At 39.7% G+C, this 72089-nt stretch overlaps 3 protein-coding genes and 1 long non-coding RNA gene across 4 annotated transcripts; 2 read left to right on the top strand and 2 right to left on the bottom strand.

Moving 5' to 3' along the window:
- Positions 1-32895: 32895 nt before the first annotated feature.
- LOC143888607 (uncharacterized) lies at positions 32896-33519 on the top strand. The gene has a single exon (XM_077393051.1). The coding sequence runs from the start codon at positions 32896-32898 to the stop codon at positions 33517-33519; it is 624 nt and encodes a 207-aa protein (XP_077249166.1).
- Positions 33520-33893: 374 nt separating this feature from the next.
- On the top strand, positions 33894-34605 carry LOC143888601 (uncharacterized). Its single transcript, XM_077393045.1, has 2 exons — positions 33894-33999; positions 34088-34605. The coding sequence occupies exons 1-2, from the start codon at positions 33894-33896 to the stop codon at positions 34603-34605; spliced, it is 624 nt and encodes a 207-aa protein (XP_077249160.1).
- Positions 34606-35303: 698 nt separating this feature from the next.
- On the bottom strand, positions 35304-36525 carry LOC143882562 (uncharacterized). The gene is made up of 2 exons (XM_077386035.1): positions 36058-36525; positions 35304-35978 (listed from the first exon to the last, which is right to left on the bottom strand). Exons 1-2 carry the CDS (start codon positions 36232-36234, stop codon positions 35412-35414), a joined length of 744 nt encoding a protein of 247 aa, XP_077242150.1. The 5' UTR covers positions 36235-36525; the 3' UTR covers positions 35304-35411.
- Positions 36526-54311: 17786 nt separating this feature from the next.
- LOC143879169 (uncharacterized) lies at positions 54312-67582 on the bottom strand. Its single transcript, XR_013251162.1, has 2 exons — positions 67236-67582; positions 54312-54530 (listed from the first exon to the last, which is right to left on the bottom strand). It is a non-coding gene; the product is annotated as an uncharacterized LOC143879169 (long non-coding RNA).
- Positions 67583-72089: the final 4507 nt, after the last annotated feature.

Raw genomic sequence — 72089 nt, 5'->3', positions numbered from 1 at the left:
AATTACTAATCTCGATCTTGATATTGCGATCGCCACGCTGAAATTCGCTACTCATAACTGAGATCTGAAGCTTTCACTTCATGTCTAACCTCCACGTACCTTACAAGATCTTATGGCAAGAGCAGACAAATTTGTTGATGCAGAAGAACTACTGGAATTAGACAAAAATGTTGATGTTAAAAAACCGCAGGATAAACCGAAAGAAGAGAATCGTCAAGCCAATAGAACGAATCGGCCACCCAGACCTGAGGATAAGGATCGGAATTGAGGTTTGCTTCCTTCTTTTGAAAAGTTTTATACTCCTCTCAATACGACGGTTTCAAACATTTTGTATGAGATTAGAGACCAAGGTTTAATCCAACAGCCTAAGAAAATGAAACCAACAAGTAAGAATCAGAAAAGTCGAAAGTTCTATCATTATCATGAAGACCGGGGACATACTACAGATGAATGTTTCCATCTGAAGGAAGAAATAGAGAGGCTAGTCACGGGGGCGATTACATCGTTATGTGAGACATTCGCCAAATAACGATCGTTCTAGACCAAAATCAGAGGTTCGACGATCCTCCTCCAGGCATCCTTCGCCAGATCATCACCGGTCATCTTCCCGGCATCGATCATCCAGTCATCATGGATCTCCCTCTACTCATAGAGATTCCAACAGGATTCGCGAAGTAGCAGATTTCGACAACCATGGGCAAATCGTTGAAAATATAGATATTATTTCAGGTGGACCGGCAGCCGGTGGTCCCACGACTGCAGGAAGGAAGGCCTACTTAACAAGAGTAAACTCTCTTGAAGCCCCTGCCAAAAAGTTGAAGCTAGAGCATTGATCAAGTAATCACATTTACCGAAGCAGACTATAAGGGTGTGACGGTACGACATGATGATGCAGTGGTAATCCGCCTTGTAGTCGCCAACTTCAATGTCGGAAAGATTCTGATAGACATAGGAAGCTCCGTAAATATTCTGCATTGTAAAGCATTTGATCAAATGGGAATTGGCGTAGATCGACTAACTCTGGTGGAATGGGACGTCTACGGCTTTTCAGGAGACTCGGTAAAGATAGATGGGCAAATTGATCTCCAGGTAACCTTCGGTACCGATAAATGTCAAAGGACACTCATGCAAACTTTCCTCATTGTACAAGTACCTTCTACTTATAAGGCGATCATAGGGCGACCCGCCTTAAATGAGCTCCAAGCCATAGTCTCGACACCTCACCTGAAAATGAAATTTCCTACTCCACATGGAATTGGAGTCATATGTGGAGATCAAGATCAGGCTCGATCTTGTTACTATAGCAGTTTGAAAGGTACAAACAAACCAAACAAGGCTTTTCATATTGACTCGACGGATTCCAAGGACAAGCCAAGAGCGTTGAAAGGAGAGCCTGTCAAAGAATTAAACAAAGTACAATTATTTGTGGAAGATGAAGAAAAAGCTGTTCAGATTGGTTCTTTGCTCACAGGTAAGATCAAAATAGATCTGATTGATTTCCTTAGAGCGAATGCGGATGTTTTTGCATGGTCAGTCTCAGACATGCTTGGAATTTCTCCTGAGGTAATTGTCCACAAGTTAAACGTGGATACCTCGTTTAAACCAGTTAAATAGAAGAAAAGGAATTTTGCTCCTGAAAGGCAAGTTTATATAAAGGAGGAGGTAGATAAACTTTTGAAGGCTAATTTCATTGAAGAAATCCATTTATCCAGAGTGGCTTGCAAATGGTAAGTGGAGAATATGTATAGATTATACAGATCTCAATCAAGCCTGTCCAAAAGATCATTATCCACTCCCAAAAATAGATGCGCTAATAGATGCCACCTCTGGCCACCAGTTGTTAAGCTTCATGGATGCATTTTTCGGTTACAATCAGATACAGATGTATGCTACGGACATTTCAAAAACTTCCTTTATCACAGAGCAAGGATTATTCTGCTATTAAGTAATGTCGTTTGGCCTGAAAAATGCAGGAGCTACTTACCAACGATTGGTAAATAGATTGTTTCAAAATCAGATTGGCCGTAATATCGAAGTCTATGTAGATGGCATGCTGGTAAAAAGTATGTTAACACAAAACCATGTTTCTGACCTTGAAGAAACTTTTTCAGTACTTCGAAAGCATCAAATGAAGTTGTGTAAGCCCAAGGGTGCAACCTACTCATAATTTGATGATCAACAAACCCAAATTGATGGTAGAATACTAATGGTTGCTCTAGTGTTGTGATCTTGACAGGCATCATCAAAGTCATCACTAGAAGCAAAGAGAAGAAGGGCTCAGCTTGGAGAAAGTTAAGCATTGGTGGTCATCCTACAACTATTGAAGATTCAAGGAAACCACAAGCACAAAAGGAAAGATAGAAGACTCTTCCAAGACAAGAAGAATTCGTGCAAGTACTTAGAAGATGAAGACTCAAGGTTCATTAGGCTTTAGTGTTTAGTAGAGTCATCTTGACATTAAGTTATGTGCATGAATTTATGTTTTCAAAACCCTTTCAAACATACTTTGACAAACTTAAAACGGTATTTGAAAACTAAGGAAAGAAGCTCAAAGACCAAAGCCGAAAGCCCTAAAATTTAAATTTGCAAAAATTGAATTTCAAAATAGGGTTGGTCGACCGGGGTCTCCCGAACGACCTCGGGGAGGTTGCTGGAACTTCAGCAATCACTAGTTAATAGTGGGCCGGTTGACCGAGGCAAACCCGGTCGACCGCAGATATGCTCCTGGAATATTTGGAGCAATCCAGAAAGGTCTTGGCGGTCGACCGCCCATGGCTAGGTCGACCACGGATAGGTTTTGGATGAAAACTTCAATCGCCCAGAAAGCCCACGGCGGGCAACCGCGACTACCCCAGTCGACCGCGGAGGTTTAAAATTTGAAATTAATAAGGAGCGTCCGATAAGGGCGGGTGACCGCGACACCCCGGTCGACCGCCCCCGTCTGGCAAAGTAGTTGTTGGGGCCTGCACGACTTACTTTTCTATGGCCAGTTATTTACAGTTTTGCCCCTAAACGGTCTTAAATCATCTTGGGCTATTTTTACCTCATTCAAGACCTTCTAAAGAATCTTTTGAGCTATCACTTTGAAAACCCTAGAGCTTTTACACTTGAAATGAAAAGGATTCTTCTTCTACCTCTTGAAGCATTTAATCTTACATTTACTTCTTGTCAAGAGGACTCCATAGAGCATTGATTTGTAATCATTTGGAGTGATTGTGAGCGTGAGTACTTTGTATTTGCCTATTAAGAGGCTTGAGAGCTTTTATTCCTTTTCTTCATCCATTGTATTGTGAAGAGAAGTCGTTTCCCTTTGAGGTGGTTGTGGACCCCGATCCGAGAGAGATGGGGGATGAGCCCCCAAAAGTCTCTGGATCTTCCACGTGAATGAGAGCTCCTCCAAGGAACTCTCGAAAGAGTGCCCTCACAGCATGAGTGGCGACGTAAAGTGAGATAGCTCTTGATTCGGGGACTAGCTCGGAACCAAGATGTACCTGAAACAAAGAAGAGTCACCATCCAAGGAAGTAGGCCCTGGATCCCATACTATACTCTGTCGCAACGGATAACCAGAGATACAAAAGGTCCGTGCCTGATGACGAATGGGGAAGGGGTTAGGCGCCCCTAATTCGCCCAAGTGCAAGCACCTGGTCTCTTATCCCATTTATTATTAACTTTGAAGAGTTTTGGGCGAAAATCATGTGAAATGGGAACGAATATCCCTGAGACAACGTCTACCTAGGCATGCATGTCCCGGGGATGGGAATAACAAGCACACACAAAATAAATGAAAGAAGTGTCACCTAAGCATAGCTAGGTTGTGAGTGGCATGCCTAATTAGTGTCTAAGTTCTGGTGGACAAACGCATGCATGCTACAGCTAAAGGTATAAGGTCTGTACATGAAAGTAAGAAAACACAACAAAACACACAGCATAACTCGACTCCACACACGACTCGACACGACAAATCATAGACTCTAATGTGATACTTGACTCGGACCAGGATGGCCATCCTGGTGGCTCTACATATCCCGGCCTCGGGAAGAATCAGAGTCAACGTAGTTCGGTGGCCTATTCTAAACTACGATACCTAACCATCTAGGACCGCTATCCTAGACTCGACTAGTTTTTAAAGCTTTTTGTGTGATTGCTTAAGTTCAAGTGAATTGTGATTTTTAGGACTCCCTATATGCCCTAACTAATACAAGTTTTTAGCCTTAAACTAATGCAGGTGGGCCCTACATCCTATGTGTGACTACGTTGTGTGTCCTAAGGAAGACAATGGGCTATCTAAGTGCATCCTAATCTAGCCATCGGCTCGACTAAGTGCCTAACCGACCACAACTCGAGGCCTCCTAACTCTAAGGACACTCACACGACAAGACACAACAAATCAACACATCCAGGACAGACTCCTAACTCTAAGACACCCCAAACGTCTAGGACAGACTACTAACTTTATAGGAAGATCTTTTAAAAATGGTTTGCAAGGTTATTTTGAAGAATTTTGGTATTTGTAAATTATGAAGAAGGTTTTGAAGTTATGGAAGTTTTTGAAGTTGTGACTAGACTCAGGATGCCAGCGGCAAGCCTACGCTGCCTATGTACCACTCAGCTAAGGATCAAGCCATCCGTAGTTCGGAACAGCTTTTACGAAAAATGTTTTAGTGTTTTTTAAGTTTTTTGTTGTTTTTGGATTCTTTGTTATTTGAATTTTTATGTGTTTTTGTTTATCCCTTTTGATTGAAAATGGGGTTTGGCTTAGGAGGTTTCCGTCCGTCGTCGCAAAAACCCGACAAAGTGTTCCTATAATCAAGGGAATCCCAAAACTCGAAAAGGACCCCGAGAAACATAAGAAAAATGACTATGAAAGAAGAAGAAACTCGAGGAAATGTCCCTATAATCGATGGATTCCAAAAGTCCGAGTGAAATTTCAAAGATAAGGGGAAACAAATCCCAAAAATATGTAGAGAGCAATCATGAAAGGAGAAAAAAAGATCCTGAAAACCAATACGAATCACGAATGTAGAGGAAAAATCACTAAAACCCTACAAGGGTACCGACTGCCAAGGCAACATCTGAAAGAGTGACAAAGGGTAAGTGATGAAAGGTTTATTGTCAACTAGTTCTATATGAAACGAAGTCGACGCATCTAAGATGAATCAATCGTTTCGACCAACTTGTTTCACAAGAAATGAAGCCAATTTTGACAATAAAAGTTTCTAAGCGGGTACACCCAAAATTTCGAATGAAACTAATTTGATGAGCTCAAGACCACTTGGTGACAAGATGAAAACTATGATGGAAAATCATTCAACGAGCGGTTGGCATGAGTGAGCCAAGAGAAGATCATCTGATGAGCTAAAACTCGCTAACCAAATGTCATATAGAAATTCGCAAACCCGATAGTAAATTTTGGCCAATCAAGCAATTTGTACAAGATTCCAAAAAAAAAAAAAAAGGAGGATAACCTACCCCAAATTCCCAAGGTAAGGACCTACTTCAGTAAACTAGACAAGATGGAAATCCTCTTTTCCCTTTATTTTACAAAACAACAGGTGTACAACAATCCAATTCATATGATAACCAAATAGAACTTAAAGAAAACTTTGCACTGATTGTAAGATACCATATAATTTTCTCTAGATGGAAACATGTTATCAAATGGGAATGGGAATTAGTGATCCTACTCTACACTTATCATGTATCAAAAATGAACTAAAGAAAAGGCCAAGAACACTACCTCTAGCAGCAAAGAATGGAAAAAATTTAGTCGAGGGCAAAGGCACTGTCATGCAATCACACTAACTCACTTTGTCTTTTCATTTTGAATAGGTTACTGATAACCTTTGTTTTTTTTCTTTTTATTTGGTTTTTTTAAGAACTGTAATAAGATTTGAAAAAGAGACAAATGAAACAAGATTGGGCGAATTGGTGTGACTAACATGAAATGATAGTGCCAATATCACTAGCTCTCAGCTGCCCTTTAGTAGAATTTTGAGAACCTAAATCATATCCGATGCCAACATCGAAATAAAACCCACAAAATCGAAACTATACATCAAACAGATAACACAGGTGACGAAGCCAAACAAAAATGTGAGGGACAATGACGATGAATACCTTCTTTTGACGGTGCTAAGACCTCTTAATCGCCTCTCGTCTTAACTCTAACCGATTGCACTTCGACCCGAGGATGGTGGTGGTGGTCCAAAATGCTAGCAGAATTGAATGGATCCTCGCTGGATAACGGATCTGACCGTGGTTATGATTTGCTAGAATTGCAGAGAATGGTAGAGGGCTTTGGGTTCGGCAAGGGAGGTGGTTGATTTATGATGATTTGTGGGTTTTGGAGAAGATGAAGTAGGGCTGGAAATGGAGGGAATGGGGTTGAATATGGGTTTTAATGGTAGTTGGGAAAAGCAATGAGGTGGCGAGAATGGGGTTTTGAGGGATCTAGATTGCAGATTTGACATGGAGGTTGAAGATGGGTGAAGGGGATAAAGAGGGTTTTGATAGAGATGGTGGTTGGAAATGGAAATGATGGTAGATGGAGGTGGAGATGGCTACGGTGATGTTCTTGAATGAGAAACGAGGCCGAGATGGAGAAGAGGTGGAGAAGATGGTTGGATTCGGCAAGATTGCCGGAATCAATGGAGGTGGGCTTTAGGTGGAAAGGAAATGGTGGAGATGAAGATTTGGGTGATGGAGAATAGGGTTTAGGAGAGGATTTGATGGGATTGGGTACGGCTGGTGTTTGAAGAATGGAGGTAGAAGAATGGAGGCGAGGGTGGATGCGTGGCCGGATTCCGGCCGGAGTTGGGGTTAGAAGAGAAGACGAAGTTGGGGTTTGGGTTGTGCAAGGAGGTGGTGTAGAGGGGTTGGAAATGAAGGTGGAATCGGGGGTGCTTGTCGACGGCAAGAGAGATGGCCGGAGGAGACCGATCAGCTTCTCTCCTCTCTCTCCCTCTCTCTCTGTTTTTCTTCCTAATGAGAAAAACCCCTTTTCTTTTGCCCTAATTCGATGAGCTTTTAAGAAGAGGCATGATATATTCAACCCCCCCTCTTGTTTACTTAGACATCCCCTCTTAGTGTATTTAAGGTTATTCATTTGATTAACATGGGGGGTCCAATAGAAAACAGGGTAAAATAAAGAAAAAAATTATCTTTTCTATACACCATCCTAGCCTCCTGATTTAATCCAAGGGCTATTAAGGGTTGCTTGCAACAAAAGCCGCATTCGAATTACAAAATCACCCTTCTAGAGATTGCAAATCCCCTTTTTACCAAACAAAAATCTCGTCTTTTATAGATAAAGGGAATTGATATCAACACACCTACATTTTGATACTCGCACTATCTCCGCTTGCCTTTCCTTCATTTTTATGATTATTGCCAGGCATTTTGAAAAAAACATAATGACCATTGATGGCTCGTTAAAAACCGAGACAAGTTGGGTTAGTGAAAATGTTACTGGTTGCTTAGTGGTACAAATAGAGAAGTGCTAACACTAACAATTCCGGGGTATTTTGTGATCTTTGCCAGTTTCAGGAACATGGGTATAAGGCTCAGAGTTGGCAATTATAGGGTACAAATGAGATCTTTGGGGTTTTCTGGGTTGTGAAAAATGTTCAATGGGCTAGGCAACAACAATATTTCTCAAAATTTTCGGGTTTATTTCGCACTTCCGGACCTTATTCAACCTTGGGACTTTATTCGAATACGCAGGTTTAGGGCCTTGTTAAAATGGGGTGTCTATAGATGCCCCTCTTTGGCAGAGGGCACTTGTCGTACGAATGCCAAAGCTGAAGAGACAACACATTTTGACTGGCCCAAGATTTCAAACAGCATGGATGCAAGAGGATAACAAGATGGGCTGACGAGACAGATTCTCATCGAATTAATTGAAAAGGTATAACAAGATGAATTGACGAGACAGATTCTCATGAAGAAAATTGAGATGGTAAAATAGTTCCTGGAATGGTAATGAAATAGTGAGACAGACTCTCAATGGGATGGCGAGACAGACTCTCGATAGGGATGATGAGACAGACTCTCAAAAGGATAATGAGATAGACTCTCGGCTGAAGGACAAGACAGACTCTCGATGGAATGATGAGACTGACTCTCAATGGAAAGGATGAGACAGACTCTAGATGAAATAGTGAGACATACTCTCAAAGATTATACAACGGAATGACTAGACGGCATCTGATTAAGCCACCCAGGGATTTGGAGGATTACAGAGCGGAATGACTAGACAATCGTCATGATCAAGCCACTCTAGGATCTGAGAAGACGGCTTCTTAACAGATCAACAAAGCGGAATGATTAGACAATCATCATGATCAAGCCACTTCAGGATCTGAGAAAACGGCCTCTTGACAGATCAACAAAGCGGAATGATTAGACCATAATCATGATCAAGCCATTCCAGGATCTGAGAAGATGGCTTCTGAACAGATCAACAAAGCGAAATGATTAGACCATCATCATGATCAAGCCATTCCAGGATCTGAGAAGACGGCTTCTTAACAGATAAACAAAGCGGAATGATTAGACCATCATCATGATCAAGCCATTCCAGGATCTGAGAAGACGGCCTCTTGGCAGATCAACAAAGCAGAATGATTAGACCATCATCATGATCAAGCCATTCCAGGATCTGAGAAGACGGCCTCTGGACAGATCAACAAAGCGGAATGATTAGACAATTATCATGATCAAGCCACTTCAGGATCTGAGAAGAAGGCATCTTAACAGATCAACAAAGTGGAATGATTAGACAATTATCATGATCAAGCCACTCCAGGATCTGAGAGGACGGCCTCTTGACAGATCAACAAAGCGGAATGATTAGACAATTGTCATGACCAAACCACTTTAGGATCTGAGAAGACGGCCTCTTGACAGATTGAAATCCAAGTAGTGACTTGGTTTGGCAACCTAGAGGGGGGGTGAATAGGATGTTTATAAAATCCTTACCTTTTAAAAACTTTTCCTAAGATTTCACCCAAGACTTATCCCTTGTTTAATTAAGTTTGAAATAGTTGAACTTAAACAATATTACAAATTAATATAAGTTCAAAACCCTTGTTGATTAGCAAACTTAATTAGGTGGTTTTAATAGCCTCGTTAACAAGGTTAAGATATTTAGGTTGATTATCAATGCTAACTACTCACTCAATTCTAAGCACAAATAATCAAATAAGAAAGTGAGAGGGAGTGAGAGAAATACCAAACACACAAGTGACACAAAGATTTATAGTGGTTCAGCAAACGGCCTACTCCACTCTTCTCAAGGCCGCACTTGAGGATTTTCACTATTGAGACCTCCACGATGCCCGGCTCCAAGGCTTTTACAATCCATGGGAATTAAATAAGGATGCCCTTCCACCTTTACAATGACTCTCCTTCTCCGCCGAGTTCTAAGCGCTTCACCCAAGGGAATTAAAAACAACGGATGCCCTTGCCACCGATCGAATAAAGAAGAAGATAAAAGCTTTGCCTCTATGTAGGCTACTATGCAAGTTGAAGCTCCAAGGATGCTCTCAAGAATAAACAAGTTTAAGCCTAAACCAATCTCAAATGATTTTCTCAAATCAAGGCACAAGAGGTTGGTGAGAGAAATTACCCAAAAATGATTCACAAATGATTTTCTAGGGTTTGTTGAAGTTGGACAATGTTCATCTTGTGTTTTGGACCCTTTGAATGGGTATATATGAAGTCCCAACTCCATGTGACCGTTTGGGGGCAAAATAGTCAAAACTGGGTCAAATAGTCAACTAGCCGTTGGACCACAACGGCTATATTTTTTTTGAACAAAAACATTTCTCGGAGTTCCGAGAAATTTCTCAGAGTTCCGAGCAAATTCTCGGAGTTCCGAGGATTCAAACAGAGCTTTTAATTTTAGAACCTAGATCATTTCTCGGAGTTCCGAGCTCGGAGCTCCGAGAATAATTCTCGGAGTTTCGAGACTGAATTTCCAGCAAACAGTGTCCTATTTGAAATATTCATATCTCCTTCGTTTCTCATCGGATTTCGATGTTCTTATACTCTACGGATATGAGAAAAATGAGAGCTATCTGTTAAAAATATTTTTAAAAATATTTGAAAATGTTTTAAATAAGTTTTGATAGGATTTAGTTGATGGTCCAGGTTGTTGCTTCGGAACTCTGTTTTGTTCATTCTTGTGTTGAATGCCATATGGGTCCCAACATGTTGGTACACCACCATGGTGTGGGACCCGATCCCCCGAGAGGGGTGGGGCGCGAGCCGCCACGCCTTCTCTTGGTCTCTCGTACCCACGCGAATGGCGTGTACATTTTTAATATTGACTTTAATTCATCTTTTATGTGAACTTGGGATCACTGAGGCAATCCGAATTCCACACAAAAGAGACTGACAGAGTCGCCACCTAGATGTCAGATCTAGGACTCGTAATTAACCAGAAATCTAGACTCGCCACCTGGTTACAAGAATGGAAGGTATGGGGATTTATCCACCACATGCACCATTCCTGCCCGATAATCGGTCTTCGATTCCAAAAGCTAACTCTTTTAAATTTATTTTAAATGGCTCATTCAACTCTCTGTTAGTGTGCGAACTATGTGACATGCATCCTATGATCTAATTTCAATGTGAATCATAAATGTGTATCTTGATTTATTTATTTGTATCTAAGTGAAAGTTCTCCTAAAATTCTAATTTCATGGAAAATCCTAAGTGATTTAATTAAGCATTGACAAGAAAATTAATATACAAAACCCCACAATTTGTTGTGGAGCCGACTCGCGGTTGGTATGTCATCAGACATCCAAGCTGCCTACGTACCCAAGCCTCACTGGGATCATAGTCGACGTAGTTCGGTGCATCTAAGCTAAGCTACATATGCCTAACTCAACTAAGACACCGACCTAGACGGATTTGACTGTTTCAACAGTTTTAAGAGAAGTTATTTAATTCAAGTTGAGGATTTTATTATCCTAGGATTTCATCTAAGATTCTATATGATTCTTATCTAAATGCAAGTTGTTCCTTAGACTAATGCAGGTTAGCCTACATCCTAGTTTACTAGGCTTGTCCTAGGGAAAGATGGGGTGACTAGTGTGACTAGACCTATGGCACGGTTGCTATCCATAGCAAGCGTACGTGATGAGGCTGGACTCCTAACTCTAGGACTCCCTAAAACCTAAGACTCCCTAAAACCTAGGACAAGACACGACACCAGTGTTCCTAAATTGGGCTCTAAGGGTTCTTACGACGGAAACCGTGATCCAACAGTTCCGAGAGACGCGAGACAAATCGATTCAAGTTCGTGAAGTTAGTTAATTTCAGATTTCAAGGATTTTCAGGGTTTGGACATTTAAGGATTACCAATGGCTCTAGGGTTCACCAATTTCGGCCCAGAATAGCATCCAAGGAAGGGAATCGTGCACTCTTTCCTTGCGCAATTTAATACTTAGGTTATAGCATCTTATTGCCTGGCATATCTCAGGATTTCCGTGGACAGTAACCTCGGAGCCAATAACATGCTATAGCTTAAGTATTCAAATTGTCAAAGATCGGTTGCAATTGGGATACGATTATGGATGCACTGGCCATTTTTCCAAGAAAATCTAAAGATCCTAAGATTTTTGTTTCAATGGATTAAGGAGTTAATACGTGACAGAGTTTTAAGGTTCTTTAGAGATTTTCAGATGATTTTCAATTAATTTCGGATTTTCAATGAATTTTATCAATTTTAAACATATGAGTGATTTTACAAGTGAAACTGTTACAAACGAATTCGAAATGAGTTGAAACTTCTACAGCAGCAAGATATGATGAGATGTAGCTTACTGGAAGATTTTTACAGATTTTAACATTAAGCTCATATTTAATTTTGATTTAACAATTAATTGATCAGATTGCAAAAATAACACAGAAACTACTAGAAATAGGAATCTAAATTCAATGAAATTTCTACAGTAACAATATATAAGTAAAAATAGCATGCTGTGAGATTTTCATGAATTTTGCAAACTATTTACTATCAGTTTCGGATTTTTTAATGTTCAGACAAGATTATGAATTAACAATACATCCCATATGAAAAAAGATCTAAATCACATTAAAATTTTACAGAAACTAGAAATATAGAATATAAAACTACTGTAAAAATTTTGGGAATTTTATCCGTGATCTGATGTCTGTAAAAATTCTCCCAAAATCTGATAATTTTCAAAGAAAGCATAAAATAATACACCAAACCAATTCCACAAATTCTCAAAACTTCATGGTAGAATGTATCACCATTATATTATTTTCCTACGAAATTTCATTAATTTTGAAATTCGTTTAGTATATATTTTATTTTTCTTCGTCGAAAAGATATTTTTGAAGAGTTTTCTATTTTTAAAACACGATTTTCGAGAAAATTATGATTCCGGAAAAAGTCCTCCAACCTTGTTCTGATGTGATGAACACAAGAAAATTTTAAAATTCTAAAAAAAGATCATCCTGAGATGGCTATTTTTTCGAATTTCGTAATTTCTCAGCCAATATTTTAAATAAAATTCTACTCTTCACTCAAATTCTAAAAAACCGTTAATCCAATGTCCGATCCGATCCGATAGTTATTTTACTCTATTTAAGTAGAACATCGTATTAAATTTTGGGATGAAACGGAATTGAAACACCCATGCAGATCATGATTTTGAGCACACACATATAATATTCAATTAAATTCAATTAAATGTTTAAAAATCATGCAAAAATATAAAAAAATACCAAATCATTCGGAAAAAATCTAAGAATAATGTACTAACCTGTGATAGAAATTCTCGACGAATCCGAGAGCCGAAAAAATCCGAAAATCACGCCGACTGGCAATCCGCTCGCTTTCTTCTCTTTCTTTCTTCTTTTTCTTTTCTTTTTTTTTTATCTTGCTTCTCTCACGATGGATGGGGAGAGAGAGGTAGGGATGGGCTGTGTGTGTGTGTGTGTGTGTGTGTGAGAGAGAGAGAGAGAGAGAGAGAGAGAGAGAGAGAGAGAGAGAAATAACAGATACGGCACTCTTCTTCTTTTTTTCTTTTTTTTGTTTTTTGTTTTTTTGTTTTCAATGAGGATCTGAGTAATAGAGATGAGAGATGATGGACGGAGTGATAGGGAGAGAAGGGCTGAGAAACAGAGGGAGATGGATGGATCGTGAAACACAGAATAGGAGTAAGAAAATCGTAAAAAAAAACAGAGGTAGAGAGTAGAGAGTAGGGAAGAGGAGATAACAGAAGCTATGAGGTTGAGGTGGAGAGAGATAGGGAAGGAGAGTGTGAGGGAAGATGGAGATGGAGAGGGGAGATGGAGATGTGGAGAAAAACAGAGGGAGTGGGGAAGAGCAATGGAGGCTGTTGTTCTTCCTCACCACACAAAAAAAAAAAACAGAGTCACCGTGATGGGCTATTGTTCACGGTTTTTTTTCTTTTTTTTCGAACCTCCCCCCTGTTGATCGTGAGAGAATGAAGACTTAGCCAATCAAAATGGAAATCACTCCCCCTCTTTGCATAGAAAGAAAACTCTCCTCTTCATCCCCGCCTCCGGGCCACAGACCCCGGTCCTTTTTTCGTTCAGCCTTCCTTCTTCCTCTTTTTTTTTTAGAATCTTCCAGCCGGTCCTCCCTTTTTTTTCTTCTTTTCCGCCCAGAGAGAATCCCCATGTTATCCTTTTTCTTCCTTTTTTAATACTGGAATTCCTTTTCCATTCTTTGACAGCCGTTTGGGAATGTTTCCCATACGAGAAGCATATTTTCCTTTTTATTTTTTAATAAGTAAAGAATCTTTCTTCACTATGCGTTTCCACTAGCATGATCTAAACTGTGCATTTGATGGGACCACCCGACAATCTTAACCGCTCAAATATTGGGCTGCAATGAATTGATTGACCGTACCTTAACCTCTTCTATAAGATGATCATAGCTATTCAATTGATGGGCCGCAACAAGAATGGGTTGGGCCCACCAACCATTTTCATGGGAAGATCTAACCCGTTCAACCTGTGGGCCAAAATGTAAATCGGTCGCGCTCATTAAATCTATTCCATGGGGTGATCCAAATCATCCAATTTATTGATCTGTAATAAAAGCAATTTGTATTCCTCAAACCCTCTTCGTAAGATGATCTCAACCGGTCCAAATGGTGGGTTGATCCGAGCCATCCAACTCACGACCTATCAAGTGAGTGACTTGGATCATCATAATGTGGGCCCCATTCCATGCTAGATGAACTCATTTTTTTCTTAAAATTTGATCTTTGAAATCCATAGCGACCTTTTTAGATGACTCGAACGCTCTTTTAGCTGGGCCCACTTACTCGGTCCAAATTTAATCAAAATGCATCATGCGGCCCCTCCAAATGGGTCCACACTCTCTCTGGTTTGGATTCTTCTGAATGACCCCTCTCAACGCTTGGCAGAAAAATACAGAACATGACCAAGATGACCGAAAAGATCGAGAAAACATGCGAGGCGGACACGGGAATAGAAAACACTGAAAAATTGACAGCGAAACCCTAATTTCTTTGTTGATCAAAGCGGAGAAAAAATGGGGTGTCTACACATGGCCATTCACTTATCCATTTAAGTCCTTAAAGGGTGTGTTAATCTCTTTGAAAAATATATTTTTAGGGGTTTTAAGATGTGCCTTGATAAGAGAAAACAAAAGAGAGATAGGTGATACAATCTACCATTTTTACCACTCTCTTGAATGAACTCTTGATGTAGCCATTACTTGATCTTCTCTTTGAGTGCATGGCTTGCTTTGGGATCTTCAAGGTTGAGCTTCTTTGCTTAACACCTTCCAAGGATGATGCCACAATTTGGTTCAAGCTCCTTTGCAAGTTGTTGATCCACAAGCTTTGGCCTTCATTGATCTTCCTTTGTTTGTTCAATGCTTTGAGATGGTTGATGATGAGCTTCTCCTTGGTACCTCCAAGGTGTGATTGGTCCAAGTATGCTCCAAGCTCCTTTGCCATTGTGTTTGGTTCATCTTCAAGCATAGGCCAACAAGGTGCGTGCTAGTATGATTTGACTTGTGAATTACATGTCTATAGCACAACACTCAAGGCAAATAATTAGTCCATAAATGACTAATCAATTTGCGTTTGTTAATCATCAAAACTAGGTGATTGAGTGAACCCATGGGGAACCCTTGAGCTAACAATCTCCCTCTTTTTGATGATGACAAACCAAATTGATTAGAGAGGTGGGAGGATCCTCTTATGAGGAATAGATAAGCAAGATGAGTGCGACTACTCCCCCTCAACATATGCATAAGTTATATTTAACAAATTATTGTACAAAAATACATATGATTTTGGATCTAATCAATTACACAAATTCTCCCCCTTTTGGCATTAGCAAAAAGGAAGGATTAAGCATTTAAGCACAATTACATAAAGCATCAAAGATATTCAATGAGAATATGATGCTCCCCCTAACTTCTTATCATGAGTTACCAATTAAAATCAAAGTATAATCCAAAGTATATATGGCATGATAAGAGACAATCAACATAGGAAATGAATAATCACAAAACAAATCAAGCCTATGTTGGCAAAACAAAGAGACATTTCAATTTTAGCACAAATTTTTAGGGTGTATCTTAGTAAATATATAAATCCAATATAAATCTACCCTATGACCCGTAATATAATAATAGATTAGTAAGTTAAAGCTTATATTTTACTTATCATGAAAGAAAACAAGTAAGTGTATAGTTTAGCATGATAAGCCCCCTTAGTATTTGAAATTGGCCTTAGATAAAATTAAGATTTAAGGCATGACATGACATAATAGGCCAAAGATATGACAATGGAATACTTGGCCACCAAAACTTATTCTCGAAATAGATGACATCATATTAGATCATCCAAGACAAGTCAAAAAAGCCTAGAAGAATATGTCACTAAAATCTAGGCTATGGGCTTCTTGTCTTAAACTCTAAAACACACATAAAACCACAAGACAAGCCCGAACAACCCATGTGGAGCAATCATGCTCCAAATGAGTGTACTTATCATATGTGAGGTGATAATCACATTAGGAATCATATGATAAGTAACTACGGACAAATTTACCTTTAAGCTCCCCCTTTGAAAATGAATTATGCAATGCATGAATTCAAAGTGATGTCCTTGCATAGACTCTAAAGGTTTTTGGATATATTTTCCAAAAGATACCAAGTTAAACTCAACCCTTGGGCTACAATGACACTTGCTCTCCAAGTGTCAGTTTATCATGATAAAATAATAGCCAGAGTCTAGCTCATTATGATAAACAAGCATAGCATAAAAAAATTTCAATCTTTGGCTCATGCTCCCCCTAAATATGATTTAATATTTTTCAAATTCATGCTTTACTTCCCTAAGTATGTAATATACATAAATAGCTAGGGAGATCACATATAAATGTATACCTATTCATGTTTGAGATGTTGGCACAAGGCCAATTTGTTAGATATTTTAATTAATGTGAATGTACCATCTCCCTCTTAGAATCTAAGAAGGCTAAGGGCACCAATTGAGTGACTTTTAAGATTAAGGTTTAACATCTCATATGTGTAGATATTATCAAACAAGGGGTGATAACTATAGAATATATATATATACCAATTTGAGTTCAATTCTATAGGACTAAGACATATTGAGAATGGTCAATAAAATACCATGTCTTAGAGAGACATTCATGATTCATGAAGGTGAGAGTCTACCTTATGAGAAAGATATGATCATCAAGGTTTCCATGGATAATCTACCATATTTGGACACAAAGGACATGACACATAATGTGCATGGTCCAAACATTACATCTACATCCACAACCACATGTAAAATGACAAGGCATTAGGCACAAAGTGCATAAGCCCATTGAAAACTAAAAATGTGTGGGAGGCACATGTTCCCATCACAATCTAATGTATACAACCACCTTAGTGAATTTTAATTTTACTCAAGTGAGTAAATGCCCAAATATGATTCTAGATTTTTATGATATTTTCATTTCAAGTCATACATTGAATCTAGATTCATGATTTAACTTTCCTATATAATATATATCATTTTAGGGAAAGATCCAAGGATTTTATAATATATATGTATCAAATGATGCAAACTACCTTGGACACATGTATTCCATTTATGAACTTTCATGACTACTTGAACAAAATACATATAACATATCTATACATATTAAGGTTCATCTTAGTCATGAGATTATCCAATTAAAGCTCTTTGGAAATACACTAATTTTTAACCCATCTATGATTCTTATTAGATTTGATGAAAATCATTAAGCATGTAATAGAATGGGTTTTGATAGGACAACTAGGTGCAAAGTAATAAACATGTTTGTTCACCTAAGGCACAAAAAGATGTCTAAGAAGGGATTTGAGTTGTTTTCTTAGACATGACATTTAACACCTTAGTTTTGCTATATATTAGAACAATTCAAGTACATAATTATCTAGCAAGTGCCGTATTTGTCCAAAATAGAGTTTAAAGAATGATACTTTGGCATTTTCTCAAATTTTTGTAAGTATTATTTGATTGCCAAAAAATTTCATTCAAGTTCAAGTCTTTAAACCTATGGGTTTCTTCTCTTTTTGGTTTTGCTAGAGAGATGTAATAGATCGTACAACCTAGCTTCTAGTAACTACCAAAATAATGTTCAAATATGATGATATACTTATGAGTACAATTTGAACACAATGGCACAAAGGTGTGGTTGAATATCCTGTAAGCACAATTTATGGATTTTCACATTAATGTTCTCTAGAGTGGCTTTCTTTTGTGGATGATCACTAAGTGCAAGAAGATCTAAATCATAATGTATACACTTAGAGAGATGTTCTAATTATGATATTCAATTAAGCTCAATATATCAAAGTCTCATATTAACTACATTTAAGCATCTAGACTTTGAATTATAAGAAGATATATAGATACATGTTATTCAAACAAAGATATGCATATAGTATCTATACACTCATTTTTATTTTATTTTTTAAATTAAGCACATTGAATATTGATACAAAAAAGGTTAACCAACTATAAGCATATTGTATCAAAAATTTATTTTTAAATGATATTTCATTTTAAGCTCATTACCCCTAAATCTACTAATCATATGATGTGATTCAAGTAAGGGAATTTTGGAACCCAAACCATATTGGTTCCAAGCAAGTTTGTTCTAGTTGATGTATCTTTTCTAACCCAAACAAACTTATTACCTTCTTAGGTATTGAACATTTCCTAAGAAATCCCAGATCTTCTTTTCAGTCCTCGGCGGCTCCATCTCTTGGATTGCTTTGATCTTTTGCAGATCTACCTCGATCCCTCTTTCGCTAACCATGAACCCCAACAATTTTCCTTAAGTAACCCCGAATACATACTTGCTAGGGTTCAAGCGAAACTTATACTTCCGGATCCTTTCAAAAGACTTTCTTAGGACTACGACATGCTCTGGTCGAGTCTTAGATTTAACAATCATGTCGTCGACGTAAACTTCGACCTCTTTGTGAATCATGTCATGCAATAAGGTGGTAGCCGTCCTCTGATAGGTTGCCCCAGTATTCTTCAGCCCAAACGGCATCACTCTGTAACAATACGTTCCCCATGGAGTGGTGAACACAGTTTTTATCATGTCCTCAGGGGCCATCTTGATCTGATTATATCCTGAAAACCCATCCATAAAGGATAACAAAACATGACCAACTGTATTATCCACCAGGAGATCAATGTTTGGCAAAGGAAAGTCATCCTTGGGACTCACCTTGTTCAAATCTCTGAAATCCACACACATTCTGACTTTTCCCTCTAACTATGATAACTCTGTTATTCTTGATAAACTTGAGTTTTTGATGGACATTGGAAGGAACAACTCCGACCCTATGAAGCCAAGGTCGGCCGAGAAGGAGAAAGAAGGAGGTCTTGATATCTAGAACTTGGAATTCTACGTCGAACATTTCACCTCCAATCTCAATTTCGGTAACCAAAGTTCCAATGACATCCCTTCTAGTTCCATCGTAAGCTAGTATCCTCTGCTCTGACGGGATAAAGTCATCTAGCCCAAACCCCAAGGCGGTAGCACTGCTCAAAGTGCACAAGTTCAAAGCTGACCCATTGTCAACCAAAACCTCTGGTACTTTCTTCTTATTGCACAATACGATAATTCAGAGAGATTTTGTATGATTCTTGCCCTCTGGAGTCAGAAATTCATCAGAAAAAGACATGGTCTTGGCTACTCTGGCCATAGATACAAGTCCAACTAGCTCATCAGGGGTTATATCAACAGACACCTGTGTTGCATTCAATTTACGAAGTATAACTTGACGGTGTTTAGGAGATGACATCAGCAGACCCCAGATGAAAACATTAGCTTGTGTCTTCTTAAGTTGTTTCAGAAGAAAGTCTTCATCTTCTTCAGAACTCACCCTCTGATTCTGGTTCTCAACGGCTCTAGCAACTTCGGCAGGATTTTCTGCTCTTAGCTCAGGAGGCTTGAAGACACATCCACCACGGGTAACATGGCAAACCTCATCGCAAGGATCGTTCAATAGCAGCAAGTCCTCATCCTCAAGCCTTAGAACATATGGGACTTTGTTTTTCTTTTCTTCCTCCTCATATCTAAGGACATTCGGAAGATTCCCCAGCTTCTTTTATATACGACAAGACGTAAGACTTTTCGCATTCAACTTCCTCATCATCGGATTCCCATCTCAGGATGTACGGCTTTTCAGAAATAACAACACATATACGGGAATGATCCAGGACAACTTCTTCAGTAAAATAGCATAGACATTTGGAGGAGGGATAGCATGCGTCGGCAATGGATTTCTAGTGACATTAGGAAGAGCTTCCACAGCGATTTCTTTTGCCTCAATCTTATTTTGGTTCTTATGCTTTAGTGTCAAACATCTGTCAGTCAAGTGTCCAACACTCTGGTGATATTCGCAGTATTGATCTTTTCTCCAATATTTCGAGAGGAATTTGGAACTTCCCGGGGTTCTAGTAGAGTGATCTTCTTGTCCCTCAACAGCTTTCTAAGAGTTACAGACAGGGAATAGGATAAAGGAGTGAATTGTCTGGGCTCCTTCCTCTCCGGACGACCTTCTTCGGAACCTTCATTCTTAATTGGAAGAGCAGTATGTACATTGTTAACTTCCTTCGGTGGCGCCATAGGCCTTTTTCCCTCTCTGGCATCTGAGGAGGAGGTCTTAGTTCTCAGGCCGCCCTTAGCCAGTATATCTTCGATTCTTGTCCCAGCCTTGATCAGGTGATCAAAGTCATTGAAGTACTGGATTGACATATGGGTAAAGTATGAAGGGGAAAGAATCTTGACAGCAATTTTGATCAGATCTTCATCAAGCAAATTGTTGGTCGTTTGTGCCGCCTTTATCCTCCATCGTCGAATGAAGGAAGTAAAGGTCTCATTAGGTCCTTGTTTCAACATTTTTATATCCCTTTTGTGACATCAATCCCCTCTTCTATGGAGAATTGCAGGACAAATTTGTTAGCTATGTCTTCAACAGTCATGATTTCTTCTGCCTTCAGATGCAGAAACCACTTCTTAGCTGTCCCAGTTAAAGTTCTAGGGAACACCAGAGCAATCTGCTCTGGGGATAAACCGTGCTGCTGCAACAAAGGAAGGACTGACTTAAGATGGCTACGAGGGCACCCCATTCCGTTGTATTTGTCAAAGTCTGGCATTTTGAACTTGGGCGGAAGTACGACCCCTGGAACTATCATAAACTTAGACATATCTAACGTTTTCGGACCTTGGCATTTCATGTTTTCCATGTCTCGGGTCAGTTTCTCAATTTGGTCAGCTAGTCCTTTCGCTTTATCAGGTTTTCCCAGGTTAGGAAGACAGTGCTCGTCTGCATATCGGTCCTCATCAAAATCTTCAAATTCAGGCAATACAGCCGACCTGGGAGAAACCAGAGGGATGGAAGGTATAAGTGGAGGCTGTTGATGGGCAAGCTCTTTAGAGGAAGAGTGACGGTCATTTTTCAAGAGGGCTATCTCACCCTTCATGGTATTCAGTTGAAGAAGAATGGCCTTCATCATCTCATTCATATCAGGATTATTGTTTTTGGACTCTGCCATCGATTCAGGTGTAGACTGAATTGGTGAAAGTATTTCTGGAAAACCAAGTAGCAGCGGCGCAGGAGAAGTAAAAGACTCTAGAGAAGAAGAATGTCTACTCAGCCTGGAATCTGAAGACTGACGAGACCAGGCCGGTTTTGAAATGACTTGCTTGGGAGCGATGGTGTTCGGTTAAGACTCCTAAATGGAAGTGAATACATTAGATTGAGTGATTGATAATTGAGATAGAATACTTTGCACAAATTCAAGACGAGAAAAATAGAAAAAAAACACACTTTCATTGATCACAAATCAAACTGCAGTTACGATCGATAAAACATGTCACTTTTAATTACAAGTAAATGAAAGCAAGTGAGGATAATGAAAATTGAAGAAATTAAAATGAGAATTGTATGAAAATGGTCTTCAATGCTCCATAATCTGAGCTCTCTTTTCCGCAGGCTCTTCGGGTAACTCCTTCCGTTGGACTTCAGATGATAGAGCAAATCTCTTATCTTTAACCTTGTTTCTCCAAGCAGCTACAATAGACTTGATGAGATTGGGAGTAAGCTTTTCGCAAGGATGAGGTGTTACAATTCCGAGAGGATATGGATTTCCCGTGATCTGGTAAAGAAAACATGCGGGTGCATAAAAGGTTGACTTTTTCAAACCCATAAGATACACAAATGGATGCGGGTGGGTGTTAGTGATACTTGTAAGCATGGATGACTCACGCAGTGAAATTGATTCTTCTCCACGTGCTGCAACCAATTATGCCACTCATCAATGGATTGGGGTTGATTGGCCATTGGTTGCCATGAAAGGTAATCCTTGAGGGTATATTGAATGGAACTCTGTGGCCGAAGGATGGTAAGTTTTTCACAAAGCCACGAGTAAAGCAGTTTGACACACCCATGGAAATTATCATTAACCTCTCGTCGAGCAATAAGATCCAGCCCAGAGAAAGTTTCTGCTAGCATAATTGGGACAGGATTCCTTCCTTCATTAATCTGATCGACTATACTCAGTAAGGTCACAGGGGCAATACTGGAGTCTTCATGGATAATGTGACATGCAAGGACACCAAAGAATAAGGCGCTATGCCGACAGCTTTGAAAATGGGAATCGGTAGGGTCGACGTTTTTAGAAAAACGCTTAATGAGGTCATCAAATTGCACGCACGTGTCCTTGAAATAGGGTATAGCATCAACAGTTTTATTCTCGAATAGCTTACAGAAAAGGGAACTAGGAGACTCTACACTCGAGGTTGGATCCAGAGTCCCTCAGGTGGGAGTTCTAATAGGGAGCACCAATCCTCGAATATTGGACAAATTTCAAAGGAACCAAATCGAAATACATGGAGAATGGGATCCCAAAGCCTTGCAGCTGCTTGAAGAAATTTCCAATTCACACCGAATGCGCTCAAATGATTGAAAGTGCTGATGAACCGGTCGGCCATACTCCACTCTGTATGCTCACGCGGGAGAGCTCTAATTGACTCAATTATCCAATCCTTCATCACCTTCTTCGACATGATTAAACCTAACACACAGATAGGATGAGATCATGAGATAGTGAAAATAATCTTGAATAACTAAATAATAGAGATAAACTAGACGATCATTTGTGAAGGATATAACTGGTGACACTGAATTTTTTTTTTCATCAATGATCAAGGATGATCGATAGATTAGAAAGGTAGACCACGACAACAAAATGACAGAAGTATGTCATAGACCGGATCTCAAGTCTGATGATGGACATTGACAATTGTATGATCAAGAATATCGATAATGATATATCATAGTCACATAGACAGCGGACAAGCCATCAACCAGATCTAAGACAGAGCAGGTAAAAAGGCAAAATCTAGCCCAATGAGTAATACATATACACAGCATGAATCTATGACACATCAAAAGAATGGGTACACAGTGAAGGGTAATATACATATACGACATGGATCTGTGTACACAACATGAATCTATGACACAACAGACGAATGAGCTCACGATCAAAGGGCAATGAATAGACCGTGGCCATGAGAGTGACGAGTATAGACTACTAATTAGGTGACTCTGAAAGAACGTACATATGATTGCTTAAACCAGGAATCCCTCACTAGAAAAGAGGGTTCTAATCTAACCAACCGACAAAACAGAATACACATAAGAGATTTGTACAATCTGAAGACAAAACGACAGGTTGTAGTCACAACAATGATAAAAGAAATACTATTGACTGCATCGAAAGAATGTAAATAGGATGAATTAGACCTGAAATACCTACTGCAAAGGGGTCCTGATCTAAATGACCGACTTGGCAAATAGGGTATGCACAAGAAGAAGGTAAAACTGTACATCGACTCAGCAAGTAAGACATGTACAAAGGAACAACAGTACTGTACACTTAAGAGACGGAACATAAACCATGGTCAGGATAACGACCAAGGAAAAATACTAACCAATTTGAAGACTGGAGAATAAAACTATGTAGCTGAAGTTAGACCAGAAAACTCTACTGACAAACAAACCCTGGTTTAACAGGCTAGCACAAAGAGCGATCAGGATCACAGAGTTTAAACAAAATGGACAATAAGGAATCAATGACTGGACCATGGCCATGAAAGGTGGTGAACAAAAACCATCGGCCAGACCCAAAACTGAAAGGGTGAACAAACTCTAACTAGTGATAATAGATCAGAAAACCTCACGGATATGGACCCAAGACACTGGAATAATCATATGATGAGAGATCACAGGATAGATCATGATCTAGGTGACAACCAAGCAAGAGTAAGGGTCATCGATCAGGTCTGAAAGAATAGCATGACTGAAATAAATACAGAAACCTAATCTAGGAGACAGGTACTAATCTAAGAATAGATATAAAACATGCACGTACATATATACATACATACCCTAACCAAGAGCACCAGCCCTAACCTGATCTAGCGGAGCCAAGAAAGTCTCGACTCAAGAGTGTCTGTGAGTGTACTAGATAGCGCGGCGGGTAATCACGGTGTGACTTACCCTTCTACACTACATGGGTAGGCTGACTTCTATCCTAGGCTCACATATGATGGTCGCACATGTTCATCCTATATGAGTACATATATATAGCGTCCTAGCAAGGGTTCCTTAATTTTAGTTCTAAATGGGTCAACTAATATATATATATATATATAATATATAAGGAAATGAAAGTAGGGCCCAGGCATATCTGCAGGCTACTATGCATATGACCATACCCTTGATGTATAACACCAGCACACCTAGCATTATACATAGTATGTTCACTTCTCATCGGCTGCTGTAGAATACCAGCACACCCAGTGTATACGGTTGCAGCTCCGGCGCATAGCTTGGAAATAGATACAACGGTTCCCTCAGGGTCATGACCTCCCATCTGGTACGTGTCGTATCTATTGCCTGGGGCCAATAATGAAAACAATTAAAGAAATAAAGAATATGATGATGTATGTTGTGCAGTGTGTGAATCCCTCGTTTTATTTACGCACCTACTTGGTGCCCTAGATTCTAACGATGAGTTCCCATTTAACTTGATTTTGGCCAAAATTTCTTCAAAATTAGTAAAAGTGGCATTTTTACAGAGTTAGGCAATGTTTTAAGAACTCCCCAGCAGAGTTGTCAGCCTGTGGACCCCGATCCGAGAGAGATGGGGGACGAGCCCCCAAAAGTCTCTGGATCATCCACGTGAAGGAGAGCTCTACCAAGGAACTCTCGAAAGAGTTCCCTCACAGCATGAGTGGCGATGTAAAGTGAGATACCTCTTGATTTGGGGACTAGCCCGGAACCGAGACGTACCTGAAGAAGAAAAAAAAGAAGAGTCGTCATCCAAGGAAGTAGGCCCTAGATCCCATACTATACTCTGTCGCAACGGATAACCAGAGATACAAAAGGTCCGTGCCTGATGACGAATGGGTAAGGGGTTAGGCGCCCCCAATTCGCCCAAGTGCAAGCACCTGGTCTCTTATGCCATTTATTATTAACCTTGAAGAGTTTTGGGCGAAAATCATGTGAAATGTGAACGAATATCCCCGAGATAACGTCTACCTAGGCATGCATGTCCCGGGGATGGGAATAACAAGCACACACAAAATAAATGAAAGAAGTGTCACCTAAGGATAGCTAGGTTATGAGTGGCATGCCTAATTGGTGTCTAAGTTCTAGTGGACAAACACATGCATGCTACAGCTAAAGGTATAAGGTCTGTACATGAAAGTAAGAAAATACAACAAAACACAGAGCACAACTCGACTCCACACACGACTCGACACGACAAATCCTAGACTCTAATGTGATACTTGACTCGGACCAGGATGGTCATCCCGGCTGCTCTACGTATCCCGGCCTCGGGAAGAATCAGAGCCAACGTAGTTCGGTGGCCTATTCTAAACTACGATGCCTAACCACCTAGGAATGCTATCCTAGACTCGATCAACTAGACTCGACTAGTTTTTAAAGCTTCTTGTGTGATTGCTTAAGTTCAAGTGAATTGTGAGTTTTAGGACTCCCTATATACCCTAACTAATACAAGTTTATAGCCTTAAACTAATGCAGGTTGGACCTACATCCTATCTGTGACTAGGCTGTGTATCCTAAGGAAGACAATGGGCTATCTAAGTGCATCCTAATCTAGCCATCGGCTCGACTAAGTGTCTAACCGACCACGACTCGAGGCCTCCTATCTCTAAGGACACTCACACGACAAGACACAACAAATCAACACATCCAGGACAGACTCCTAAGTCTAAGACACCTCAAACGTCTAGGACAGACTCCTAACTCTATGGGACGATCTTTTGAAAATGGTTTGCAAGGTTATTTTGAAGAATTTTGGTATTTGTAAATTATGAAGAAGGTTTTGAAGTTATGGAAGTTTTCGAAGTTGTGACTGGACTCAGGATGTTAGCGGCAAGCCTAAGCTGCCTGATGAGCACATTTATGTGTGAATTGTAGGTAGGAAAAGCATGCAATTTTCTCATATAAAGTGGTGCTATTAAGGTATTTTCTTTGTTTTTGGTGTTTCAGGCTTATATAAGGATTTTAATAGAAAATGGAGCTAAAGAGATGAAATTCTGAATTCAAGTGTGAGATCAACCATGGATCAAATATAAGAACTCAAGTTAGCTCGAGACAATCCTTATCAATCCAAAATATGTACTCGTAACCTGCAATCCGGCTTGTCCAAGTCAGTGCACTCAATGCCCATGTTCAATACCTATATCTCATGTCATTAATTCCTTATATCCAATTGGCCATAGACAAATAAATTGGACAGTCTAGATTATCCAAAGGAAGTGGTCCGGATCATCTACATTAATGCCATCTTTGTAGCCTGTCATTTGAGCAGTTCGGATCAACCCTTTCCATAAACCTACACCAATTTTGTTGAGTGGTATAGACACCATCATGGATGATCCAAACCAATCATATGATATCTACAATTTTGACGGTTTAGATCAATCTATGGAAATGGGTTACAGGCAGTACTAATTCATATCTTTGACCATCAAATGGGTAATTGGGATCGTTTTATCAAAATGATTAGGGGTGCAATAATTTTACTTGATAAGCCATACAATGAATTGTTTGGATCATCCTATAAATGATTTATATTATGGGCCAATCAAGTGAAAGGCTTGGATTATACGATGTAGAAGGCACGGATCCGTCAATTCAACGGCTAAGATCAGCCCACGAATTTAGGGGGTACGGCTCATTTTATGTGGCAGTTCAATAAATTGGATGGTTTGAACATGTAATAAGGTGGTTGTTTTGTTGCACATGTGCACATGCGTACCAATGTGGGCATCATGTCATGTGAGGAAAGCGACTAGAATTGAGTCGGTTGTTTTAGCAACTAGAATTCATCCACTGAGAATCATGAGGTGTCATTGTTGCCAAGATTTTAAATATGGAGAGGTGTGGTGCTACTAAAAATAGAAGGTGGAAATAAATGTACAAATTAGCACCATGCCATATTCTACAATTGGAAACTTCCACCACTTTTGGCATCTTGTGATGCTTTTTAATTTGGTACAAGTATCTCTCGGTTCACATTTTAGACTACTTACTATGTTTCAAAACAACCATCCTTTTTCCAAATACATGCATTATTTAGTGGGACCTACATGGAAATGCTATTTGCATGCAAGTTTCTTTGAAACACAGCAGCCCACGTTTCCTTTTGTTGAGAAATAGTATTTTCTATTTTCTGTGTATGGCAAATACATGTAATAACATGTGGGACCCACCAAGAAAAGAAGAAAGTTGTTGAATATATTACATCCATTCTTACGTTGGAAAAATAAAAAAAGGAAGAGAAAAGTTACCAAAAAGGAGTGAAAGGTTGGTGAAATTATGAAGAAAGAAAAGATGAAGTTTGCCATTACCAACAAATACTCAAAGTTACAAAATTGCCAACTACAGGTGGTGATTTCCAAAATTACAATACACTTTCCAAAAGTTGGTGTTTCTCTTGAGTGTTGAAGATAGAAAGGGAAAAAAGTATTATATTGAAGAGATCTCTCTACTTCTCTACCACTCTCTCTCTCTCTCTCTCTCTCTCTCTCTCTCTCTCTCTCTCTCTCTCTCTCTCTCTCTCTCTCTCTCTCTCTCTTACATATTCTATCTCTCTTACATTACTTTTTCCCTCCATCAACCAAAGACCGATCCAACCGTCAAAAGTTCAATCCAAGGCGACACCAAGGCTTGAAGGAAGGCGATCAGGGATTCAACTATTGCGAAGAGGAGAAAAAGACTAAGTGTTCTTTAATTTTTGTTATTTCTTTCAAATCTAGTTCAATGTATTTTTGTTTAATTTCAATTAAAAGATAAAGTACTTCATGTTTAATTTTACTTTTCAAGTTTTTAATGACAATTTTCTTCTCTATTCTCTCTATTTTCTATGTTTCTTTCCCCTTCTCCATGAGTAGCTAAACCCATTATACTTAGGGTTTAGATGAAGCCATAGGGAAGGAGAAAGAGAAGTAATTAAAACAAGTGGTTCATATAACAAATTATGTAGGATTTTATTTTTGTATAAATCTCAATCATCCATGCCATTGGCTTTCCCCTTTCGTATGGATGATTGTTGATTAACAAAGAATAAATTCTATATAATTAATATAAATTAGAGGGTTAATTCGATTAAATACTCATAAATAATGACATCTTTTATATCTTATTATTTATTGACTGTTTAGTTGGATTTTCAACCTAATTCAAAGGATTGTTTTAATTAATCAATTTTAATCAAACCCATGGTGGATTCTAACCCTAAATAATCTTTTATATTGAATTAAGATTTTTACACTATTCCAAATTACTTTTGCAATTTTCCAATTCACTTAAGCCCTTAGAATTTGGTTTTCTAATTAAATTAGATAAGTAGTTATTAGTGATCATTAAAATTTGGTACACTTTGCCTAAATTAGGATTTTAAATAAAAAAAATCTTAGTTGAATTTGATTCTTAGATTGAATAGAATATATGCTTATATATAGTGTTGGCTCCGAGGTCTAAGTCTACGAAAATCCTGAGTCCATTCCAGGCAACATTATATCATAGCTAGTATTCTAATCGGTACAAGAATAGGATTGACAACTAGATTTCTCTTCCCTGAGTTCGACCCGTATTTACACGATCCGTGCACTTGCGGTTATTTAATTTCCCAATCATTGCCTACGTACCCCTCAGCTAGGGATCAAGCCATCCGTAGTTCGGACCAGCTTTTCCAAAAAATGTTTAAGTGTTTTTTAAGTTTTTTGTTGTTTTTTGGATTTTTTGTTATTTGATTTTTATGTGTTTTTGTTTATCCCTTTTGATTGAAAAGGGGTTCGGCTCAGGAGGTTTCCGTCTATCGTCGTCAAAACCCGACAAAGCGTTCCTATAATCAAGGGAATACCAAAACTCGAAAAGGATCCCGAGGAACATAGGAAAAATGACTATGAAAGAAGAAGAAACTCGAGGAAATGTCCATATAATCAATGGAGTCCCGAAGTCCGAGTGAAATTTCAAAGATAAGGGGAAAGAAATCCCAAAATATGTAGAGAGCAATCATGAAAGGAGGAAAAAAAGATCCCGAAAACCAATACGAATCACGAATGTAGAGGAAAAATCACGAAAACCCTACAAGGGTACTGACTGCTAAGGACACATCTGAAAGAGTGACAAAGGGCAAATGATGAAAGGCTTATTGTCAACTAGTTCTATATGAAACGAAGTCGACGCGTCTAAGATGAATCGATCGTTTCGACCAACTTGTTTCACAAGAAATGAAGCCAATTTTGACAATAAAAGTTTCCAAGCGGGTACACCCAAAATTTCGAATGAAACTAATTTGATGAGCTCAAAACCACTTGGTGGCAAGATGAAAACTATGATGACAAATCATTCAACGAGCGGTCGGCATGAGTGAGCCAAGAGAAGATCATCTGATGAGCTAAAACTCGCTAACCAAATGTCATATAGAAATTTGCAGACCCCCTAGTAAATTTTGGCCAATCAAGCAATTTGTACAAGATTCCAAAAAAAAAAAAGGAGGATAACCTAACCCAAATTCCCAAGGTAAGGACCTACTTCAGTAAACTAGACAAGATGGAAATCCTCTTTTCTCTTTATTTTACAAAACAACAGGTGTACAGCAATCCAATTCTTATGATAACCAAATAGAACTTAAAGAAAACTTTCACTGATTGTAAGATACGATATAATTTTCTCTAGATGGAAACATGTTATCAAATGGGAATGGGAATTAGTGATCGTACTCTACACTAATCATGTATCAAGAATGAACTAAAGAAAAGGCCAAGAACACTACCTCTAGCAGCAAAGAATGGAAAAAATTTAATCGAGGGCAAAGGCACTGTCATGCAATCACACTAACTTACTTTGTCTTTTCATTTTGTAGGTTACTGATAACCCTTTTTTTCTTTTTATTTGGTCTTTTTAAGAACTGTAATAAGATTTGAAAAAGAGACAAATGAAACAAGATTGGGCGAATTTGTGTGACTAACACGAAATGATAGTGCCAATATCACTAGCTCTCAGCTGCCCTTTAGTAGAATTTTGAGAACTTAAATCATATCTGATGCCAACATCGAAATAAAACCCACAAAATCGAAACTATACATCAAACAGAGAACACAGGTGACGAAACTAAACAAAAATGTGAGGGACAATGACGATGAATACCTTCTTTTGACGGTGCTAAGACCTCTTAATCGCCTCTCGTCTTAACTCTTTCCGATTGCACTCCAACCCGAGGATGGTGGTGGCGGTCCGAAATGCTAGCAGAATTGAATGGATCCTCGCTGGATAACGGATCTGACCGTGGTTATGATTTGCTAGAATTGCAGAGAATGGTAGAGGATTTTGGGTTCGGCAAGGGGGGTGGTTGATTTATGATGATTCGTGGGTTTTGGGGAGGATGAAGTAGGGCTGGAAATGAAGAAGGGAATGGGGTTGAATATGGGTTTTAATGGTAGTTGGGAAAAGTAATGAGGTGGGGAGAATGGGGTTTTGAGGGATCTATATTGCAGATTTGAGATGGAGGTTGAAGATGAGTGAAGGGGATAAAGAGGGTTTTGATAGAGATGGTGGTTGGGAGTGGAAATGATGGTAGATGGAGGTGGAGATGGCTGCAGTGATGGTCTTGGATGAGAGACGAGGCCGAGATGGAGGAGAGGTGGAGAAGATGGTCGGATTCAGGCAAGATTGCCGAAATCAATGGAGGTGGGCTTTAGGTGGAAAGGAAATTGTGGAGATGAAGATTTGGGTGATGGAGATTAGGGTTTAGGAGAGGATTTGATGGGGTTGGGTGCGGCTGGTGTTTGAAGAATGGAGGTGGAAAAATGGAGGCAAGGGTGGATGCGTGGCCGGATTCCGGCCGGAGTTGGGGTTGTAAGAGAAGACAAAGGTTTGGGTTGTGAAAGGAGGTGGTGTAGAGTGGGTGGAAATGAGTGGAATCGGGGGTGCTTGCCGACAGCAAGAGAGATGGCCGGAGGAGACGATCGGCTTCTCTCCTCTCTCTCCCTCTCTCTCTGTTTTTCTTCCTAATGAGAAAAACCCCTTTTCTTTTGCCCTAATTCGATGGGCTTTTAAGAAGAGGCATGATATATTCAACCCCCCTCTTGTTTACTTGGACATCCCCTCTTAGTGTATTTAAGGTTACAAAATCACCCTTCTAGAGATTGCAAATCCCCTTTTTATCAAACAAAAATCTCGTCTTTGATAGATAAAGGTAATTGATATCAACACACCTACATTTTGATACTCGCACTATCTTCGCTTGCCTTTCCTTCATTTTTTATGATTCTTGCAGGGCATTTTGAAAAAAAATAATGACCATTGATGGCTCCTTAAACATCGAGACAAGATGGGTTAGTGAAAATGTTACTGGGTGCTTAGTGGTACAAATAGAGAAGTGCTAACACTAACAACTCAGGGTTATTTTGTGATCTTTGCCAGTTTCAGGGACATGGGTATAAGTCTCAGGGTTGGCAATTCCAGGGTACAAATGAGATCTTGGTGGTTTTCTGGGTTGTGAAAAATGTTCAATGGGCTAGGCAACAACAATATTTCTCAAAATTTTAGGGTTTATTTCGCACTTCCGGACCTTATTCAACCTCGGGACTTTATTCGAACACGCGGGTTTAGGGCCTTGTTAAAATGGGGTGTCTACAGCGGTAGGTGAAAAGGGTTGACTTCTTGGTGGTGGTTGTGCGAAGAGGGTTTGTTCCCTTGGAGGCGGAGTTTGTTATAAAGCCCGGAGATTCAGCGTTTGGAATCTCGTTTTAGTGAAAGAAAAATCCCAAGGAAAGACCAAGTACTAGGGTAGTGGAGTAGGTTCGTTTGTGACCGAACCACTCTAAAATTGCTGTGTGGTCTCCTTACTTTCTTCTTCCTCCTTATGGTGTTTTGGTAATTTCTTTCCTTAACTTGAAGTATAAAATTGAACAAGAGTTAGCATAATCTAAGTTTAATCTCACACTCCCTAAGTTTTTAAAAGAAAATTTTAAATAACCCAATTCACCCCCCCCCCTCTTGGGTTGCCCTTTGGGATTTCAAGTTGAATCCCTCAAAATGCGCATTTGGAGTTACATTCGGAAAGTTCTTAGGATTTATGGTGAGCCATAGAGGGATTGAGGCTAATCTCAAAAAGATTAAAGCAATATTAGACATGGGCTCTCCAAAAAATATCATGGAGGTACAACGCTTAACTGGAAGGATAGCAGTTTTAAGCCGCTTCATGTCTAAATCAACCGAAAAATGCCTCTTGTTCTTTAAAACCCTCCAAAATGTGTGAGAATTCTCATGGAAGGAAGAATGTCAAACTTCGTTTGAGCCACTGAAGTTGTATCTCCAATCCCCACCGTTGCTAACAAAACCAGCTCCAGGAGAAGACCTATATTTTGTACCTCGCTCCGGCAGTGGTTAGTGCAGTATAGGTTAGCGGAAAAGAAAAACATGAAAGACCGGTATACTACGTGAGTAGAGTTTTTCATGATGCAAAAACAAGATATCAGAATATAGAGAAGTTTGTCTATGCCCCTGTAATTGCCGCTCAAAAACTAAGGCCCTACTTCCAGGCGCACACCATAATTCTCCATACGAATCAACCTCTCCGAAAAATTCTCCAAAAGCCAGATACTTCAAGCCAACTCATCACTTGGGTTGTTGTATTGGGAGAATTTGACATTCACGTTCGTCTGAGACCATCGATCAAATCCCAAGTCTTGGCTGATTTTATTGTGGAATGGTTGGTACCGACTCAAGACTTGGGGGGCAGAAAGGTGGAGAGGAAGCTCCAGAAAATCCTTTGATGACTCGTCATAGAAATCCGTGGATGCTGTATGTGGATGGTACCGCTAATACAAGAGGATACGGTGCTGGATTAGTATTGGTCAGTCCCGACAGTTTTCTTGTAGAGTACGCAATTAAATTGGAGTTTAAGGCTTCCAATAATGAGGCCGAATATGAAGCTCTCTTGTCAGGACTCGATTTTGCAATTGAGATGAATGCTGATTGTTTGAGGGTCCATAACGACTCTCAACTGATAGTTGGACAAGTTAATGGATTATGTGAAGCCAAAGAGCTCAGAATGTTGAAGTATTTGGAGAAAGTAAGAGAAAAATTAAAACAATTTCAGATGGTAGAAGTAGTACAGATTTCCAGAACTATGAACACCAGGGCCAATGCTCTTTCTAAGTTGGCCGCATCAGATGTTACTGATTCATGGACTGTTTACATTGAAATTTTGAAGCGCCCAAGAATAGATCGGGAAGAAGTTTTGGAAATTGAGTTTGAGCCAAGTTGGATGGATCCCATTCTGAAGTACTTAAGGGATGGCACCTTGCCGGATGATCGGAAAGAAGCTTGACGCTTAGTTTCCAAGGCATCAAAGTATGTTTTCAATGGTAAGAACTTATATAAACGATCTTATTTATGGCCTTACTTGAAATGCCTTAGGCCTCCCCAAACAGAATATGCTCGAAGAGAGGTGCACGAAGGAATTTGTGGGGATCATTCAGGGGGCATTGTCTTAGCTCCGAAGATCCTCATGCACGGACATTTTTGGCCAACTCTTCTTAAAGACTCGAAGGAGTTTGTAAAGAATGTCAGAGTTGTCAAAGATTTGCTAAAGTATCCCGCCAAACTTCTGCCCAATATACACCCATCTCAAGCCCAGTACCATTTCCAATGTGGGAGATGGATCTACTTGGACCGTTCCCTTGATCTAAAGGAGGCTTCACGATGTTAAATGCAGCGATCGACTACTTCACCAAATGGGTAGAGGCAAAAGCAGTGGTCAAAGCAGATTCCAAAGCTACGAAAAAATTTGTCTACCATGACATCGTGTGTAGTGACTGACAATGGGACACAATTCTCTAGTGAGTACTTTAATGGCTTCTGTGAAAGGCTAGAGATTTAGCAAAGATTTTCTTCAGTGGGTCACCCGCAAGCTAATGGGCAGGTGAAGGTAACTAACAGGACACTTCTTCATAGTTTCAAAAAACGATTGAGCGATGCAAGGACTTTCTGGGCAGAGGAAATCCCGAACGTACTTTGGGCATATCGGACCACCCCTCAAACAGCTACTGGAGAATCACCTTTTAGCCTTACATTCGGAGTCGAAGCCGTCATTCCGGTGGAACTCGAAATACCCTCACCACGAATAGAAGCATATGACGAATTGGCAAACCCTGAGCTCCTAAGGAATAGTCTCGACCTTGTAGAAGAAAGGAGGGAAAAAGCCAGAATCAAGAATGCTTCTTACCAACAGCGGGTAGCCAGATATTATAATTCTTGGATCAAAGAGAGGAATCTTCGGGTGGGAGATCTTGTCCTTCTGCGAGCAGAAGTTCCAGATCCCCGGAACTCAGGAAAACTCGCTCCCACCTCGGGAGAACCATATCGGGTCGCCAGAATCTTAAGGCCGGATTCCCCTACCGGCTGGAACGCCTAGATGGTACTCCAATTCCCCAAAGCTGGAACATCGAAAACCTAAAGAAGTATTATCAGTAAGATGATTATTTTTCTTTGTTTTGTTTTTCTAAACAGCTACTTTTTGTTTGTGTTCTATGTTTGTATCTCTTACAGGAAATTTCAATAAAATAGTGTTTCGTATCTCTCCAAAGAATCTTCTAAGTTATCTCCATGACGTGCCTCTCCATTGGTAAAAGGCACAGCCACTCAGTTAAGCTTTTAAGCTAATTGTAGATGGCAAGAGGGAGCGTAATGCACTCCCCAGTTAAGGCCCTATCCTTTTCAGGACATGCGGGCATGCCAACTCCGAGCTGATCACTCATGAGGATAGGCTGCTGACGTATTAGAAAACATAAAAGGAACACCCAGACATTGTGCCTTGTAAGGCATGGTAGAGGTATTCCTTCTCCAAAGAGCGACAAAGGAAAAAGGAACTGAGCACAACTCTTCCAAGGGAACTTCGGGTTGTATCCTCCTTACACATGAGGTTCGGACACTCACTAACCATTACCGTAGAAGGACTAATATTTTTATAGCATGACGAAAACAACAAAGCTGAATCAAATAAGTAGAAGCATAAAGAAGAATTATCAAGATTGAGCTTTACCATGCTTATTAATTAAGTCACAAGTATAAATCCCAAAGATCAATTCTTACCAAAATAGATCTTACCGTGCCTACTAATTAAAAACTATCAAACCAGAGTCACCCTTCTGGAGGGATTTAAGTATCATTACAAACTGATTGTTCAAAATATCATTCAAAGGAAAATGGAAGAAATGCCACCTATTGATCGCCCTCGTGATCCCCCTCAATAACATTACTGATTGATTTGTTTCCATCGGTAGCATCATTTTCGACCTCTTTTTCTCTCTCCTCCTCCACAACATCCTCTTCTTGAATAGCCTCGGCAGCAGAACTACCCTTTTCACCAATTGCTTTCCTTTCTGATTTGTGGATGAGCCGGGAAACATCAAATTCGGAGTCGATGCTCAGACCTTGATCTTTACAATCGTTAAACCCACAAAGAATAAAAGGGACGCAACTCAAGGCGACTGAGAGTCTATAATCTTCAAACTCTAGGTATTCATTTACCGCCCTTTCTTTAGCGGCTTCCACTTTTTCCTGAACGGAGACTTTCAGGATAGCCAATTCTGATTCTATAGCTTCCTTGGCTGCCCTTTCTTCCTTAAGTACTGATTCAAAAGATGCTACTTCGGTCTTATGAACATTGGCCGCATCCTTATATCCGGCTAGTGAAGATTCCAAGCTTTGAATGCGCTCTTTCAAAAGATTTACCTCTCCTCCAGACTCAAACATCTGACTTACTACCCTCCCTGCAACACTTTGAACCTAGAATCCAACGCTTGAAAAGTCAAAACATTTATTTAATTTGCAGAAAAAGGAAAAGATCATGAAATGAGACACTCACACAGTGCAAATAGTGGTAGAGGCTAGCAGTTGGCGCTGGAGGGGAGAGCGCTTCTAATTCTGCTTTTTCTTCGGGAAGTGCAAGGGCAAAACCCATTTCAAACCCCACCCTGGGATTCTGCAAGCCGTTATCCTCTTGACCGATTTTCCAATCTGGGTGATAAGCAGTACCCATCATCTTTCTTGAATTTCTTCGAGATGTGAATGGCTCATAACCTTTTTAGTCATTTCGTATCCATCAAATCTATCCTAGTTAAGGGTTGGGGAAGTTCCCGGAATCTTTAAACTTCCACCTTTCCCAGAAACTTTCGGCTTCTTAGTGGGAAGCTCTTTAATCGGGCTGGGAGCTCTCTTTTTCTTGATAGAGCGAGAAGGGGTTGATGACTGCCCGGATTCCCCTTTCGCAGACATCTCTAACGCTTTTTCCATTAAATCATCAACTGAAACAACTCCAGCTCTCTTTCTTGAACCCATTACTGCAAAAACAATAGCGTTGAGTTAGATAAAAATCTTTGTTGGGAAAAGGTTTTCAGATAACATAATTAATCACGATCACAAAGATTACCGTTGTCATCAAGGGTCTTTTCCTTCGCTTGTCTTGATTTCTTTTCCAATTTACCCTTGTCTGGTTCATCTTCAAACACAAAAAGTTTGTACTTCCTAAGGTTTTCCTCTAATTTAAACTCGTTAACATCTATGGGATCGCCTCCTGTCATTTGGCGAAATTCATAATCTTCCTCGGGAGTAAGCCTAGGAACAAATCCTACAAGTTCCTCCAGTACCAGGAAAAGGGGAAGGTCCATTTAACCTCTTCCGGAGGCATGATGAATACAAATTCATTTTTCCATCCCTTGATGGAAGTAGGAGCTCCAATCGTAATATTAGCCTTTTTTCGTTGACCTAAATTCCACCAAGAATTACTCTTTTTGTGGAGCCCTGACGTGAAGCATGCTCTAAATAGCACTGGATGGGGCCAAAGCTTTTTTACCCTAGTTTGGGCTATAAAGGCAAGCATGTTTCATCATCTATTAGGTGAAAGCTGGGTTGGGGCTACTCCTAAATCAGTCAACATTTCTATTAAATAGCCTGATAAAGAAAACCGGACACCAGCTTTGAAAGCTTTCAGATAGAAAGCTACTTCACCAGGGATTGAACTTCTGCATACATATTCATTCCTCGAAGGAATCCAGATCTTATAATTCTTCGGAATCCGATAGGCTTCCCTGATTTTCTTCAACGAAGACTCTTTTAAAGTACAAACTGACTCTCAAGCTTCCTTCGGGCAATAAATCACGATTTTCTTCGGACCCGAACTTTCTCAATAATGAAGTATCCTTGATGGGAGTATAGTGTCTGTTTCATCATTCAAGTCCACGACAGTAATAGGCCCAATTTCCTGATGAGAAACCGTACCCGCAATTTCAGAAGTGTAACCAGGGTTTTTTTCTTACAAACCTAATATTGAGGGCTCTAGAAGATTCAGATTTATTTGTTCTAACCCTAATGTTTTCCTTCCTAACGCTCTCTGGACTTATAAGAGGTTTGGATGAACCTTCTTCCTCTTCACTCTCATCTCCCATTCTCTTAGTAGGAGAAGAATCCGATTCATTCTCCAGAAATGGTTCAAAAGATTGGTTTTGAGAATCCGTAGCGTTAGACATCATTTTCAAAAATAATTTCCAACACAGACCAGAATGAAAAGCTTAAAGAATGAAACCAAAGATACTTAGAGGAAGCAAAAGAAGACAGAGAACTCACTAGGAATCTTTAGAAAAGCTCCTAGAAATTCTCCAGAAAACTCGCTTGGCAAAACTGGTGAAAACTCCAAGTTCTCTCAAAGGAAAGATATGAAAGTAAAGAAAAGATATGAAAGTAAAGAGACGACATTTTAGGGTTTCTTTAAGTTTCCTTACGTCCGCACGCGGGAGACGTACAATCGCATTAAAAAATGGGAAATATTACACGTGGCGTCTTCGGGTTGATTCCAGAAATCGAAATAGTTGATTTCCTTTACGCAAGAAATGATTACTTCGACGACATTAATTTGAGAAATGACTTTCCTACCCTTAACAAAAATTGAAAAAGTATAAATACAAAATACGACGGAAACATTGCAAGTAAAGTGTCTGAGCTGATACATGCATGACCATATAATCATTAACCACTGAGGGGGGCAAATCAATCGCAATATAGAAGTTCTCATTTTTCATTGATAAGTATAATTACAAAAGAGAAGATGTTTACAGCTGATTACAAAGTTTCATTTGCTCCAAATCAACAACTCATAAACAAAAAAACTCCTAATCTAGTATAAGGTACATTTACCAAATAAGATTCGGCTGACAAGAAAAAAGAAAAAAGAAAGGAGTTCCAAGGCAGCATCCCATTTGTTTTGCCTAACCAACGTCCACCACCCGTATTGTCACAAACATATGGGGGGAACCATGGATAGACAAAGTTACCTTCTCCACAAGAACAACAAAGGTTCGGTCACCAAAGAAGACCATGAAAAGACTACTGTCATTTAAATATCAACCATCAGAAGGTGCCCCTGACAGTCATCTCCGGAAGCGAGTCTATCGTCACTGTCAAGACGAAGCTTAATGGCTTCGATCATATCATCTTTTGCCTCCAAACGACCCATCAAGGACTCCTTCTCCGCCTTTAAATCACAAGTCTCCTTCTCTAACTCTGAAACTCTCGCTTTGAGGTTATAAACCTCATTTCCAAGCTCGAAAAGGCTGGCCACAACGGCTTTGTGACGGAGTTCACCCTACAGAGGAAATTATGAAAAAGAAGGTAGTGAAAGAAAGAGTAGAAGATAATTACCTCCTTCCGATCACTCTCTCCTTTAGAGTTGAGGTCAATGATGGGAACTTCAAACTCTTTGCCCCGAATAGATGAATGAGAATCCATGAAGGGTTTTGAAAGAGAAGAAGAAAAATTTACACTAAAAAGTGAGAAGAAGAAAAGGTTTGAAGATACAAAAAAGAAAGAAGGGAACGATACTCTTAAATAGAATATTGGTCAAAGGTCGTGTCCTCGAAAGACCCATTGCTGTTTTGACTCGTGACGTTCCAAGTTCCCAAGCCAAAGTAATGATTTCGTTCGCCGACTGAAAATATTCAAACTTATCCAAGTGATTCTTCAACTTCTTTGACAAGACTCGGATTATATACCGATACAATTACGAAAGGATCGATATTGGATCTTATTGATCAGAACTGAAGATTTTGAAATCTTACTAACTACTTCTCTGATCTATAAATAGATCAGGGAAGTAGGGGGCAATATGTTGAGTATAAATTTGGTCCTACACTCTATGATTTTGACACATGTCAAAGTATGATCCAACGGTCTAAAATAAATCACTCATTGCTTTCCGTTCATAACAAATCCCATGATTCCTTTGAGCCACGTCAGCTAAAGTCGCTACAGATCTAATCTCACGATCGCCTGACAGTGACAGATGGCTTTAGTTGGAAAATATACCGTGAATGGTCTAGATGGCAAAGGACGAATAAAAGGTGCCACGTATGTGATACACCGAAGTGAAGATGTATGATCCCTTCTAGTATAAAAGAGGACTCTCCCGCTCATTTAAGGGGGGAAGAGAAAGTAAACAAAAGGAGATGAACATTGTTCTGAAGAGAAAAAACATCATCTTCTTTGATTTGTTTCCGATCTGAGATTCAATTATTAGAAGATATGTGCTTTAATTAGCTTTCTCTTTGTTTGTATTTACTCATTTTGCTTTGAATCTCAAAAGTATTCTTTAGATTCTTGCTTCATCAATAAGAGAATTTTGTGTCTGAGATCTTAGTTATTTCATAGATCTTTGTGATAGTTCTCTTTTAACCGTCGGATCTAAAATCAGGAATTTGACGATAACACATGGAAATCGATTGCATAGGAAATCCACCCAACTAGAAAATTCTCCAAGAATGGCAAGTTTTCTAAATTGCCCTGGGCTCCAAACTCTATAAAAGGACCCCCACGCCCAAAGGTACACAACCAAGATCTCTAGCATACCATTACTCTGCTCCTTTGCTATTCAGATTTCTCTTGTTTGTGCTAATTTATGACTTCATGTCGGAGGGTCTTCTTGGAGTCATAACTTTCGAACCTTTAACGTGTGCTCTTTAAGTGCAGGATGTGCACGGATCGAAGCACTACTCAAGCTCATCTGATGTGGGCTGCAAGGCATTCACAACGACAAGGAAATTTTCTAAAGATCCTACAGCTCATGGTTTCTTTAATTAACGAGTCAAGAGTATCTTTTTGTTGTTATTAGTACTTGCCTTTTTTATTCTTGTTAATAGTAGTAGGCTTAGCCAAACACAAGGGTTGTGGCATTTTTATTTTGGCTTGTTTCCTTTCCTTTTAAACTCTAAGTATAGTAGGACGTTGGGTCTTTGTTAGAAAGGTGGGGATTTCTTTTTATCACATATAAACACCTATGTGCAGGTGCTGTAGCACAATTGAATTTTTTTTAAATAGAATTTCTTTAGCTTCTTGAATAGCTATTTGCTTCGTTCTTCGTTGATTCATAGAACAACCCTTTGTGGATTCAAAGATTAATCCGATCGGTGTCGATATAGTTTAACCCCGACTCATTCTTCGGCGCTTCCGACTACACCAGGTGGTATCAGAGCCTTGTCCCTTTCCATGGCTTCTCACGAAAAACAAGAAAATCAATCGACCATGACAGTAGAGATGTTCAACGCTCTACAAGCTACCGTTAATCAAATAGCGGAGCAATTGGCATGGTTAAATCCTATTGAATGCAAACAACCCCAAATCGACGACGATGATCGACAACGGGATGGTCAAGCTCTAAATCGAGTTCAACGTCCCTTCACAAGAGATACGTATTTTCATGACGATGATTACTATAGCGAGGAGGAATTCAAAGAAATCATCCATCCGAGGTATGCTCATGTTCGTGTTCCACAAACCGTAGCTCGTGATCGCTAATATTGTATTAAGGTGGATTTGTCCGAGTTCAATGGCCAACTCCACAACGAAAATTTTCTTAATTGGCTTGCGGCGGTCGAGAGATTTTTCGACTACATGGAAGTTCCCGAGCAGAAAAAGACAAAACTTATGGCCATCAAACTCAAGGGAGGCGCTTCGGCATGGTGGGAGCAACTACAACTCTTACGTATAAGGATGGGAAAGCGACCAATCCGGACGTGGGCACGGATGCGTCAAATCCTTCGTGAGAGATTTCTTCCCATTGATTATGTACTCTTTCAATAGTACAAAAATTGTCGCAAAGTTAGTATATCGGTGTGAGATTATACAGAAGAGTTCTACCGGCTATCTTCCAGAAATGATATTTCAGAGACCGAGGCACAACGAGTGGCACACTACAAAGGAGGTATTCGTGAGTCAATCTGCGATCAGATCGCTCTTCACCCGATTTGGACGTTGTCCGAGGCGGTAAAGATGGCAGAACAAGTTGAGGCCATGTTCAACCGTTCGCCTCAGAGAGATTTTTACATGAGTCAAAGCGCGGAGTAGAGACATCGCAGATGGTGATTTCGACAATGAAAGAGAAGGCAGTTTTGAATCTTCCTGTTGGGGTAAGTAAATCTACCCAATCATTCCTGACACGAGGAAGAGAACGCGAAGATGTTCCTACTACTTCAACAACAACCCAAGTTCCACAGCGTGATCCGTATGAGTCGCAGTTTGAGCAGCGGATTGTGTGCTACAAGTGCAACCAATTGGGTCACAAATCCAACGAGTGTCCGAAACGTTGTCGGCATATTACAAATTTAGTCGTTGCTGATGAACATGAGGAAGATGAAGAAGAGAATGAAGAGGAGCAAAATATGGAAGACCCCATTCCTAGTACTTGTGCTTCTGGACAATCCTTGATGATACATCGTGTTATGTGCCCATCAAAAGTAGAAGCAACGCAACAATCTCTTCAGATGCAAGTGCAATGTGAAAGAAAGGGTTTGCAACGTCATCATTGATGCAGGTAGCATGGAAAATTATGTGTCAAAGGATATAGTAAAGAAGCTCAAGTTAAAGACAGAGAAGCATCCTACTCCCTACAAACTTGGTTGGATTTCAAAGGGTAACTATGGACCCCGATCCGGAGGAGGCGGCGAGGAACGGGTCCCCCATCGGTCCTTTGGGATCTCCACATGAATGAGAACTCTACCAAGGAACTCTCGAAACAAGTGCCACCCTCATAGCATAGCACGAGTGGCGATAAAAATGAGATACCTCTTGATCCGAAACGAGGGCTCGAAACCAAGACGTACCTAACATAACTCAGAGTCATCATCGATGGATAGGCCATGGAACCCCAAAAACAAATCCTCTGTGCAATGGATAACCAGAAATATATATGGGTTCGTGCCTGATTACGGATGAGGAAGGTCTAAAGAGCATCTCAATCCGCCCTAGTGCGAGCACTTGGTCTCTTAGGCCATTTATTATTAACTTTGAAGAATTTTGGGCAAAAATCAGGTGAAATGGGAACAAATATCCCTGAGAAAAATGCCTACCAAAACATGCATGACCCGGGGATAGAAATAACAAGCACATACAAAATAAATAAAAGAAGTATCGCATAATCATAGCTAGGTTATGAGTGACATGCCTAATGGGTGTCTAAGTTCTAGTGGGCAAACATATGCATGCAACAACTAAAGGTATAACAAGTATGATAATCAGATGATCATGAAAGCAGTAAAAGAAATACAGCTAAGCATATCAGTAAGAAATAATAAACAAAAATCAATAAAGAGTTATAACTAAGCATATAATCAAGAAGTAATAGACTGGTAAGCAGTAAGAGCCACAGCTAAGCATGTGAGTGATCAAATAAGGAAATAATCCCAATCTAAAAGAAAACACACAAGAAAAATGATAACCACAAACACAAACTCTAAAAAAATACTAACAACAAATCCTAAGACTCTAACGTTGTCCTCGACTCTTGGATAGTCTGATATTCCTCCAAGCGGCCTACGTATCCCCGCCTCCACTAGACTCAGAGGGAGGTAGTTCTTCGCGCCTATTCTAAACTATGATACCTAGGACATCTAGACCACTATACTAGACTCGACCTAAAAGACCGGACTAGTTATTAAAGCTTCTTGGAACATTATTTAGGTTCAAGTGAATTGTGGATTTTATGACACCCTATATGCCTTAACTAAATGCAAGTTTTAGCCCTAAGCTAATACAAGTGGTTCCTATATCCTATGTATAACTAGACTGTGTGTCCTAAGGAAAACAGTGGACAGACTAACACACCCTAAATCTAATCATCAGTCAGCGAAAAGTACCGCCAGCTGACCGGACGGAGGCATTCCTAGCTAGGACAAACCTCCTAACTAAAAAAACAAACACACAACCACCAAAACACTATATCTAGGACATACTCCTAACTCTAGTGGAAGAGCTTTTCGAAAACATGTTTTATAAAAGGTTTGTTGTATTTTTAAAAGGGTTAAATGATTTATTTATAAATTTGGCTGGACTTGGGATAAAGATCCTGAGCTGCACCACGTATCTCGTGAAAGAAGATCAAGCCAACGTAGTTCGAAAACTTACTTTTCCTAACTACAACTAACGATCTTAAAAGTTTCAATTTCTGATTTTTTGATTTTTTAAATGTTTCAAGTTTTTGAATTTTTAAATTTTCAAGCAATTTCACCCTTTTAGCCAAGGACTAAAGGGAATACACAAACCAACAACCCCGAGCAAAGCCCTAAGGTTAACGAGGAAACTCCAAATAAGCAACTAGTAAAGTAATAGTTCATAAAGATGAAGCAATTCTCAAACAAGTAAACTAGTGTTCCAAGAACATGAAAATGATCCAAGATCCCAAGCACGCAAACTAATGTCCCAACTATAACACACATGGTAAGATCCCAAGCAAGTAAACTCTAATAAGACTGAGATAGTCTCTTAATCAAAGGAGAGTGACAACAACACTAAAGGATAAACTCATAACTGACATCACTAAGGAGGGAGCAAACAAGTCAATGACTCTCTAATAACACTACGAAAGTACAGAGGCAAATGAGTTAAAAACTCTCTAATAACGCTACAAAAGTATAGGGGTAAATGAGTCAAAGACTGCCTAAACAAGAAAAATGAGACAAAGTGTATCTCCAATGGGGTACAGCTAACTCTAATGAGACAGTGTATGTCTCCTATAGGGCTCTAAGTAACCTTATCATTGCCCTTGCAATGAATAAGTAAGGAATAAGGCAACTACTAGACCAAGTTGGTCTCCAACTAGTAGGGGGTACAAGTTGAGGTACAGTATATAAGGCTAGGCTCCTTAAGGTAGGCTCAAAATGAGTCTTGTCTCCAAAGGAGAACTACCTATCGAGACAAAGCAATGTCTCCTAGTGGGGCTCCAGATGACTCTTTCAATGCCCTTGCAATGAAGGAAAAGCCTAATATCTATGGTATATGTCTAAAAGACTAAAGCAGTCTTCTAAAGATGAGAGAAAGAGGGGACTACTACTAGGTCTAGGCAAGTCCTCTAAAGATGGGCTTGGGATGACTCCATCATCGCCCTAGCAATGAAGGAAGATGATAGATAACTAAGAAGAACTCTAGGGACTAAGCCAGTCCCCTACATGAAAAGGAGGAAAGAGGGGAACGTTACTAGGACTTAGTAAGTCCCCTAAAGGATGGGCTTGGGATGACTCCTTCATCGCCCTTACGATGAAGAAAGGCTACTAATGCTCAGGGGTACCTTAAAGGCTAAGAAGACTAACTAAAGAAAGAAGAAGAAGGAAGAGGGTATTACCATGACCAGGTAAGTCTCTAAAAGATGGGCTTTAGGTAAAATGATGATCAAAAAGGAAAAGAGAAACTCCCAAGCCTTTATACACAAACACACTTCAGATTTTGACAAGGTTCACCTAGGAACAAACTATTAACAGTCAGAACCTTTATTTGATCAAGACATACTTGCTAATTCAAGATCACTCCAATCAATATCACTCCAAACAACGAAGGAACGAGATAACAGATATCTTTCAACCTGATGAATAAACTTTCCATTTAAACTCTATGATACTAAAAAAAATGCTATGATACTAAAGTTAATTTGCATATGATTCTGAAGAAGATGATTTCAAAATACCTATCATTTTTAAGATGTTAATAAAATAAAATAAAATAAAAAAACTCATGACTCACAAAAAGGTAACTTGTACATATAAATCTTCCTATCTAACTTTACTATACCTATATCATCGTCTCAACTTAACATAACCTTCAATACCAAATGATACAGAGTCCATCCATAACCCATGCATGTTGATCCAAATGATTAAGCTAAGACAATCAACAAAATATAAATAACCAAAACAAATGACGTTAGCATATTTTGTAACAACATAACCTAAACTAATGGTCTGTTCATGAGTTCATGACCCTGAAAACAAGGAATGAATAAAATGGCTTAACTTCGTTCACATTTTTCAACCATTACAACCTCTAATATTCCTATAAAGTAATGCATTGAATGCAGCCAAGAAAATTTCTAAAGAAAAATGATTGAACCTGTATGACACTCCAACAAAAAGAATATTACAGAAATCTGTGAGTTTCAGTTACTTATCCCCACATTCAATTTACTAATCCAATTTTTAACAATCAGCTCTTGATTTGGAAATCAAAAAATTTGATCTGAATTCAGATGGCTATGTAAATGAGGCTACAAACACAAGGGATCTGAATTGAAGAATTCACTTCAGGTTTAACCACAACACAGAACACGCATAATGCAAAATTCACAACAAAAAAATTTGATCTGGATCCAAATTAAAAGGCCTTATCAGCTTTCCAATATGAAAAATTCAGAGCAAGGCATCTGATCTAAACCTAAATCGCATGATTCTATTATTTAAAGGTATATGAACTCTGAATGAAAAGGTTTGATGCAGATTCGAATAAAGAATACCAAAAGTGTTTTAATGCAAAGCAAAATAAGACTATAAAAGAATCCAAATCAGAGCTTACCTAATAAGGAATAGCAAGAAAAATAGAAAATCAAAGGTATGTAATACAAGAAAAAGAAAAGATAGAAATGTTACCTTTATGCCTTATCTTTTATTTGTCTCTCTCTGAAAATTACTTCGAAATACTCCAGAAAAATTGCTGATCTTGCTAAATTTTCATTGAATCTTATCAAAAATGAAAGTATATGCTCAGATCCGGATCAAAACCACTGAACTGGATTTCAATGCTATGCTATTAAGGCTTGAAACAGAAAAGAAGTTAAATTCCAGCAAAATGACTAGACTTCCTGAAATTAGGGTTGCATGACTTGGATTTAAGGTTCGAGATTTAAGAAAAGAAGCTTGAATAAGATGCTGATGAGTGGAACCTTAACAATTGCAGGGAAAACAAAAGAAATTTGAAGAAGAAAGTTGGGCGGAACTCATGATCTTGCCGGAAAATGATCTGACAAGAAAGAGAACTTAGGGTTTTAGAGAAAGAAACTAAGGTTTGTAAACCAAATGGATCAACAAATCTTGAACAAAGAAAGAGAATGATGTCTGCAAAGGAAGGAAGCAAGGAATTTTGGCTGGAATCTCACCAGAATGTGGCCGGAGAAGTAGTATTGCCGGAGAAGACGAGTAGAAAAGCTAGGGTTTGATGATGATTTTTTTTTTTTCGCCCTTTCTCTCTCTGTTAGATTTTGACAAAAAAATGAGAGAGCCCCCCCTTTAAAATGAGTTTAACAACTCTTTTATAGAAAAACAGGGTGTTGATATTAGCACTACTTTTGATGAGGCGCGTGGTTTGTGCGGAAAAATGTATGGGCGCACTACAAATCGTGTCCCATTATGGCACTGATTCGTCTCTCACAGGATAAGCTCACCCCCGTTTCAAGATAAGTTCACCCCCCCCCCCCCCCCCCCCTTCTCCAATTTCACTATGATACCGTCTCAGCTCGCTCGCTAGGCAAATCAGCTCGGATTTCAACGAAATTTTGCAGGGACCTTGGTGGGACCCTAACCTAGCTTAGGGTGAAATTTGGGGTCCTAATTCACTGATTTGGAAGTGTTTTTGGTCAAACAAAGTTAATAGGGGTTCGTTCAAAATGGGGTATCTACAGTAACAAAAAGAAGGTAACAGAACAATTCCGAATCCCTTTTGAAATGGGTGCCTTTCAAGATTAAGTTCTTTGTGATGTTATCAATATGGATACATGCCATTTTATGTTAGGAAGGCCTTGGCAATTCGACAGGGATTCAATTCATAAGGGAAGAGATAACATCTTTGTTGTTCGTCTAAACAACAAGAGTTATGTACTTCAACCTTTGGCGGACGAGAAGGGCATCAAAGCTTCCCAAGTGGAGGGGCAATCATATTTGACGACAAAAGAATCCCTTGCCAAATCCAAGAAGGAAAGAAGAAACAGATACGTGAAAGTGTCAAAGGGAAGCAAAGGAAGCAGATTGAAGGTAGTGTTGAGTACGATGCTAAAAAGACCAAACGCCAGTGTGCTAAAGTCTTTGAGGTTGGAGATGTTATGATAACATCAACATTGAACTCAAGGTCGAGTTCTCTTCAAGTGGGGGAAATGACGTGGGCTACAAGGCATGCACAACGACAAGGAAATTTTCTAAAGATCCTACTGCTCATGGTTTCTTTAATTAACGAGTTAAGAGTATTTTTTTTCTTGTTATTAGTAATTGCCTTTTTTAATTCTTGTTATTAGTCATAGGCTTAGCCGAACACAAGGGTAGTGGCCTTTTTATTTTAGCTTGTTCCCTTTCCTTTTAAACTCAGTTGGAGGTTGGGTATTAGTTAGAAAGGTGGGGATTTCTTTTTATCACATACAAACACCTACATGCAAGGGCTGAAGCACGATTGAATTTTTTTGAAATAGAATTTCTTTAGCTTCTTGAATTGCTATTTGTTTCGTTTTTCGTGGATTCATAGAACAACCCTTCGTGGATTCGAAGGTTAATCCGATCGGTGTCAACGTAGTTCAACCCCGACTTGTTCTTCGCGCTTCCGGCTACGCCATCATCCGAGCAGAGCAGATTTTGTCACTAACAATATGTTTGCTCTGAAAAAAATGAATTTTAATTAATGTAACATTAGAAAGGCTGCACAATAGGGAGGGATGTTCTTTCGGAGGTATGTTCCGGGCTTGTCTTCCTAGCAGTTCTCATCTAAAAAAAAAAAAGTTTGGTCGGGAATTAGAAAAGACATCATATTCCTATTCCTATTCAGATTCTCACTTAACAGAATGAGGAAAAATATTAATTCAGAAAAATTATAATAAAATTTCTATTCCATTCTTTTTTAAACCAAACACTAGAATCAGAATCAGAAACTGATTCCAGTGCCTGATTCCGGCAATCAAATGATCACACAAGTTAGACCGCTAAAAAGAACGGAATCGATTGTAAGGTGGGCAGGAATCAAAAGTAAGGGTGTCAATATCATTTCTCTTGGGAACAGGTTTCCACATGGTAAAGATGAAAATAGTACTCCTTCCAATTCAGTATTCTTCTTGAGGTGAAGACAAAGAAAAAGGAATGCAAAAGGAAGAAGCAAAAGAAGGTGGTAGGCGGAGTCGTCTTGGTCGGTGGGACAGAGACGTCCACTTTGAAATGTACAAAGAGAAGCCATCGAAGAAGACAATCGAGTCTCAATCTCAACCTCTGCCCTAGTGCCTCCTCAACCCTAGGTCATGTTTGGCCACCATAATTCGGCAGAAAAACTGAGTGGGAAAATTCGAGTTTAATGTGGTATTGTTTACAAAATAACAGTAGTTAAAATACATGAAAGGGATTTGCTAGGGTCCATGACATAAGGCATTTCGTGGAATGTCTGTTGCATAAGAGAGCAGCCACATAGGCTCACATTTCAACAGATTTTGTCATTATTCATAAGGGGCTGCTCTCTCAAGCAACAGACGTTCCACGAAATGCCTTTTGGGTTGGACGCTAGCAAATTCCGACATGAAAACACACATTTAATAAGTTTACAAGGTTAACCTTGGAAAGTTGGCTAAAAACATGTTAATACGATTTTGGATGCGTGGATGGGGAGAGTTTAATAATTTACAAAATATAGCCACGGTAAAGTTGGAAAGTTGGCTAAAAATGAGTTTAATACTTTTTTTCTTAGAAAAAAGAGTTTTACTATTGTTATTATTATTATTATTTTTTGTTGTAAAAGTTTTACATTGAGTATTAAACGTCAACCTACAAAACATGGTGTTATTTTTTTATTTTTTTTAAAAGCACATCAATAAAAAAAAAGTTTAGGATGGGTAGAAGGTGGTAAACTTGTAGGCATGGTTTTAAATTTCGACCGAAATCCAAAATTTCGGGTTTCAGTCGAGACCGGAATCGAAATCGGGTATACCTGAAACACTACCAAATTTTGTTTTTCTCGAAATTTCACCCGAAATTTTGTTGGGGATAAAATATTATTTTATTTGATGTCGTCAAATTCGGCCGAAATTTCGAAATTTCGTTTTCAATGAGGACCCAAACCGAAATTTGAAACCATGCTTGTAGGCTGGGAGTGAGGGGAGCATGAAAAGCTCATAAAAATGAAGAAAACCAAAAAAACCAATTCTAAACAAATATTTTCTTTTCAATAGTTTTCAGGGATTGTTTATGCTATGCTCCAGTCCACACAATTCTCTCACACTCCTTTCCTGACCCTCTCACAAAGTGAGCCCAAAAATATTCCACGAAATATTTTTTTATGGTTTACAAACATAGTCTTATAGAAAAAAGTGATGGAGACATCTCTCTATTGACGGTTGAAAGCCGAGTAGTTTGATTCCAATTTGATTTTATTTGTAGCCTTGTGAATACCGGATTTTGCTAGGGACAATCACCGGAGGCATTTCTGTTGCATGAGAGTGCAGCCACCTCAGACGAATTAAATGAATAAGACAAAATCTGTTTAAAAGTGAGCTTATGTGGTTGCTCCCTTCTCCGGTACTACCCTCTCTCTCAAGCTGGGCCTAACAAGTGAATTAGTTAGGTCTTTCAACATGATAGGCCCCACCTGTACTTATTCTCACAATTACTACTCCCTCTCCTCTATTTGAGCAAAAACCCTTGGGTGCAACTCGGGTCAGGTTCAACCTAAACCAGACGGGTTCAATCTTAAAAGAAAAGTCGGGTCGGGTTCAGGTTCAGGTTCGGGTTCGGGTTCGGGTTGAGTTTTCCCAACACGGGTTGAATTTGAGTCAAGCTCGAGTTGAGGGTTTGGACAACCCGACCCGAGTGCAACCCGACATTTTTTTATGAAATTTGTTTTTTTGTAAGCTTAAAAAATCGGGTTGGATCAGGTCGGGTTCGGGTTGGAATAAAAAAGGGATTCCTCGGGTCTGGTCGGGTCGGGTCGATCCTCGTTGGATTGGAAATCGGGTCGGGTCGGGTTGGCCTCAACCCAACCCGAGTTGCACCCCTACCCTTGGTGGGGCTAACAATGAATTGTTTAGATCTTATTTAGATCTTGAAAATCCAAACCGTTCATTTGTTGGGCCCCAACGTAAATAGGCATTCACCATAAAATCATATCCAAGGAATGATCTAAACCCTCCAATCAGCCTCTATAGATGGGAGAGTCAGAATCAACATATGGAGATAATTTTGGTGGAAAGGCTCATTTACATTGGGGTCCCCACGAGCCTCTTATCCATTCTCATTTGATCACGGCGGGGGAGCAAGTAAAAATAAAAAAACTCACATTAGGGTTTAGGGATAATCCGGCTCGAACTGATGAATTCCACCACATCAAGGCGAGTCATAGAATTTCTCAATTCTGACACAAGGTACTTATTCGATTGAATAAGTACATTAGATCTAATAGAATTTTTTTGCCGTATCCAGAATAATACCAATCCAACCCATTTCATTTGAACGGAGCCTCGATACTTCATTTTAGTGGTCCAAGCCAACCATAAATTCTTCTGATTGAGAATATTGATCCCCTACCAACAAATAAATTGATCTAATTGCATTGCACTTCACGCTCTGAATTGAATTATTGATGGTTTAATCAATCTTTCTGAATACTCTAATAAGAGTGCTGCTAGGGAAACCAAGAGTGCAACAGGGAGTGTAACCAAACGAACAGCCTTTTCCCACTTTAGCAAAGAAGGGGTAGTTTTGCCAATTCAACGAAACAAAAATCCATAAAAAAAAATTAAAAAAAATAGATTGCTACTGTGGGAAAAGGCTATTTGTTCGGTTGCACTCTGGGCTACCATATCATTATTCCTCTAATAGATATGGGGCGATGATAAATTCGCACCCACTTTAGGATAATTCACCCCAGTTAATGGTGAATTGCCTTCAAAAAACGTTGAAGTCTGCCACATACCCTTCTTTAAAGGGTGCAAATTATCCTAGGGGGTGCGAAATTATCATCGCCCTAAATACGGTGTATGTATGTAGGCGTATGTAGTTTCAAAAAATTAGAGTGGGGCTTACCTTATTCAAAGATCTAAATTAACCACTTAGTTGCTAGGCCTCAACGTAAATAAGTTTTATCATGCAAATCATCTCGAGGATCGTTAGTCTCTGATATATAGAGATCTCTGTATGTTGTAGTTTATCTATAGATTAGAGGGTTAGGACCATCCCATGGAGAAGATTTTTGGGGCACAATCAAGTAACATTGGGGCCAACAACTGAACGTACAAAGTTGACCCGCTTGTCGCATTTTTCAAAACATATTCTCACCTATGAATGGACGCAATATACACATTGAGAAAATTCACTCCGATACTTTGTTCAAAGATCCAAACGGTTCATTTATTGAGCCCCAACATAAATAGGTTGTGCCCCAAAAATCATCTTCATCAGACGATCCTAATCCTCAGATCTACTACGAAAACACTATATTTAAATCCGACATATGAGAGAGATAGGTTCATCCTAGGGAGATGATTTTAGTACACAGCCTATTTGCTTTGGGTCGCAAGTGGCAACAAAGCAACAGTTTGAATCTAAGAACAAAGTGATCCCAAGTGATTTTATTTTTTTACGGTGTTCACCTTCAAATATCTAAATCATTCATTGTTGGCCCTACTGTAAGGCTTCAAGTTCAAAGAGAGTAGAGAGACAGAATAATGGTTGTGAGAACTGAGAAGTATGGGTGGCCCTACGTTGTTCAAAGATCTAAATAATTCAGATGGAGCCCCTCCAAATGTAAAAATGTTGAGAGAGAAACAGAGAGAGCATGCACTGGTTGTACCAATGTTGCACCTGTTGGGGCCTGACAACGGCGAATTTATCGTTGAAAGGGGCGAATTTATCAGCTCCTATTTGGGACACTGTTTAAAAACTCTTACCAGAATGTAAACCAGGTCGAGGTAAAAAAGAATCGAGCTGAGTTCATGTTTTGATACGTCCAATTTGTTGATAAACTCGGGATTTTTTATTGGCTTGGTAACGCAATGCTCCGATTCCGACAAGATCAGTTGACTAAGGTCAAAATCTTTGTGCTTCAAGGTGTTAAAAATAACATTGTTTCAACAAAAGAAGGAAGAACGTAAAGATTCTTGTGCTTCAAAGGTGTTGAAAATGAAGTTGATTCAACAAAAGAAGAAAGATAGAAAAGTGGAAAGAGAAGCGATCGGGACATATCTCAATTGGTCAATGAGAATCACGAACGGATTTAGGGCGGGGGCAAGGGGGGGCAGTTGCCCCATTAAAAAATCTCAAAAAAAATTTCATATACATTTAAATTCCAAAATTAGCCTCTTGCCCCCCTTTTATTTCTTTGTTTTTAGGGATAATTACATTTACACCCCCTCTAGTTTCTGACACATCAACTTCAACCCCTATAGTTTAAAAAGTGACAAAGACATCCCTCTAGTTTCGTTTTGTTTAAGATTTGCCCCCTCAGCTGAAGGTTCGTCCATAGATTGAAGGGTTAGGATGATCCGATGGAGCGGATTTTTTGGGCACACCCTATCTATGTTAGGACCCATCAAATGAACGCTTTGGATCATCCAAATACTGTGGGCCCATACCCGAATCCAAAGCGTTTGGTAGTGTTTGGATAGCGTATCTTTCGTTTACTAAAATATCTCCCCTTTTTTGGGCAATGATATACTTACCCACTTTTTACACAGGACAGCCCACTACAGTGTAAGAGAGTAGTCAAAAATCCACTTGAGGAGCTGTCCTAAGTGAAAAATGTGGGCAATCCCTTTTTGCGCAAAACTATTACTCTACAAAAGTTAAATCGTATCCTACTTTATTGTAGAAGTGACTTTCTTGTAAGCATTTTTCCCCTTGAAATAATGGTTGGGGAATGTTTGGAAGAAGAGAAATTTTTTGCCATGAAAAATTTATTTTCTAGTATTTGGTTAACTCATTTTTCTTGGTTTTTTTTCCAATATCATGGTGCCTTTGAGGCATTTATGAAGATTTATTAATTATTGAGAAAAGTGCTGATGCGCAGGGAGCTCCCTGCTCACAAGTGGCTTAAAAAGCCACCGATTGGTCGCTTTTTGGGGACCCCACAGAGGTGGACCCACCATACGAACCAATCGGTGGCTTTTCAAGTCACTTGTGAGCAGGGAGCTCCCTGCGCACGTGCGCAAAAACACTTTCCTCTTAATTATTATATGACAATATTTGTTCGCCAGCTCTTTTGCAAATTCCTGGCTCCATCCCTGCCTTGAGGCCAACCTGAACCCAACCCGAGGAAGCCTTTACTCAACCCGAACCCGACCTGACCCCACCCGAGTTCCATCCCGATGAAGTTCAACCCGACCCAACCCGTGGAACCCATTTTTCCCAACCCCGACTCCCGATCCGACCCAAGTTCAACCTGACCCAACCTGACTTTTTAAGCTTACTAAAAGAAAATTGATAAACAATGTTGGGTTTCACTCGGGTCGGGTTGCCCAAGCCCTCAACCCCAACCCCAACCTGACCCGAACACAACCCGGATTGGGAAAACTCAACCCAAACCCGAACCTAACCCAAACTCAACCCAACCTGACCCAACTTCTTTTCCAGTTGAACCCGACCCGAGTTGCAACCCTAATCCTTAATTATCCCAAGGTGTCTCTCTCACACTAGGTGTCCTTTTTTATACCATATGTCCAACAACATATGAAAATTATCTAGCAGTTTCGATTATCTTTGTCACGCCTCTAAACTGGGTCCGCAACAGCGTTGCATATCCATAGTTCACACACATGGGCACGCAAGGCAAAACATTTTAATATCACCCTTTCCAAAATAACAAGTATGCAGAGTAACTAATGTTTAAATTTTATTAACAATAAGTAAAGGTTCCACAACTGGCATCCAAATAATCCACAATAAGTAAAGGTTCAATAAAATGAAATACCAAATTACTAATCCTTATCTACTGATTTCTGAATAAATGTAAATGAATCTAAGAATGACCAAACTAACTAATTCCACTTCCAATTCCTGTTCCACTTCTGTATCTATTCCTCGCTATCTGTAAAACAACATACGTGGAATGAGCTGACGCCTAGAGGGTGAACAGTGTCCTATAATAGATGGATCAAGTATGTAACACAATAAAATTACATAATCATGATATTTTTCCAAAGCGCATAAAGAGAACAACTCATCAATAATAATACACAATTTCATGATTTGCATGCAAGAATAACTGTTTAATATCATTGTCACCACTCTCATGACAACCAGAATTTCTAGTTTCACATCACCTGCTAGAAGAGGTCAACAATCGGTCGTGCAAGGTCACGGCCAGTTTTCACATCACCTACTAGAGCAGGTTTCCAGTTTCACAACCCGTACTGGACAAGGTTCCCAGTTTCACAACCCCTGCTGGGTAACGTAAGTCTATTTTCACAACCCCTACTAGACAAGGTCTTTGGAATGATCTTACGTGGCCTCGCACCGGTTTTCACAATTCCTACCGATGCAGGTAGAGAATAACCAATTCTTAGTAACAAGATACATGCAACACATTATGTCACTTTGGCCCACACGGATCCAATACTTGCATGAATATTTAATTATAGAAACAACACAATCGTACTTGATTCATGGATCAAAATATAACAAGCTTTCATATTCAAAATCAATACTATTTATGTCGATAAAACACTACCATGATCAACAAGTGCAAACAACAGCCAATGCAATCGTACTTGATCCATAGGTTTGAAACCAATGAAAACAAAATATTAAAACATACTCTCATGCTTTTAATACCGTCAATATACATGGTTCCCAGATAAAATAATAAACATGCTTTCAAAATATGGAACATGGTTTGTAGAAAACGTAGTTATAGGAAACAAGCCACTCACCAAGATCTTATGCAAAAACTCGTCACGCACGAACTTCAACCAAGGTCTTTCAACTCTCACAAAGATTACCAAAAATTACCTATTATTTCAACTTAGAATCAAATCAATTTCTGTAAAGTTTCAGAGAAGTTCAAACAGACCTCAAAAGGACCTTAAAAGGCCGAAAACCAAGCTGAAAGAGCCAAACCGGGCAAAATCCACCGACGTCTAGTCGGCAGACTGACCAGGACCTTGGTCAGTTAGTTGAGACCGGTTTGGCCGGTTGAACGGGGTTCAATTTTGGGTTTTTCTTCCACACGAAATCCCTCCGAAAACTCTGTTTTTCATCCATAAAACATAAATCTATTTTCTTGGATTATCCTGTAAGTCTTACAATGGTTTGGATTCTTCGAACACGAAGAAATCTTTGGAATCTTTTGGACAAGAACAATTCCCATAACACTGATTTCCCAAAAATCAATTTCAACAGATCTTTTCCGTTTGAAAACCCAAAGTCTTTAACTTCTTGACAGTAAGGGGTCATCAAGATTCTATTTAGGTCTCTGTCTTTTCTCTTCAAAATCCCTCATCCATACCTAGAATAACAACAAGAACTATTTGGATGGGTTATCTTAATTTTGCAAACCCACAATCCTAGGGTAGATCATGATTTCTCCCAACTCTATTTGCAAACCGCAGATCTCTAGAGGGTTTCATCTCCAAGAAAAGAAAAACTACAAGTAACTGACTTGGACCCAACACATACCTCAGGGGTGTGTCTGGATTGTCGGAATCAGGAATCGGAGTATGCATTACTTTTCTTTTTATTCCGATTCTCTTGGTAAAGGGAATCTTGATTCCAATTCTGATGTTTGGCTAAGCATCAGAATTGTGTTAATTGGCGTCTAGATCTCTTTTCCCCTTTTCTCTATTGTTTTCTTTCTTTTTAACCCTATGAAAACTTTCTCAAGATCACCATGCTGCCTAGAAAGATTAAGACATGTATTATAATCAAAACAAAATAAAAAAAAACTACAAGATATTGATTCAAGTTTTATTGAATAAATCTATTTTTTATGGTGCAAATTCAATTTGTCTTATATACATCAAGGATGATGACAAAGCAAAATTTACCAAAAAAATGATAACAAGAGAAAGCCCTCAGTTAGGGGTGTCAATGGATCTAGACGGTCCGATGGATCGTCCGAATCCGAACATTAATCAACGGGATCTAAACATATGAATAGGATCCATGGGCATATTTCGGATCATCAAATCTGGGATCCGAAAAATTTTGGATTGTGCATGGGCACGCCACAAATGCCCATTGGATAGTCACGATCCGAAATGGTTTACAAAAATACCCTCCAAATTTTGTTAACGCTAACCCTTCTATGAAGGGTATTTTGGTCAAAACCTCTCTTATCACTTAATGAATCGGATGGGAATGCGATTTCACTCATTTCAGTAGTTTCACTGCATACTTTCACGAAGGAAAAGAGAGAGGGGTTTTGTTCTTTATGCATCATATTATTTGATAAAAGTTATACATTATATTTGTGTATGTAATTTTGATTAGTTTTATTGTTTACAAGCAGTATTATACACATAGATTAAACATAGATAAATTTTTTATTTAGTTGAACAAAATGCATAGAGACACACTAATAGTGGACTGCCATTCTATCTCTTTTTTAAAAAATTAATTGTTTACTTAGTTTAGTGGGACATAATAGGACACTCCAATGGACGATCCGAATTAAAATGGATCATGATCATGACGTGGAAAGTAGGATTCAAAGAACAATCCGACTCTGACCCGACCGATAAGGAATTTGAATGGGTCGTGACTGTGACATGGTGGATCCGACCCGAAGTGGATCCGTTGACACCCCTACCCTCAGCAGCTATTTCTGTAGATATGAAGTAAAAGATATAGGTAAAATCCAAAAAAATGGGGCAAAAATGTTGGTGGGAATTTGGAGAATATAGGTTTCTATAGAGTTGCTTCAAGGCGCGTAATCGCTTTCCTTAAGACAAATTTCGCCCCCACCAGTTGTGTGCAAAGGGGATCCGCAAATTGCCTCCAAGATACAATGAAGCCTTGTAGGAAGGTCCTACAAATGTTTGATGACACTTTGCACAAGTGGAATCAAATCCAAAATACCTTTTCAAGAACTTCAAGCCTTTGAGAAAAAACACAAAACTGTTTCTGCAGAAAACTGTTTTAGTGCACTGTTTTAGTGAACTAACTAACTTGAAAAACAAAGGAATAGGAGATTGCTTGAGAGAGAGAGAAAGTCCAGCAATAACTGATTTTTAATATCTCTGAAAAAGACAGATTTCTGCTCATTTTATATAGCAGTAGATGTCTATTCATTAAGGGGAACATCCCTTCAAGACATCTCTTGTATTGATTTTAATAATGACCATTCGACCACAACCCTTGTGATTTAAGTGTTTTGGATCATCCACAAGGTGTCACTTGTGTTTGAAAAACATCCATGACTGTTGGGAAGCAAAAGACATGAAGAAAAGTTGAAAAACGGAAGTGAAAAGCCATGTCCATTTCCTTCCAACAGATAGTTTTTCGAACAGCCGCGGTCTACCGGGCTACCGCGGTCGCCCGCCGGCATGCTTCTGTTCATTTTATTTTTGACGATCCAAAGAACCGCGGTCGCCCGCCCATACCCTTCTAGAAATTTTTCAAGTTTCAAGTAACCAATCCGTGGTCGCTCGGGATACCCCGGCCGACCAGCCCTGTCTTAAAATTGTTTTTCTATTTTAAATAAAACTTGTTTCTTCTGCCGAAATCTCGGCAAACTCGAAACCCCTTTGTCCATATAGCGTCGTTACTCTGCTGAATTTCGGAGAACGCGGGGCCCTATTTTTTAAATAGCGGCGTTGTTCTACCGAAATTACGGCAAACCCGAAGCCCCTTCGCCCGTACAGCGCTGTTACTCTGCTGAATTTCAGAGAACGCAAGGCCCTATTTTCTAAATAACACCGTTGTTCTGCCGAAATTTCGGCAAATCCGAAGCTCCTTCGTCCAAGAAGCACCGTTGTTCTACCGAAATCTCGACAAAACCAGAGTCCTCTCGTCTAATCAGCGCCGTTACGCTGCCAATTTCTCGACAAGTTCTTTCGCTCCTCCGCTCAATTTACATTTATTTTTCAATTTTCTGTATTTATATTACAAAACTCGGTGCAGGGTAGTTACGGGGTGTCGAGCAACCCGACTTGACCCGAAACCCGATTTCCAATTCCGATATGTGCTTAAATGTGCTTAAAACCCGATTTCAACTGAACACATTTCCCATTGAAGCTAGAAATGTGCTTAAATTTCAACATAAATTTATCCTTCAGTTCAGTTACAAAGAGTTTTTATATGGTGGATGCCTGTGTAGGAATGTGAGCAAAAAAAAACAGTGAGGCCCACAAAAAACATGTGCATGAATTGGAAATTGGGTTGGGTCGGGCTGAGCCGATTACAAATCGGGTTGGGTCGGGTTGAGCCCAACCGGGTTGGAAATCGGGTTGGGTTGAAAAATGGGCTCCTCGGTTTGGGTCGGGTTGGCCTCAACCCGACCCGAGTTGCACCCCTACTTCTTATCCTACCACTCTGTCTCTGGTCCTACCATAGACAAACGAGAGAGACAAGAGCCCTGACGCTCATGGTGTTGGACAAACGGAGGGAATCATTCTTTTCCCTTCTGCACTGGCTTTTCCGTTTGATTTAGTTAACCTGATTGTGGTCAGCTGCGAGATCTTCGGGAACTCATATAACAGAATACGATCTCAATCAAGATAACTGTCGCTTAACCCGGAAGGGTGTGGCGCTTTGGCGTAAAGTCATGGGTTTGCTCCCCAGTGACGAGCGTTCGAATCCCCCCTTGCTTACCCGATGCGCGTGCTTTCCGGGTGATTGCGCGCATCCGTAGGGAAATAGTCCTACCCCCGAAGGGGGTGGGGACACCCTTCGTTACCAGAAAAAAAAAAAAAAAGATAACTGCCGCTTATTTTCTTTCTTTTGTAAATTCATTTTATTTACATTCTGAAATTAAGCGTAATTTAAATAAAGGATAAAAGGATGAAGTTATCCTGATTAAATTCTTCAAAAATGCCAAATCAAGTTAAGAGACCGGATTCATCCGGGCAAGAGGGGTGCTTAACACCATCCCTGATTGTAACCATAACCCTTACCCAGATATCTGTAAGGACCATGCCTTAACAAAAAGAGCAAAATTAAAGGTTCTAGGCCCAGAGCAAAAGAACCCCTTTGATTATTGTTCTTCCAATGAAACTCGGGTACTTATCCTCTTTTCATCGGAAGAACAGGCACGGGTCCTAGGCCCTAACCTAGGTGGCGACTCTGAGTTTCTCTTTCTTATGAAGTCCGAACGACGATCCCGAGTTCACAAAAAAAAGTAGATCAACAAACACTCCCAGAGAACCCGATGTGGTGATACCTCGCCGCCCAAGCGCGCACGGGAAAAAACCGGCTCCCAAACTATATCATTGCAGCAACATTGCCATTATCGTCGTTAATGGCATGTTTCAGTATGTGGAAGAAAAGGGAAATCGAGAGAGAGAGAGAGAGAGAGAGAGAGAGGGAGAGGGAGAGAGATTTTCGGAAGAGATATTGTCAGTTTAGGAGAGAGAGAGAGAGAGATTTTGGGAAGAGATATTGCCGAGAGAGAGAGAGAGAGAGACGGGAATAATCAAATACCACCTCTCGTGGTGGGTTTCGATTTCCGATGTTATCTCCCCCAAAAATTCAGCCCGGAATAAGCTATTCCACCTATTTTTTACATCCAAACGTCGGAATTGACGGAAACGGAATGGGATGCCCATTCTTGATTTCGATTGTGGCCATCCAAATGCACCCTAAGAGAAGAAAATGTTTTTTCCTTGCTCAACTCTCTGAGGTAAACTTCTGCAGGATTTTTAGTTCAACATGAGTATTTACAACTCTTTATAAGGAGTCCTAATTGGTTTAAAATAGAAAACCCTAGTTTTGTTTATCTAGGAAACCTTCCTTGATCAAATCTCTTAAATTTTTGGTTTTTTTTATTTTAGGATAGAAATACCCCTCCCCAAAAGAATTTACATTTTGGGGTAATTGGGGGTATTTCTATCTCAACAAATGATTAAAGCTCATATGTTTATACATGTGTCCGTGAAATTATATGTTATTAGCTTGTTCATGCGCGTAATATGTGTATGTAATGCAGAGCCGACACAACGGATAGTTTCGATACCAAGTGAAGCGAGGTCGCACAACGGATAGTTCTGAACTAGATGATGGATGTTGGGGTATAGAGTGGCAAAAATTGACACTCAATAGGAAACCGACACGTGTCCAGGGGGTAAAAGTGTAACTTCACGCTCTGTTTGTGGAAACCCTAGAAACCCCATGCTACAAAGAGGCAGCTCTATGAAGCAGCCGCCAAATACAGGATCCAGCAATTTGGGCCACCAAAGGTAGCTATTTGATGTTGGATACTCTTCCTTCTGAATATGATTCGCGCAGTCCTAGAATCCCACTATTCTAAGAAACCTAACAATCGCAGCACAATCTTGGGAATCCCTATTCCAGGAAAGTCAGTACTCAAGATAAGGGATCCTATATTCCAAGAAACTGATTCTATCTAAGCGAGGAATCAGGAAATTTACTAAATCCCGAAGAGATCCTCCAGCCAATCAAGGGAGAGCCCAAATGGGGCAACTCGCCCTCTCGTTCCAATTAATCAATCAGGGAAGAGCCCCCAGAGGCAACTTTTCCTTCCCATCTCCAAGGCCCTCCATCTATATAAATTGTCTTAAACCAATATTCTCATTCTCTATACATATCTGTTGTGGTTGCTAACTAAACCATAGGAGGGCCTTCCCGGAGAACAAACTTTGAGTAGGTCTTCTGACTATTTATTCAAGTACATAGGCAGCTCTTCTTCAACTAGTTCGAGGCCATCTCAGCCACATCTAGATTTTTGCCACAACAAATTGGCGCTGTCCGTGGGACGATACAAAAGCTTCGAAGAGATATGAGTATGGCTGCTAACAAGAAGGCACATGAACCAAATCAAGCAGAGGGGGGCGATCGGCCCCAAAAGCAGTAACCCGGGGAGACAAATAGCATCTCAGATTGGCGTCCCTCTCCCCAAAGGCCGGTCAGAGGTTTCACAAGGTCCTCCACCTCCACCGACTGCTCCCACAGTGGAACAGTTCAAAGTCCTTGTTCAACAGGTCACAGTCCTCGCTGATCAGCTCAAAAGATTTACTGAATAAGCAACGACCAGGGCGCGAACAGAAGATGGACCCGCACAACGAGAAAGAGTAGCAACTTGGGGAGAAGAAGAACCCCCATGCCACGAACACCTCTCTCGTCCGACTGGCATCCTCGGCACACCAGAGATCATTCTGAGTCCTCGAATAATCACTTTCGTAGCCGGAGAGATCGTTCGAGGTCAACAGATCGCTGTCCAAGACGCCAGAGGGTTTCTCCAGACCCCTCGGAATGCCGTCTCCACCACAAAAGGAGTCCAGGGAGCCACTCAGATTCTGTGTCGAGTCCCATGCAGATAGATGGACCTGCACAAGTAGCAAGACCAGATCGCAAAACTGCTCGTGTGCAGCGGAGGATTTACGAGATGGATCACCGTCTAGGAGAACTCCTGAGGGGGAGCAATTTGGATGGATCGACTGCCATTTAATAATAAACCCGCCTTCACTAGAGAATTTCTCCGTGCATCCATGCCATGTGGATTTAAGATGCCACAGCTTCATCAATACAACTAGACAACAGATCCAGTCGATCACCTCGAAAGTTGTAAGACCATGATCCTGCTGCACGGGGCGTCCAATAGATTAATGTGCCGGGCCTACCAACCCCTCTCGCAAGAGTCACATGTGACCCGGGCTTTAGCCCAGATCCATAATCTCCTTTGACAAATTCGGAGATCGCCTTGTCTATCATTTTCTTAGTAGCAGAAGACACCGAAGAACGGCCTTGTCATTGATGGCAGTAAAACAGGAGAAGGAGGAATAGCTTAAAGATTTCATTGGCCATTTTAATTGGCAATCCCTCCAAATCCTGAATTTGGATTGCGCTTTAATTTTTCCAGATTTGATCTGACCCGTCAGATCAAGATTGGATCAATCGGATGTGATCCTGAGAGAGTGCGATATGCACTGTAGGATTGCTCGTATGGGTTCCAATGGCTAGTGCCGGGTTGGCCTTGATCCGGTGCATTGGAACGTGCCTAACGGCTAGTAGCCAGTCGGGTGCCATATGGATCGTTGGTTCGTGTCCATTCATGTCCCAATGATCAGAAGCCGATCGGGTGCGATCCGAGGTGGAATGGTGATCGGATGTGATCTAGCGGCTATAGGGGAGGAAGGGGTTTTACACAACCTAACAGTCATTCCAGGATTGATCTGAACCGTTGAATCACGGATGGGCACGATCTAACGGACAAAATTAGAACCGATTTGGAAGAGGCCCTGTAGAGGTGCTTTTCACACTGAAAAGACACCAGAGGCTCCATAAATAGAGCAAATTTCTGCCATTCATGGACAGAAATGAAATTACCCAACATTACCATTATTCTAACAATTTCAGACTACTACTACTCTCTTTCAAAGACCTCCAAAATCATTTTTAAACTGATTCATTATTTTTCTGTTCTAGATAATGTTATTCTGTAGAAACAGTATCTAGAAATTTCTCAAAGGCTTGCTACCCTCAAGGGTATTTCGGATTTGATTCCCCTTGTGCATGGCATTATCAAATGTTAGTAGGACATTCCTACTAGGCTTCATTGTATCTTGGAAGCAGTTCGCGGATCCCCTTTGCACACTACTAGTGGGGCAAATTCTGTCTCAAGGACAGCGGTATCGTACCTTGAAGCAAAGCAAATTCATTCTTTTCTACCACCAGTACCCATATGAGCCAACATAGGGGAAAATCGAACAGGGGAGAAAATTGTTGTTATATATTGATTCAAAGGCCCTCCGCTGAACCTTAAACCCCTGTTCAATCCAGTTAAAACTAACAGATGTAGCCGTCGAAGTGGAGAACATATGGTGAAGCCATGAGAGTGTGGATAAATATGGGTATCAGTACTCAATGCCGGAAAGGGTGCTCGCTTCCCTAGACCCATCGCTCCTGTTCCATATTAACCCAAACTGCTTCAAATTGTTGCCCAAATTCAGCAAGGTTGAACCCTGAAAATGGCGGTTGCAATCTCACAAGAATCTGTTGCTATTTCAGCCGCTTTCAAATAAAGTGATCAACTTGCTATTCAGCACATCTCTACACAGTGATTTAAGACACCGAGTGGCCTCACCAAAAATGGAAATCAGTCCAAAAGTTGCCTAAATATTAAGAGAATTCAGCTGCCTGTCTTGAAGGCAAACTACTACTTCATGTTTCAGCAACCTCTAGCATTGGAAGGCACCAATCGTCCCACTTGCCTGTCCATGTTAGCAAACACATTAATATGTGATGTATTTCTCTCTTAATCCATTTCCACTATGTCCTTAGCAATCAATAAAAAGGCCTGTCCAATTGGTAAGTTGGCAGTTGGGAAGTAAGTTATCAATGGGGAGCTTGTCTAATGAGAAATGATCTTGAAAGAAATAACAAGATGTATGTTAAAGTATAAAAGATATATAACGCCTTTCTCCAATAGCTTAAGCTTTTGGAGAAGTTGGTAAGTTAACATGGTATAAGAGCCAAAGGTCTCGAGTTCAAACCTCCCGGATAGCAAAAATCCACGAGGTCAGCCCAAAGTGGGACCACATGTGCCATGTGTTTGCCAAGTGGGCCACACGTGCGGGGGAGAGTTAAAGTATAAAAGATATATAACGCCTTTCTCCAACAACTTAAGCTCTTGAAGAAGTTGGTAAGTTAACAATGTAAAACTTGTTCCATTTAGAAACCGGCTGCCATGCAATTAGGAATTCTGAGAATCAACACTAATAGAGCCTGCTTTAAAGGTCACTTGGCTTGGAATCAAGGAGGAAGCCTTAATAACATTACCTTCAAATCCTAAGGCATGCCAGCATACTTGAGGCCATCGACTTTTATTAGATACTTGAGTTTCAATCCTCAAATGAACAGAGATGATCTGTCCACTATGCTCAGGCTCTGATAGCTAATAGTTCACCCAAGGGTGGTCACACTGGAAACAGTTGTTTGCATTGTAGGCGCAAGTTGCTCACAACATTCTTTCCACAAACATTCACTGTCCTATTCGCTGGGGAGATTGTTGTAGTAAAGGGAAGCCCAAGCTTTTGACCAAAAGAGGCCAATTGGATGAAGGAAAAGGCTGAAAATGAGTCACGCAAATGTGATTGTCATTTGTAAGTCCGGTGCTTAGAACTCCCTCCAATGGAACTCGATCACTTCTTCACTTGCTCACAAAAACTAATGGGAAGCACCATTGTATTTAGCTTCAAATTCAATCCCAAAATAACTCTTGATTTAGACCAAGCAAGAATACAAACAGAACTGCTCTTGGCAGCCACTATTTACGAATCACACTTTAGACAACAAGTAAGGTTAAGTCTTATCTGGTGCAGCTGCATTCATCCAAGGATAAGAACAGACTTATACTTGGAATTCGGCGAAGCTTGGACCCTCAAAAGATCAGTAACTCAGAGGTTGATATTAATAGATCCTATATGGTTATCTCATAATAATAAAAACTTTGGGTCGGTGCCAATTCTGAAGAGTGTAGTTGGAACTGAGTTGTAATGACTGGTGCCCCAAACCCTTAAAACAACTTGGGCATGCAAGGCCGAAAATCAACAAATAACCACCTTCCATTTTTTCAGAGCAACAAGCGGAAGACTATCAATATTCAAAGAAATCCATAAACATCCAAATAAGAAATAACTCATGATTCAAAACACTCATGTTCCATCACAACTATAAAAGAAATCCCTACCACCAAACAATCCTTGACCTATGCTCAGGAGCAATCGATTTGGTCTAGAAGTGATAATTCAGTTCGGACCGGATGTCCTCGTGTAAAATTCAGAACAATTGCATCAGCTCCTATGGAGATCAGAACTTCACCTTCGAAACACTCCTCTTGACTTATGCTGGTCTTTGATTTCACTTTACGAAAGCAGAATTCACAACAATTTGAAGAGGTCTGATCATGTGGCTTCCGTTCTTGGTCAGATCAGAAATGAAACTAGGAACTAAAACGATCAAAAGATTGAGGGCACTTAATTGATGAAAGAGATTCCACAAGCCAGTCGATCAACTTCAGAACTACTTTATAATTCCAGAGAGTCTCAGCTTCAACAATCATAACAGCTCTTGTGAAGTGAAGCTGAGAACCAAGCGTCTCAGTTCTCAGAAGAAACTTGGGACATGTATTTCTTTCTTTTATTTCAGATAATGAGATCCAGGATGAGATAAGAATGGCACTTCCCTCAGCTTGACTCTGACACAACTTTGATGTAGATCAAAGATCGCAGATGTACTATTATGGAAGATTGGCCACCAAGCTCTAAATCCAAAAGGTATCAAATAGATGAATGCGAGTGTTGCTGTGTAATTTTCTTAAATCCATGAAGAGAAGAAAGTGCAAATAGTGCTTGCTTACGGTTAATGAATTTCACCCAATTTATATCCCACCCATCAATATCCAATAAAAGACCAAATTAACAATTGGGCATTAAGGCAAACATGCAATATGTACTACAAATACATAATACCATTACAATTCAGTTAATAAAGGAAGCCCTAAGCACAATCAATCATAAGTCAAAAGATCATTCACTGTGATAAAATTTTCATGTGAAAATCTGTGTCACAAAATAAGTCCACTTAGAGGTGTCCAAATACAAGAAAAGCATGGTGTTTGAATGGTTCAGCAAATACAGACATAGTGCATATGGTGAGGCTTCTGTGATTTTAGTCTTAAGGAAAAACCAAAAGGAAAACGATATTCGTTAATTTCATTAGCTGAGATATGTTTCACAAGGTATACTAACTGTTCAGCAATAGAGGCCTTGCAAAGAGTGACCAATGCAATCATCATTCACAGTTGCTTTAGACAGTGACATTGTAGACACCTGTCTACTCTCATTTCATGTGAATTCAAGCCCAAGAACCGTAATCAACAGCATTTTCTAAAAGATTGCAGTCCAAGCTTTGCTTCCTGCACAAGTTCTTCACAAAAAAATTGTAACATGCATTTCATCGAGCACTTGCAATTCTTCCTCCCATTGAAGCTTATTTTATGCCTGAATGGAATTTAAGTATCAAGCTCTTTAAGAGTTCTCAGAAGGAGAGCATTCGGCCAATCCAAACTATAACAACAGAAACTACACATTTAAAAACCGGCCATGAGAGAGACTTAGTTACTTAAGTTACGTAGAGTTAACGAGAGACCACCCAATCTCCACATCTAAATGACCAATACCTAGGCTTTAGTTTAAAAGGCAATCCAAAGGTGTGAATTCAAATTGTCCTTCACAAGCATTTGACCAAACAAGAAACAAGCACTCTCAACTCAATTAGCAACATAAGCATTTAGAGTAATGGAATCGGCCAGCCTTGGAGGAGAAACTAGTTCCTATATTAGTGAAACCCAAATCCAACCTCGCAGAACTCTATTTTATGTTGTGGTGTTCGGTTCTCCTCCTCTCTAAGGATCAAGTCCACTACTATATTCAATTAGATACCAACTCTAGAAAAATAAGAAGGCTTGCTCGAGAATCAGTTCAAAGGTAAGGTCTGTTCACCTTGATCAGCCATAGCACACACAGATAAATTCAGAGTATCCAAGCACAAAGTTACTCTGCCATCGATTTTAATAGGGTTTTAAGGGATTCAATAACAGAAAAGTCTAAACACTTACTGGGATGTTTCTGAACGAATTTTCAAGCCAAAATGCCCAGGAATTTGACCTCCACACCGACAGTCACACGAATAGGGGATGCAACAGCTTCTACAACTTGGAAAAACTTGCAATCAACAAGGTAAGATTATAGGAGAGGAGAAAAACTTCATGCAAAAGCTTTGAAACTCCTTCCAATATCTTGGAAAGACACCCTAAGTTGGAAATAAAAATTTATCAAAAAGCTCCTCTCTAATGACGAGCTCCACAAATGTAAAATAAAGATCTTTGGCTGCGACTCGCTCTACATATATGACTCGGGCATTCCTAAATCCATGTTAACAGATTGTGAGGATGGAATACTCCGATTCATGTATTTATAAATTTAACTAGTAAAAATGCACGTGCAATGCACATGGATGACATATTCTTTGTGTAAATTACATATTCATTTATATTACCTATCGCATGGGAAATTGTGAAAAATACTGATCTCAAATCCTCTAGAAATGCAAAAAAATTTACCTAAAATCTGTAGAAAATTTTACATATTCATCTATATTACGCATTAATTTTTGTCGATGTCGTGTGCTAAAGTCACACGCGTATGGTGGCTGGTCTAAATTTTAGGTCCTAAAAACTTTTAAATTTTAGGTCCTAAAAACTTTTACCCAAGAGAAATCTTTATTGCATTGGAAGAAAAACATTTATATGGAAAAAACAATTCGTTAGGCAAATGTCCTCTTTCCATGATTTAAAGGGAATTGATATGGTTATGGTTAAATTAGAATGATGTTATCATAAATTGAAGGTCCCTCCAAATAAAAATTAAATAGGGTTGATCGTTGATAAATATTTATTGGATTGCAGGAAAAAATTGGGGGAATTTTTTTCCCCATGATTTAGAGGGAAATGATGGGATTAGTAAGCCCGTGTAGTGAAGTATTGTTTTTTAATAAACAACCAGGGTCCCCGCCAAACCCCAGCTTACCTATGAAAAAACAATGTCCATATGATCATTCCCATATGATGATCCTACCCTACAATCTATAGAGGAATGGTATATTTTGGAAACCTCTATAGATCATTGGGTTGGGATCATCCTATGGAAATGATTTTCGCACACAATCTATGGTGTAAGTCCGTATAGTCAAGTATTTTTCAACAAGTACCGTACAACCTATACCATATGATGATCCAAACCATCCATTTGATGGGCCACAATATAAATCAATTGTTCCCAAAAAATCATTTCCATATGATGATCCTAGCCCTACAAACCTTGTCATACAACCTATTTACATTGTGGCCCATCAAATGGATGAATCGGATAATCCTATGGGGTAAGATGTATAGAACTTGTGAGTGCCTACAAACATCTAGGTTTTGTGGCCCACAATATCTAAATTTCTCATTTATCCTGAGAAATTGTATGATGAAAGGTCGTATAAACACGTAAAGGTGGTACTACAGAGGTGCCACCCTTGATATTTGATCCAACAGTGAGCTTCCGTTGGATCAAATATCAAGGGTGGGATGATGGGTACGTCATACGTGTTCATGTGGCTTTTCATCATATAATTTCTCAAACGGATTTTTTAAGATTTTTTTTTGTATAGGAATTTGCTAGCCACCATCGTCGAGGTCACTTGTCGGCTTGTCGCCCATCCTTTGCTGCAAAGATTGGCTGAAGTACGATTTGTGCAAAGGTGGCTAGCAATAAATCTAGCAAACAATAATAATCATTACGGCTATGTGCAAAAAGATTGGCAGAATACTAAGTTTTAAATGAAAAATTACGGACAAATGGAAGCAAAGTAGAAAAATTACGGAAAAAATACCAAAACAATGTAGTAAAATATGACAATTGCTGAAAAAACTACAAAGAAAATTCAACATTTATGACAATTACGGAAAAAATAAGGGCAGAATTAAAAGGACACATGTGCTTTTTTTGGTCGTATTGTAGGGGTAAGAGGGTCACGAAAATGACGAAAAAACCATAGAAACCAAGGAGATTTACGAAAGAATAGCTACCAACAGGCGGGACATGAGGAGAATTTCACGAAAAGAACGTGCCGAAAAATATAGGATTCTCCCTTGTAGTATAGTAAGGATTAAGGAGAAGGGTATTTAGGTCAATTTAAATTAAGTTCAGTATTTATCATGTATTTCTAAATACTTAAGTTTAACATGTTTCTCTTCAGAAGAAGATAGAGAAGCTTCCCGAGAGAACTTCGACACCGGAGAACTTGTTCGAAGGTAAGATTATTGTAAATTATTCACGTCATTTTCTTTGATATGCACCTGCTCTAGTTTAATCTTGATTAAATCAGTAGTTGTTGCTCATGTCTCCACTGTCAATCGTCGTCCAATGAGGTTATAATGACTAAACTAGACCTGTCAGAATCCTCTCGTCACGAGGACTCTACTGAGTCTGGCCTCGGTCAATTCCGTCGAACAGTGACGGAGATATGATCATTTGAAGATGGAAAATCAGAAGAAATCTTGCATCCAAAGAAAATTGGATCCTGTCGGGACAAACGACAGTGGATTGAAAGTCGATCGACCATCCAAGGGCCTATATCCTGAGCACGATCGACCATGACTGGGTACAATAGACCATCCAAAAGTCTCGGACTGAGAGTAGGTCGACTTTGCCCTCACACGATCGACGTTCAAGAGGGATTGTTTCCTTGGTATGATCGACTGTGGGATGGGTCGGTTGATCGTCTGGGAGGCTTTTTCTATGGCCGGATTTCTTTTGATACTAGTTTTTTGGGTATGTTCTAATAAAAGTGGTTGTAGAAGTGCCTTTTCGGCGATCTTGTGGATCAGATATCTAATTGTAGAGTGATGAAAGTGTCGACCAGATCTTCAATTTTTTTATGCTTTCTTATCCAAGTTGCTAAAGGATCTTACAAGTGGATCAAAATCTTCAAGAACACTAAAATTTCCTTGATTCACTAGGAAGAAATAAGTTGGATTAGAAGAAGAAGCTGAAAATCAAGCATCAAACCTTCAATTTCTATGAAAAAAATATAAAAAAAACTTTTACAAGGAGAAATTCCATCCAATTTCCTAAAACTTGGATTCCTTTTTTCAAATTTCAATCAAACTCAAAAGCAATTACAAAATGAAAAGGACACATACTTATATAGGTTGCCTTGCAATGTAAAAGACAAATATACACCTAAATAAAGCCAAAATGAGCAAACTAGACAACTAAACCACAAAATAACCGAACTTCTCCTACCAAGAGAAAAGTCCACTGAAGACTTAAGAAAGAAGGAAAATTACAAGCACGTCACTATATGAGATAAAAACAAACTTCCCTTAGGAGATATGAAGGCCGATGTAGAAAATCCAGGGGATGGTCTTGCTTCAAACTCCCAGAGTTCCCCATCATCTTCGCTGTCATAGTAGTTCTCCTAGGTCAAATATGTAAATAACACACTCGCAGTAGGAATAGAAGGCCATCAAGGTCACCCCTTATATAGGCCATCAGAACCGGTCCATCCCGACAAGTGTAGTAGAATGAAAAGTGACAATCCGGCTCAGAATAATCACCAAGTGTAAATGGCGACTCGTGGTAAGGTCATCAAAGATCCCGCCCGTGCCAAGTGTAATATCCATAGCCAGCACACTATCCAAATGAACATTGTTTGCCAATATCTCGTCTGTGACTGCGGGACCATCTGCAACATTAGTATTCTCATTCCCCACGCCTACATCTATATGTGTCAAGGCATCACCAGCATCCTCGATCACGACAATCTATGTCATCTCCATATGCTCTACCTCCTCTACCATGGACTCTATGGCTGCAAAGTTGGCAATTGGCCTCCTCACCATAAAAGATAGCTGCAATAAATGTTGGTGGTGGTCGAGTCAGACAGTCTATCATGTCATGGCCAAGAATACCATACCAAAGACATTTCACTAACACTATGACAGGAGTAGGAGTAACTACATGTTGAACTAATGGTGCTGGCAATGGAATTAATTTCCGTGCAAGTACCCTTTCATTTCCTTCCATCTCTGAATTGGAGGTTCGTTGATCTTGATGCGGCTAAGGGTGCTTGTCTTTCCGGAATGACCCTCTTGGTGTTGTTCACCCACTCAATGGTGCTCATTCACTCGATGTTTTCTGTAACTTCCAATCCTCAATGGAACTCCGGGATCTCCATCTCCATATGAGTGCAAAGAGCATATAAGCGTGTAGAAACCTGCTCAAAATCATCCTCTTCTTGAAAAATTGGCTACGTAAGTGTGGATCCCGAATGGAGGAGGGGTGTTGCTGCCGCGCCTTCTCCCGTCATCTCCCCACACTCGAGGGTGTGTTTGGTGGTGCGGTGTGTACTTTGTTATGTTGGTCTCTCGTGTTCCCTCTTTGGACAGGGGTGTGTTTGTGTCTGCGTTTCCTGTGAACTTGAGATAAAGATCCAAATTTCATGGGAAAAGAGAGTTTTTCAAAGTCTCCACCTAGGTTAGGGCCCAGGACCCGTTATCTGCATTTCTAGTGAATTGGGATAAGAATCCGAATTTCACGACAAAGGCAATAATCGATGCTAATGTCTAGTTTGGGGCCTAAGCCCCTGATTAACTCTGTTTTTGGCATGGTCTTGTCAGAAATCTTGGTAAGGGATATGGTTACATGAGGGGAAGGTGTTAGGCACCCCTCATGCCCGGGAAATCCGGTCTGTTGACTTGAGTTGGTAGATGTTAGGAAAACTTTAGCGAAATTGATTTTAAACACTTTTTACGATTAAGCTTATTCCAGAGTTTGATTTCAAACTGAATGAAGGGTAAAAAATGGTAAGGAAAGTGTATTTTTTACTTATTATTGAATATGAATGCATAAGAAGTAAAGAA

The sequence above is a fragment of the Tasmannia lanceolata genome, unplaced genomic scaffold (genome assembly GCF_043159265.1).
Source record: "Tasmannia lanceolata isolate RefF3 unplaced genomic scaffold, GAP_Taslan_0.1 ptg000002l, whole genome shotgun sequence".
In the NCBI taxonomy this organism is placed as follows: domain Eukaryota; kingdom Viridiplantae; phylum Streptophyta; class Magnoliopsida; order Canellales; family Winteraceae; genus Tasmannia; species Tasmannia lanceolata.
This window is presented reverse-complemented; position numbering and strand designations above follow the sequence as displayed.

Excerpts from the sequence above, each read along its gene's own strand:
- LOC143888607 (XM_077393051.1), top strand. The coding sequence starts at position 32,896 with ATGGTTGGTACCGACTCAAGACTTGGGGGGCAGAAAGGTGGAGAGGAA.
- LOC143888601 (XM_077393045.1), top strand. The coding sequence starts at position 33,894 with ATGTTAAATGCAGCGATCGACTACTTCACCAAATGGGTAGAGGCAAAA. Across the intron at positions 34,000-34,087 it reads TGTCTACCATGACATCGTGT|TGGGTCACCCGCAAGCTAAT; the intron begins GTAGTGACTGAC and ends GATTTTCTTCAG.
- LOC143882562 (XM_077386035.1), bottom strand. The coding sequence starts at position 36,234 with ATGATGGGTACTGCTTATCACCCAGATTGGAAAATCGGTCAAGAGGAT. Across the intron at positions 35,979-36,057 it reads TCTACCACTATTTGCACTGT|GTTCAAAGTGTTGCAGGGAG; the intron begins GTGAGTGTCTCA and ends GTTGGATTCTAG.